This window comes from Podarcis erhardii (genome assembly GCF_964252035.2).
Source record: "Podarcis erhardii genome assembly, chromosome: 13".
NCBI lineage: Eukaryota > Metazoa > Chordata > Lepidosauria > Squamata > Lacertidae > Podarcis > Podarcis erhardii.
This window is the reverse complement of record NC_138502.1, coordinates 40,996,806-41,068,617: the sequence shown is the minus strand read 5'-3', so window position 1 is coordinate 41,068,617 and position 71,812 is coordinate 40,996,806. Positions and strand designations below refer to the sequence as shown.

At 45.0% G+C, this 71,812-nt stretch overlaps 2 protein-coding genes across 2 annotated transcripts; both read right to left on the bottom strand.

Moving 5' to 3' along the window:
* Positions 1-22,849: 22,849 nt before the first annotated feature.
* On the bottom strand, positions 22,850-43,709 carry LOC309328274 (bifunctional methylenetetrahydrofolate dehydrogenase/cyclohydrolase 2, mitochondrial-like). Its single transcript, XM_081838354.1, is given in 11 exon segments — positions 22,850-23,839; positions 27,355-27,480; positions 30,474-30,566; positions 31,240-31,347; positions 32,293-32,445; positions 35,191-35,313; positions 36,628-36,812; positions 41,451-41,488; positions 41,490-41,494; positions 41,670-41,722; positions 43,522-43,709. Coding segments are annotated over 11 exon segments (1,170 nt in total). The 5' UTR covers positions 43,695-43,709; the 3' UTR covers positions 22,850-23,726.
* Positions 43,710-63,780: 20,071 nt separating this feature from the next.
* LOC309328262 (growth-regulated alpha protein-like) lies at positions 63,781-69,192 on the bottom strand. Its single transcript, XM_081838343.1, has 4 exons — positions 69,063-69,192; positions 66,659-66,785; positions 66,465-66,549; positions 63,781-64,886 (listed from the first exon to the last, which is right to left on the bottom strand). The coding sequence occupies exons 1-4, from the start codon at positions 69,142-69,144 to the stop codon at positions 64,881-64,883; spliced, it is 300 nt and encodes a 99-aa protein (XP_081694469.1). The 5' UTR covers positions 69,145-69,192; the 3' UTR covers positions 63,781-64,880.
* Positions 69,193-71,812: the final 2,620 nt, after the last annotated feature.

Below are 71,812 nucleotides of genomic sequence, written 5' to 3'. Positions count from 1 at the left end.
CAGCTGTTTTTGAACTACAACTCCCATCATCCCTGACTAGCAAGACCAGTGACAAGGGATGATGGGAATTGTAGTCCAAAAACAGCTGGAGGCACAAGGTTGGGAAACACTGCTCTAAAGGACACGGGTGGTACTATGGTCTAAACCACTGAGCCTCTTGGGCTTTCCGGTCAGGAGGTTGGCAGTTCAAATCCCTGCAACAGGGTGAGCTCCCGTTGCTCTGTCCCAGCTCCTGCTAACCTAGCAGTTCAAAAGCACGCCAGTGCAAGTAGATAAATAGGTACTACTGTGGAGGGAAGGTAAACGGCGTTTCTGTGTGCTCTGGTTTCCGTCTGGTGTCCCGCTGCACCAGAAGTGATTTAGTCCTGCTGGCCACATGATCCGAAAAACTGTCTATGGACAAAGGCCAGCTCCCTCGTCCTGAAAACGAGATGAGTGCCACAACCTCATAGTCAACTTTGACTGGACTTAACCGTCCAAGGGTCCTTTACCTGTTTGCCTTCCTTGAGCTCGGGGGTAGCAGCACAGGCGAGGGAAATAGGGAGACCCCAAAATCATTTCAGAAGCCAGGATGGCTTTTGTAATTCCAGGACTGCCCCTGGAAAATTGGGACACTTGGAGGGTATGTCGTAGTCCCAAGCCGATGGAGATCACAAACGCATCCTCCTTGCTCAGGGCTCAGCAACCTTTTTCAGCAGGGGGCCGGTCCACTGTCCCTCAGAACTTGTGGGAGGCCGGACTACATGGGGTGTGTGTGAACGAATTCCTATGCCCCACAAATAACCCAGAGGTGCATTTTAAATAAAAGCACACATTTTACTCATGTAAAAACACCAGGCAGGCCCCATAAATAACCCAGAGATGCATATTAAAGGACACATTCTACTCATGTAAAAAGAGACTGATTCCAGGACCGTCGGCGGGCTGGATTGAGAAGGCAATTGGGCCGGATCTGGCCCACAGGCCTTACGTTGTCTACCCAAGTCCTTGCTGAACTTTAGGCTCTTGACGGAAGCTTCCTTATGTCTTTTAAGGAAGGGCTGGGTTTTATGGCGGCTTTTTATGGTTTAACTCTCCGTATGTTTTCTTTTCAGGTACACTACTTAGAAATGCAAATGATTAAGCGGTATGCACACAGCTTTAAATAGATCCGATAAATGTTGCCTGCTTGGCCCTCAGTTCCATGTTGAGCCAGCAACATAGAAGCTGGCGCAGCAACCCTGGCAATGAGTGTGTGTGTGTGTGTGTGTGTGTGTGTGTTTGTTTGTGTGTGTGCGTGGATTCAGGCGAGGCCATTGGGGTTCCGGTTCTTTTTTCATGTTAGCTGCAGGTGAGGAAGCTGGGTGAATCTATTGCAGCTGTACGTTAAAGGCAGAGGCAGCTACAGGAATAAGTTAGTCACTAGGAGCATGTCGGAGGGACGCGGGTGGCGCTGTGGTCTAAACCACTGAGCCTCTTCGGCTTGCCGATCAGAAGGTCGGCGGTTTGAATCCCTGCGACGGGGTGACCTCTCGTTGCTCAGTCCCAGCTCCTGCTAACCTAGCAGTTCGAAAGCACAAAGTGCAAGTAGATAAATAGGTACCGCTCCGGTGGGAAGGTAAACGGTGTTTCCGTGCACTGCTCTGGTTCACCAGAAGCGGCTTAGTCATGCTTCATTATACATCTTTAGGCGCCAGGTAAAAACGTTCCTTTTTAACCAGGCCTTTGGTTGATCTGATTTACATCCTATGCCATTTTAAAATGTGGTTTTTTGGGGGGGGTATTGGGTTATTTTATTTTTATTAGGTATTTTATGGTTTTATATCTTGATTTTATTCTGTGAACTGCTCTGAGACCTCCAGGTATAGGGTGGTATATAAATTCAATCAATCAATCAATCAATCAATCAATCAATCAATCAATAAGACATACATTTAGCTTTAATTTTGGCATGATATATGTCTGCAGATTCAAAATCTTCCATTAATTTCAGTGGGAGTGGAAACGTGGAGCTTAGCCTTTCTGTTCAGCAGTTTTTATTTGCAAGCATAACTAAAATGGTTAGTTTGGTGTCAGCGTTGCTTGTGTTGTTCACTTGTGTTCCTTTGGTGGTGAGAGAGGTTGGGGTTGGCTTAGGGTGTGATTGTTTGCTTGTGATTGGCTGTGGTGATCTTTGTTTTCGTGTGTGAGTGAGGTGGGTGGGTGTTTTGGATCAGGTTAGCCATATTGATTTGTATGCTGTTGGTGGATTATTGTCGTTGTCCTGTTGGGCTGTGTATGTGATAAAGGGGAGCCATACCAGGGTGAAGGCGTCTTCTTCAACACCGCCACCTGACCCCACCCCCATCCATCCTCCCTCTCCCCACCCCCCCTTTCTTTTTTCTTTCTGTTTTCTTCTCCCCCTAATGCCTCAACAAATGAAACGGATTTGTAAAAACGTTACATGGAAGAAGAAGAAGAAGAAGAAGAAAAAAAAACGAGGCAGTACACTTCTGTAAAACAAGAAAATCCTTAATAAAAAATATTAAAAAAAAAAAACTAAAATGGTTAGTTCAGTGCAAACTAAAAATGAGCCATCGTTTCAGAAATCTGCGTAGCAACTGGAAAAAGCAGCAAGCCTCCGAAGCTGATTAATGGTACAACAGTGGCCTCTAGAGGCGTGTGCTCTGGTTTCTGAATGGCACATGACTGAACCCTTCTGCACATTTTATATGAATAAAAAAGTTGTTTTTCACGCGCAAAGCGATTTGCAGTCCACTCGTCTGATCGAGCTACGCTGGCTGGACATCCAAACTGATTTTCTTCTTCTAGCAGATCTTGCAACTATACCACCTTTGAAAATTCTATATTGGTGCATCACCCCATTATGCCAGCATGGGGTTACACCAGGCATAGGCAAACTCGGCCCGCCAGATGTTTTGGGACTACAACTCCCATCATTCCTTGCTAACAGGTGGTCAGGGATGATGGGAGTTGTAGTCCCAAAACATCTGGAGGGCCAAGTGTGCCTGTGCCTGGGTTACACTGATGCAACAGGGGCCAAAAATGGGTGGTGATTAGGTTACAGCATGGGAGCAGTGGTACTTAGTCAGGATTCTAAGGTTACTGAGACCTCAATTGCACCCCACTCCACCCTTCCATCAATCTTGTAATTTAATTTTATGCAGCAAAAGAATAGTGAATGTTAAAGCATTCCTGCAGAACTCAACTGGGAGCCAAATAGCACCATTCTGTCCCTCTCCTCATTCCACCCAAACCATCACAACAGAGCTTAGAATGTTGATCATATATTGGGCATAGCTGTCACCTTTCCCCTTTTTTTAAGGGAAATTCCCTTACTCCAAATAGGATTCCTCGCAAGAAAAGGGAAAAGTTGACAGCTATGATATTGGGGCTCATATGACCCCGCCCTCCACAGGTTCATTCTTCCGTAATATTTACAGAATGTGAATTATACAATTGTAGTCATTGTTCTATCGTTTTTAGAATTTGGCTCTTTTGTATTTTACCCCATCTTACTGTACATCTCTGGTTATGAAGCGATGGATAAATCTGTAAATAAAGAAATGGCATTTGTGGGAACACATGAGCAAGCCCTAGCCTTTGACGTGGCCCAGTTTCCCCAGTGTCTGTGTATTCAAGCTATGTCAGAAGGAATTCTATTCGTTTGCTAACGGATGAACACACAGCTCCTCCCTGTGAGGAGGGACCCTGGACCAATCAGGGGTCCTGGTCCTCACATGGAGGAGCTCTACATGCATTCCCTGGAAGCCATTCAGGAAGGCAAGTAGTAGATCTGTGAGTGAAACGATAGCAATAGGAACACATGTTGGAGAGAGAGGTTTAGAAGGTCAACTGCACAATGGCAATTGCTCCAAGCACATTGGAAGTTGCTTAGATTTACATCTGCTCTCACCCACCTTTAAATAAACGTTCCCCATGAAGATGCTTAGGCTAGAATAAATCAGAGACGCTTAGCTTTGCAAACCAGTGAACATTTTACTCATAGAATTTCCAGAAGTTGCATCAAATAAGTCTCCATCTGCAGGTATTGAAACAAAGATGTGGAAAAAATAGTTCCAAACAACTTAAAAACAAAAGAACTTGGTTTCCTCACAAAAAGGATCATGCAATCTTTGGGTTAGCAAAGATGCAGGCTGTAAAATCTCCCTTTGGAGAGATTCAGTTCACTTGGTTATCATTGCAGCTGGGAGCCATTGGCCGCACGACTCTTTCTTCGCTTGCCCCTGGAAGCATTAAAAAAGGACTGAGAAGCGGAGGACAGCAGAGGCTGCTGAGAGGCTGGTAGGCCACACCCACTTGCAACCTGAGCTCTAGGCTCAGGTTAACTCTTTCATGCATGCAAGTGTGATTCAGTTACTATATATTACAATAACACATGCATTGGGCTGTGAGTCGAACGCCTTCTGATGAAGTCCGAATGTATGGGCATCTGGGAAGTGGGGGGGTGGGCTTCCACAAGTCTTCTGCAAGCATGTGCTTTGCCATCAACATTTGGGTCTAATGTTTGTTTTTCTTTCATTTTGCATTTATTTTGACACTGTCGAATTTCACACACTGTAACGTCGGCATCTGTCTGTCTCGTGAGACAATGGAGGAGTGCACCTTTGGGGGTGAAGTCAAACTAATAATAATAATAATAATAATAATAATAATAATAATAATAATAATTTATTTATACCCTGGCCAGGGCCGGGCTCAGGGCAGCTAACACCAAATATAAATTACAATACAACGTAATAGAAAAAAGAAAAGGGAAAAAAACACACCAAAAAAAGTTAATTAAAATACGGCTTAAAGTACAGCTTAAAATGCAGCCTCATTTTAGTAGTAGCCCATAAATCAAGACCATAAAGGGGGGAAACATCAGATATTCACCCAAGCCAGCTATTCATGCTGGTCCTACATGGGACAGCAAAAAAGCCAAGGGAAAATTTATATTCCAAATCCCATATAAGGGGTCAGAGTGAGTCCAAGCAGGAGGCCAGGCAGAACAGCTCCATCTTGCAGGCCCTGCAGAAAGATGTCAATTCCCGCAGAGCCCTAGTCTCTTGTGATAGAGCGTCCCACCAAGTCGGGGCCAGTGCTGAAAAGGCTCTGGCCCTAGTTGAGACCAATCTAACCTCCTTGAGGCTCGGGACCTCCAAAGTGTTGTTATTTATGGACCTTAAGGTCCTCCTCGGGGCATACCAAGAGAGGCGGTCCCGGAGGCACGAGGGTCCTAGGCGTTTAAGTAAGCTGAAAGGGGTGTGGTCAGACTGTTGCTCCAACTGTCTGGGATGGAGCGCAGAGCTGTAGAATTAGATTGCTGAGGCAGCTAGTTAGCAGGGTGTGTATGGGCATATAACCCTTGCACCTTAGGAGCTGAAGTAGCCAAAGGCATTGCCAATAAAGAAATAACCTACCAAACGATTGTCCTCATTGGGCTGCGTGTGGTTGGGCAGCTGGTTTCTGGAAGAGACGATTTGTTTTTTCCCCCCTGGGTGCTTGCCCTGGTTCTACCCATCCGCCCAATTCAAAGTGCTGGTTTTGACCCATAAAGCTTTAAACGGCGCAGGACCCCGATACCTCAAGGACTGCATCTTCCCATATGACCCTACCCAGACCTTGAGATCATCTTCTGAGGCCCTCCTTCGTGTCCCTCCTCCTCCAGAGGTCTGGAGGGAGGCAACACGAGAACGGGGCCTTCTCTGCAGTGGCTCCCTGTCTGTGGAATGCTCTCCTCAGGGAAGTTCTCCTGGCGCCTTCATTACATATCTTTAGGCACCAGGCATAAACGTTCCTTTTTAACCGGGCCCTTAGCTGACCTAATCAACATCACTAAAATGTGTTGTTGTTTTTTTGTGGGAGGGGGCTATTGGGTTGTTGTTTTTATTTTTATTAGGTGTTTTGTGGTTTTATATATTGATTTTATCTGGTGAACCGCCCTGAGACCTCTGGGTATAGGGCGGTATATAAATGCAATAATAATAATAATACTAATACTAATACTAATACTAATAATAATGTGTCCTTCTCATACGAGTTCCCGACAAGCCTTGAATCTTGACGCTGGGGTGCCTGTGTCTTGTCTATGCCAGGCATTGCCAATGCAGAGGCCCAAAGGAGTCCCCTACCCTCTCCAAAATTAGGTTTGAAAGAAATATTCTAGAATAAGTTATGTGCATGTGTGCCCATGACAGTGTCACCAGTTTGCAAAAGCGCCCATGGACTCCGAAAGGTTGACAACTCCTGGTCTAGGCAACACTTCCTCCAAGGTGAGGTTTGGTGAGGTCTGGAAGAACTATCCATCTTTCCTTTAACTTTCCTGTGGAGTGAACTGCCCAGTTGAAAGAATATTCATTTGTAGGTTGTAGGTAAAAGGTAAAGGACCCTGGACTGGTTAAGTCCAGTCAAAGGCAACTATGGGGTTCTGGCACTCATCTTTCAGGCCGAGGGAGCCAGCGTTTGTCCTCAGTTTTCCAGGTCATGTGGCCAGCATGACTAAACTGCTTCTGGCACAACGGGACACCGTGACAGAAACCAGAGGGTGGGGAAACACTATTTACCTTCCCGCTGCAGTGGTACCTATTTATCTACTTGCACTGGTATGCTTTCTAACTGCTAGGTTGGCAGGAGCTGGGACAGAGCGACAGGAGCTCACCCCGTTGCGGAGATTCGAACCGCTGACCTTCCAATCAGCAAGCCAAATTCAGGCCCCCACATCTCTAGATGCAAAAAAGAGACCCAAGACTCTGCAGAAAACTACCACTCGGAGGTGACAACATTGAACCACATAGATCAACAGTGCCACTTGGGAGGACAGAGAGCACATATTTCGCTTGGTCCATGGTGCAAGGCCTCTGTAGCGTTCTGCTCAGAAGCTAAGGACAAGGCAGGCGAGAAGCGTCCTTGCAGCTAGCAGCCTGCAAAGTCTTTTGCCGACTCTGGTTTTCTTTGGCCACCACACCTAGTTCATCAGGAAACTCATACACCACCCAGAAGACCTTCACAGTGCTGTCTCCTCACGGCAGACTTTGTAGGAGTGTGGTCTTTCTGTACCTAGGGAAGAAAAGGCAGCATGAATGGAATTGAGATCTAGGCCCCCGCGGTCATTTCTGATTACAGTGGTACCTCTGGTTACTGTTAAGTTGTGGGTGAACATATCAGATGACACAACGATTCTTCAAACAGCTCTTGTTTATTCATAGGCCAGAACAGAACTGAACTGAAGGGGTCAGCCAGCCTGCTTATATAGAGCTCCACTAGAACGCAACAGTAGCCATTTTCTGTAACTATCCAATCACTGAACGTCACTTTCGATCCCTTATTTGCATATGTGGACCTGAGTGAAAACTATCTACAGTATCCCCCTGCTGGCCCAGAGTGAGAACTTCAGTACATAACAGTTACATACTTAATTCGTTCCGGAGGTCCGTTCTTAAACTGAAATTGTTCTTAACCTGAAGCACCACTTTAGCTAATGGGAAATCGCCGCCGCGCGATTTCTGTTCTCACCCTGAAGCAAAGTTCTTAACCCGATGTACTATTTCTGGGTTAGCGGAGTCTGTAACCTGAAGTGTATGTAACCTGAAGCGTCTGTAACCCAAGGTACCACTGTACATGGAACGCTGGCAAGAAGAGTTTGCAATGCATTGTCATCGGGTATCATTGTCAAAGTACCAGAAAAGTAAAAAAGTAAAAAGGGGGTCGTGTTTTGTAGTAAGTGTACTAGTGCAGGGGTCGGCAAGGCTTACCAGCCATGGGATGGATCACTCCCGCGGAGATAATCCGTGGGCCGGACCGGCGCGGCGCAATACCGAAAATCACATCTGCACATGTACGCGGCGCTAGAAATCGCTTCTACGCAGCCAAGACACCGAAAATTGCACCTGCACAGAAGCAATTTTTGGCATCTGGACTTCCGGCGGATCGCGAAGTGAAAGCAAGTGGGATCTCTTGCTCGCAGGAGTATCCAGCTATCGGGAGAGAAAGGGGGGGTCTGCAAGGGCGCCGCAGCCCCCCAAATACTCTTGGAAGGGGATCCAAGAGGCAGGGGTCCCAGCTCTGCCATTAAAATTATCCCCCGGCCACCAAGTAACCCCTTTTTTGGAGGTGACGAGTGTGGCGGGGTTGAGACGTCAGCAGCGGGAAGCCATTTCTATCTCTCCTTAGCGAAGCCCCGGGCTTGCGCACAAGGCGATCCGTTCTCAAACAAGAAGAAAACGAATTGGGATTTATATGTTTGGATTTCGATAAATTTGGATTAATGCGGACTAATTCGTGGCGGTAAGGTGCTAAAAAGGAGGTCAGCCTTGCCAGGAATCTGATTTTAGCACAAGAAGAATTCGCGGAGCGGAAAGACTGTAAGTTACGACAAGCGGCAAAGTTTTTTTTTAAGGATATTACGAGATATTTGTTGGGGGAAGCTCTCCAAAAGACTGACTTTGTAATAAGTAAGGGAGAGGAGTGTGGACTGTGGAGAAGCATTTATAAACAGTACCGGAGAATTCTCTGTGAGTGGGGGAAGGAGAAAGGAAGACAGCGAGATTACTTTCACTTTTTTAAAAAAAGACTGCGTAGTTAAGCCACGAACCCGGAATGATATAAATAAGTGCAACTCAAGTAATATAAGAGATTTAAGACGATAGACACCTAACCTCTTCATTTTTTGTTTTTTTCTGTTGGGATACATAAGGACTTTGGGACTGTAAAGCTTTTATTTTTTTATATAAGGCAGACTTGCCCCCCCTCGTGTGTCTGAAGTCATACGCAAGGGATACAAAGCGCCATTTTGTTGCCAAAGAAGAATACTCTGGTGGCTATTTAGTTACCAGAGGAAAGAACTTCATCTACCCCAGAACAGTGGATACATTTGGATTTACTCTTCTTTGTTATCGCTCCCTCTTCATTTTATTTTATTTTATTTTATTTGCATTTTGCCTTTTTGCTTTTTCTCTTTTTTGACGAGTTTTGGGGGGGTTCCCCCTCTACATTCTCTACTTGGAAATTGGGCTTTGGATTTGGGATCTTGGAACTATGAAACTTGGATTACTGGTTTAAAAGGAATGTTTTGTGAAAGAGATTGTTGGAAAGATTGAAGAAAGGTTTTGGCTACTGTTTTAATTTAAAATTTGCAACAAATCCCTGGGATTTAGCCAAGCAAGTGGCAAGAAGATATTGGAGGACCTCTCAATTTATTCTGCGGTTGTTTATTAACAAATTGATCAACTCTGCTCTCTACCAGAATTTAATGTACTTTGATTTCACCTAGGGGGTGATAGATAGATATGAAAACTATATGATTGTTATTAAATTTAAGGGTTTTATTTCGGTTTTATATTGAACAAAAACAATGTAAGAAATTAGACGTTTGGAGGAAGTTGATTTATTTGTTGAACTGTTGATATCCACTAGGGGGTGGGAAAACAAATTATTGGCGGTTTTTTGGTTGTCTTAACTTTCGTTATTTCTAAGAAAGTTACAAAGGAGAGGAGAAGGTAAAAATGTCGCACACTCAGAAAAAGACTGAAGGAGCAACACCTGGAGAGAGAAAGGGTTCGAAACAAGAACCTGATTGGAAAGCAGATATTGTAAGGATGTTTTCAGAACTTAAGACGGATATAAAAAGTAGTGAGAAAAACCTTGAAAGTAAACTGGGTCAGATGGAAACTAAACTAGAACAAATGGACAATAAAATTGACTTAACAGTGAATGAATTGAAAGATCAGATGAAAGAAATTGCTAAAAAAAATACTGAAATTGTCAAAAGAACACAGAATTTGGAAGAGGGAATGAAAAGGTCAAAATTAGAGATGAGAGAGGTCCGAAAGGAAGAGGAAAAAATCAGGGCAGAAATGTCGGAAGTGAATAGAACGCAGGAAGAAATTTGGGATGCGGTTGCGATGAACGAACTTTGGCAACGGGAATTTAATTTGAGATTAAGATCTGTACCAGAAACCCAAGGAGAAAAGATTAAAGAAAAATTGACAGCAGAAATTGCCCAATGGTTGGATATGGAAATTGTAGAAGTGGAGAAAACGATACAAAATGCCTTCAGGATAAAAATAAGAACGACCAAAGCCAAAAAATTCCCTGGTGACTGTTTGATTATTTTTAAAGATAAGGAAATGAGAGACCTGATTTTGCAGAAAAACAGAGAAAAAGGTCTAAACATTGATGGGAATTACATAATTATTTTTAAAGACGTGCCGGTGAGGTTGCTGAAAAAGAGAGACCAATATAGACAATTAGGACAAACATTGAAGAAAAACGGCATAGAATTCAAGTGGGAATTTCCAGAAGGAGTGACATTTACATACAAAGGGAAGAGACACAGATTGACAAAATTAGAAGATGTGGAAAAAAAATTCAGAAGATACAGAGAACTGACTAGAGAAGGAGAAGTTGCAGAAGGGGCAGGAGCACGAGGTGATGAGGGAGATTCATTGGAATTGGAGGAGGAGGAAGAGCGAAGTAGAAAGGAAAAAAGAAGAGGAAGAGGAGAGAAAAAGGACGAAGACGAGGAAAGTGAAGAAGATAAAGAAGAGAAGGAGAAGTCATAAGAAGGGGAAAATACATAATTTAATAAGCAGACATCATGGCTTTAAAATTATGGACATGGAATACAAATGGACTGAATGAAAGGAAAAAAAGGAATAAAGTGGTACAATATTTAAAACAGAAGAATTTGGACATTATTTGTTTACAAGAGACCCACGTCAAAAGAGCACATAGGAAAACTTTGGTTAATAAGAAATTGGGAAATGAATTTATTTCATCGGATAAAAGTAAGAAGAGAGGGGTGGTATTGTATATTAAAAGCAAATTAGAGGCACAACAACTATTCAAAGATGAAGAAGGAAGGATGATAGCAGTTCAAGTCAATTGGCAAGGAGAAAAATTAATAATCATTGGAGTTTATGCACCAAATGGAAGCAAAACTGAATTCTTTAAAGGACTGGAGGAGAAGATATTTGAATACCTGGACCAAAAAATAATAATAATGGGAGATCTGAATGGGGTGGTTTCAATGGAAATGGATAGACTGCGGGCTAAAGGCAAATCGAAAGAAGGGAAACTACCAAAAACCATTTTTGATATGGCGGAAAACTGCAATTTGGTGGACATTTGGAGACTGAGGCATCCGCTAGAAAAACAATTTACTTTCTATTCAGATGTAAATCAAGCGATGTCCCGAATTGACCAGATTTGGGTTTCTGGTGAACTAACTACAAGAATATTGAAGATTGAGATTCAACCCAAAGTATTATCAGACCACAACGCGGTTAAAGCCATTTAAAAAGGGAATGAAGAAAGATCTTTCAGGTGGAGACTAAACGAAAACCTTTTGGATGATCAAAAAATTGTGGATAGGGCTAAGAAATGTTTGACGGACTATTTTGTGAATAACTCTAACAAAGGAACGAAAACGAGTACGGTTTGGGACGCCAGCAAAGCTTTAACGAGGGGATTTTTTATTCAACAAAATTCAATCAAAAATAGAATGAGAGAAAAAGGGAAGAATGAAATCTTAAAACAAATAATGGAAAATGAAAAGAAACTGACTATAAGACCAAATGACGAGAGGGCTAAACAGAGTATAAAAATGCTTCAGACACAATTTGCAATGATAATCAATAAAGAAGTGGAATGGAACATAAAAAGGATGAAGCAAAAGAATTTTGAATTCGCAAATAAATCTGGGAAATGGCTTGCGTGGCAAATTAAAAAAAGGAAGGAGCAAAGTACGATTAACAAAATCAAAATAGAAGAACAAGAGATAGAGAATCCGAAGGGAATAAGGAAAGGATTTGTGGATTTTTACAAAGATCTATATAAAAGAAAAGAGAAGCTTAATATCAAGACAATAGAAGAATATTTGAAGAAGAAAAAGGTGCAAAAAATATCAGAAAGTAATAAAAACAAATTGAATGAACCAATAGGATTGGAAGAGATTTTAAGGGCAATAAAGGATCTAAAAAGTGGAAAGGCACCAGGACCGGATGGATTCAGTGCAAGATATTATAAAGAAATGAAACACATCCTACTTGTACCGCTGAAAGAAGTAATGAATAAGATATTGGAAAAAGGAGAAATACCTGAAACATGGAAAGAAGCATATATAACGTTAATTCCCAAACAAGATTCAGATCTAATGCAAGTCAAAAACTATAGGCCAATCTCATTATTGAATAATGATTATAAAATGTTCGCAAATATTTTAGCAAACAGATTGAAAAAGGTATTAAATGAAATGATACATAAGGACCAAGCAGGATTCCTTCCTGGCAGACAAATGAAAGACAATATAAGAAATATAATTAACATAATTGAATATTTGTGTAGCGGGAAGGAAAAACAAGCTATGTTAATTTTTGTGGACGCCGAGAAGGCCTTTGATAATATCTTTTGGGAATTTATGTTAAAGAATTTAGAACATATGGATGTGGGCCAATCTTTTTTGAGTGGTATACAGGCGATATATTCAGAACAGAGAGCAAAATTAATTATAAACAATGTCATAACAGAAAATATTGCCATCACGAAGGGTACAAGACAAGGATGTCCATTGTCACCGCTGTTATTCATATCGGTTCTGGAGGTTTTTCTAAGAACAATAAGAAACAACGAAAAGATAAAAGGTGTAACAGTAGGTGGTAATCAATATAAGGTTAAGGCCTTTGCTGATGACTTAGTCATAACTATAGAAGATCCCATACAGAGTGTTCAAGAGGTGTTAGAAGAAATTGAGTACTTTGGTCAGGTGTCAGGCTTTAAATTAAATAGGAATAAAATTAGAGAACACAGAACTGTTGGACTTAGAAGGATATGACAATAGATTTGGGTGGCATGCGTATTTATGGTGTGATAAGAACAGAGTGCACAAAGGTTTTGGAAATCATATTTTTAGAGGAACGTTAATCGAAGTGTGGAATAGGTACAAAAATTTATTAGAGCCTAAAACTCCAATGTGGCTATCGCCATTGGAAATAATGAGTACGTAAGGGGTCAATATGACAGGGAATTGGGCCACATATGAAAATTTGATAACCAAAGAAGGAGATAAGTGGAATCTGAAACCATATGAAGAGGTTAAAGAAAAGGTGAATGTTTGGTTGCAATATTTCCAATTGAATGCAATGTTTAAAAAAGATATGCGAGAAAAAGGTTTCTTAGGGAAAAAATCGAGGTTTCAGCAAGAAATCTTGAATAGTGATGTAAAAACACTGTCAAAAATGTATAAATTATTACTTGAATGGCACACAAAAGATGAAGAAGTAAAAACGGTTATGATTCAATGGGCCAAAGATTTTGGTTATAATATACAATTAGAAGAGTGGATTAAACTTTGGAAAGAGGGAACGAAATTCACCGCATGTACTACGATAAAGGAAAATGTCATGAAAATGATATACAGATGGTATATAACTCCTGTGAAACTTGGAAAGATGTTTAAAGTTAGTAATAAATGTTGGAAGTGTCAAGAGAAAGAAGGGACATTTTATCACATGTGGTGGGAATGTAAGAAAGTGAAATGCTTTTGGGAAATGATTTATAATGAGATGAAAAAAATGTTGAGATACACTTTTGTAAAGAAACCAGAAGCATTTTTACTTGGTATGGTAGGGAATGATGTTGGAAAGAAAGATGTGAAGTTATTTAGATATGCAGTAACAGCAGCCAGAATTTTGTTGGCCCAAAGGTGGAAACAGGAAGAAATGCCAACGAGGGAAGAATGGAGAATGAAATTGATGGAGTACGCAGAAATGGACAAATTAACTGGGAAAATTCGAAACCAACGCGATCAGAGATTCACCGAGGACTGGAACAAATTTACAGAGTATATGAAAACTGTGTGAGATCAGGAAATAACGCTTGTAGGATTTCAAGAAGCTTTGTGAAAAAATAAACTGGAATGTCGCTTAAAAGGGAAGATAAAATAGGGAATGTTAAAGTGCAACATAAACGTATGAAATGTGAGAAGTTGTGAGAAATATGAAAATTGTCAGATAGGCTGATGGAAGTCAAAAAGAATGTATAAGTTAAATTGGATGTTAAATTATAAATGGATTGGTTATTGGAAATTTGAATAAAAATTAATTTAAAAAAAATTTTTGGCATCTGGGCATGTGCAGAAGCGATTTCCGGTATCTGTGTGTGCGCAGATGCGATTTCCGGCGCCACTCGGCAAGTCCCCGCGCCGTGCTGCTCTAGTTTAACGCAGCGTGCGGGGGGATCGCTGAGCGGGTCGCTCGGTTCGGGGGCAGATCGGGGGCTGGTAAAACGGTCTTCCCAGGCCGCATGCAGCCCATGGGCTGCACGTTGCTGACCCCTGTACCATAGCTGTCAACCGTCCCTTATTTGGTGGGAAAGTCCCTTATCCCAGCACTGTGTCCCGCTGCTGTCCATTATTGATGATGTCCCTTCAATTTCCCGGGTTTCTAAGGAAGCAGCTCCTCTCCCTCCCTCCCTGACGGCCAGGGAGGAGGGAGGCTCCAACTGTGTTGCTTGGCTGCGTTGCTCACCCAATAAGGAGTCTAAGAACGACTGGGGAGTGGAGCTTGCATGCCTTGTGCCAATCAAATTGGCCGCGTTGCCTGGGGACTTGCCTTTGCTCAGCGCTTCCCAGCGGAGAGGTGACGGTGGTTTCCCTTGCTGCATCCCTTTTGCCGGGTTGCTGCGCTGTGGGAACCACTGCTTGAGGTTTCGCTTGGCTGCTGGCTGGGCTTTCTGCCTTTGGCTCGGAGGGGCTCAGAAGTTGAACCTACCTGTGCTTGGAAAATCCCTTATTTTGGCTGCTGATCCCTTATTTCCAAGGCTGCTGGTCCCTTATTTTCAAATCTGTAAGTTGACAGCTATGCCTTGTACTAGTGAATGCGTGAGTGTACCTTGGCTACATATGGAAGCGACTCAGTATACAAAGCAGTCCTGGGAAGCGTACACAGAAAGCTTATCTGTTTTCTGAGAATCCTTGCAATGTTGGTGCCAGTGTGATCATGACACACCTTACTGCTTGCCTGCCTCCCAAAACTAGGAATGGATGGATCAGCCTATTTCTGGCCTGTGTCAGTTATGCATATATTTATGTGAATCTTTGTACTTTTGTTCATTTACTTTATTTATACTTTATTTATTTTCCCCGATTTGAACTATAAAATGGTGGTTTTCTTGAGTCAAAATGAGAGTACCCCTAAACATTTTTATAGAAGAAAAAGCACTGGATAAAAGAACTGGAACTGTACACCCAAAAACAAGACACATCCGCACCACCGGTGGAACATCCCCTACAAAATGCAACAGGCAAGACAAATACGATTCTCTTTCGTACCTTTTTCTTAGGCAGCAGTAGATGGCAGCAAAAATACCTATTAGCAATATTCCAGCCCCAATCCCGACAGCAATGTAATGGTCATAAGGGTCCTGCGCATGGGAGTTCAACATCAAATGTTCACATCTCTCGCCACTGTAACCTGCGAGGCACCTAGAGTGGGGGAAATATAATAAAATTCCTAAGGAAAGGCTGCCTGGAAGATAAAACCTAGCTTGCAGTAGTCATAACCAAAGGGGCATCAATTAATAGCCAAATCACTCGTCAAAATGGCTTCTGCAGTCCTGTGCCCCAAGAGTAAAGAGCTTTTTCAGGTGCATCATAACATCGAGATTGCTGCACAACTAATAATAATAATAATAATAATAATTTTTTATTTTGTTTTATTTTGTATACTTGTTTACCTGCAGGTGGGCACCTGTAGTTCCTTGTTAAATATGCAGATACCATTAATACAATAGCTGTGTTGATCTTCAAGACAGGATTGTATGTTTTCCTGATATGTAGAACTGGCCAGATGTCCTGCTAAAAGGGAGGAATAGATAAGAAAAATTAACATGGACAATAAATGTCCAGAATATTGTGTTAACTTGAAATGTCTGGGGCACAGGGCATTTATTTCTTCTTCATTAACTCTTGCCTACGAGAGAGGTTGTTAAATAAAGCCAGTCTGATACACTTTTGCATGTGAAACATTGCATTTTAAATCCTCCACAGAAACAGAACTTAAAGGAGTTCAGTTCTGTATTATTTCAGCATTCTGCTTGTGCACAAAGTGGATAGACAAGAACAGAGACCTGCAGCTTGCCGTAGATGTGAAAAGGATTTAAGGGTCTGGTGGACCACAAGTTTAACATGTCAACAGTGCGATGTAGCAGCAAAAAAAGCTATTCTAGGCTGCAGCAACAGAAGTCTAGTGCCCAGATCAAGGGAGGTAAAGGTGAAGGGTAAAGGGACCCCTGACCATTAGGTCCAGTCGTGACCAACTCTGGGGTTGCAGCGCTCATCTTGCTTTATTGGCCGAGGGAGCCAGTGTACAGCTTCTGGGTCATGTGGCCAGCATGACTAAGCCGCTTCTGGCGAACCAGAACAGCACACAGAAACGCCGTTTACCTTCCCGCTGGAGCGGTACCTATTTATCTACTTGCACTTTGACGTGCTTTCAAACTGTTAGGTTGGCAGGAGCAGGGACCGAGCAACGGGAACTCACCCCGTCGCGGGGATTCGAACCGCCGACCTTCTGATTGGCAAGTCCTAGGCTATGTGGTTTAACCCACAGCACCACCCGCGTCCCAGATCAAGGGATGTCCCACTTTGGTCAGACCACACCTGGAATCCTGTGTCCAATTCTGGGCACCACAATTTAAGGATGTTGACAAGCTGGAAGGTGTGCAAATGAGGGCAACCAAGATGATCAAGGGTCTGGAAACTAAGCCTTATGAGGTGTGCTTGAAGGAGCTGAGAATGTTTAGCCTGGAAAAGAGGAGACTGAGAGAAGACACGGTAGCCATCTTCAAATATCTTAAGGGCTGTCACATGGAGGAGGGAACATGCTTGTTTTCTCCTGCTCTGGAGGGGAGGACTTGAACCAATGACTTCACGTTACAGGAAAGGAGATTCCGACAACAACAACAACAACAACAACAACAACAACAACAATAATTTGTACCCCACCCATCTGGCTGAGTTTTCCCAGCCACTCTGGGCAGCTTCCAACAAAGATTAAGAATACATTAAAATGTCACACATTAAAAACCTCCCTGAACAGGGCTGCCTTCAGATGGCTTCTGAATGTCAGGTATGTCAGAATGTTTATCTCTTTGACATCTGACGAGAGGGCGTTCCACAGGGCGGGCACCACTACCGAGAAGGCCCTCTGCCTGTTCCCTGTAGCTTTGCTTCTCGTAATGAGGGAACCGCCAGAAGGCCCTCAGCGCTGGATCTCAGTGTCCGGGCAGTACGATGGGGGTGGAGACGCTCCTTCAGGTATACTGGGCCGAGGCCATTTAGGGCTTTACAGGTCAGCACCAACACTTTGAATTGTGCTCAGAAACGTACTGGGAACCAATGTAGGTCTTTCAGGTCCGGTGTTATGTGGTCTTGGCGGCCGCTCCCAGTCACCAGTCTAGCTGCCGTATTCTGGATTAGTTGTAGTTTCCGGGTCACCTTCAAAGGTAGCTCCATGTAGAGCGCATTGCAGTAGTCCAAGACTAAACATTCGTCAAAATTTTTTGATAGTAAGAGCTGTTTGGCAGTGGAACAGATTCCCACAAAAGGTGGTGGACTCTCCTTCCTTGGAGGATTTTAAACAGAGGTTGGACGGTCATCTGTCATGGATGCTTTAGTTGAGACTCCTGCTTTGCAGGGGGTTGGTCTAGATGACCCTTGAGTCCCTTCCAACTTTATGATTCTCCGGGTCTTCCGGATGAAGCGGCTTCAAAGCACCAATTGCCCTTGCTGCTTCTCCAGCTGTGTTTGAGGAAACTGGAGGGGTGACCATGTGACAACAGCCATCACTTCACCCAGCGACATCATCACGGTATAACTCAAGCAGCAGGTAACTTGAGACAGAAAGTTGCAGAGATTTAATTTGTCCAAACATCCTTTTTGAAATGAAATGAACTCCTGCTAATTTAAATGATTCGGTATTTGTTGTGATGTAACCCATGATGACGCAGGTGGCACTGTGGGTTAAACCACAGAGCCTAGGGCTTGCTGATCAGAAGGTTGGCGGTTCGAATCCCCGCGACGGGGTGAGCTCCCGTTGCTCGGTCCCTGCTCCTGCCAACCTAGCAGTTTGAAAGCACGTCAAAGTGCAAGTAGATAAATAGGTACCACTCCGGCGGGAAGGTAAACGGCGTTTCCGTGCGCTGCTCTGGTTTGCCAGAGCAGCTTAGTCATGCTGGCTGTACGCCGGCTCCCTTGGCCAATAAAGCGAGATGAGCACCGCAACCCCAGAGTCGGCTACGACAGGACCTTTACCTTTTTAACCCATGATGATGATAAATTGCTTTGGAAAATATTTGAAAGGAAAATATTTGAAAGGGGAAAAAAATATTTGAAAGTCCTTTGATGGACTGCCTAGAATGTTAATTGCAATACCTTCCTCATCAGACAGGTTCCTGTAAAAGGATGGACAAACATGCTGGTACACACTTAACATGCCTTTGGACTATATAGATTCTTGAAAGAAAGAAAAGAAGTTCTCACTTAAATCATAAATGTTTTTATTCCAAAATGTAGTGGGAAAAGTGATATCTTACTTAAAAATTCCATTTAAACTACTGGAAAATATCCTCAATTTTTTTCTTTTAGTGAATCACCTACTTTTTAAATATTTACATGTCTGCTCAGAAGTAAGTCCCACAGAGTTCAAGGAGACTTACTCCCAGGCAAGCGGGCATCCGATTTCAGCCTGGTTGTAAATTACCTTTGCCCATGAGCAAAACTAAAATGCAGGTGCATTTTTGAAATACTGAATGGCATGTAAGAGAACTTCGAATTTAATAAGCAAGAGCTACCCCATTATTAGAAAAGAAATGGATATTTGGTATATTTCTTTCCTACTACAGTAACACATCAACACCAAAATGGCTTTAAAAATAAAGATGTGCCCTTCAACAGGCTCAACAGAAATTTACTCTCTCACTAATTAATCAACAAAACTTTGATTATTCTGCAAACCAAACCCGTAAGAGTTTTCCACCCTGGTTTAATCACAAAATCATGTATTCTAGAACCTTTTAGCAATCTTTATTCCTGTCTCTATAAAACTCAAAAGTCATACCAGTCATCCGTGCTTGTGGGCTCTTTTCCCCTGTTCTTCTTTCCAAATATTTCTGTTCTTTCTGTTTGTGTCCTTTTGCCTCTCACACATTTATAGAGCACAAACTGCCGTCTTCTGTTCTTTGCAACTGAAGAGAATTGTGCATCTGGCAACAGGCGCGAAGCCCCAGAGCAACTAGACATTGATTTAGGAAGCCGCTATCTTGCAGTGGGATCAGGTGGGATTTCTTTTTAAAGCACCAGCTTCCTGTTACCTGCGGCCATCGTTGTGCATTCAAGGACACTGCTTGAGGGGAAAACGTGCTTTGCGATAGGAGAAAGAAGGTGCAAAACTGACTTTGCTGGATGTGCACATATGGAACAAGCCAGACACACGTTTGTGATCCAGTTGCTCACGAGAAGCGATCCAAGGGACAGCGCCGTGAGATTTGCTGTAACCAATTTCTAACTTTTGGAAATTGTAGTCGCAGACTCGGGAATCAAACGTTTTGTGTATCTTTTTGTAGGAAATGTATATTTTTTGGTGTGCATTCTGCAATCTCTGTTTTGTCTGCAAAGGATTAAAAGGATAATTTGCAGAAATATTGTCAAAAGCCAAATTGTGCCCCACTACCAGATTAAGAGGGATGTGGGTGGCGCTGTGGGTTAAACCACAGAGCCTAAGACTTGCCGATCAGAAGGTCAGTGGTTTGAATCCCCGCGATGGGGCGAGCTCCTGTTGCTCGGTCTCTGCTCCTGCCAACCTCAGTTCGAAAGCACGTCAAAGTGCAAGTAGATAAATAGGTACCACTCCGGCGGGAAGGTAAACGGCGTTTCCATGTGCTGCTCTGGTTTTGCCAGAAGAGGCTTAGTCCTGCTGGCCACATGACCCGTAAGCTGTACGCTGGCTCCCTCGGCCAATAAAGCGAGATGAGTGCCGCAACCCCAGAGTCGGTCATGACTGGACCTAATGGTCAGGGGTCACTTTACCTTTTACCAGATTAAGGGGACGTGGGTGGTGCTGTGGTGTAAACCACTGAGCCTTGGGCTTGCCAATCAGAAGGTTGGCGGTTCAAATCACCGCAATGGGGTGAGCTCCTGTTGCTCAGTCCCAGCTCCTGCCAACCTAGCAGTTTGAAAGCACGTCAAAGTGCAAATAGATAAATTGATACGGCATTTCCGTGCGCTGCTCTGGTTCTCCAGAAGCGGCTTAGTCATGCTGGACACATGACCTGGAAAAACTGTCTGCGGACAAACGTCGGCTCCCTCGGCCAGTAAAGCGGGATGAGCGCCGCAACCCCAGAATTGTGCACGAGTGGACTTAACTGTCAGGGGTCCTTTACCAGATTAAGCTTTGGGAATTGCTGAAATTTCACACCCTCCAACATTCCTCAGATGACAGACATTTTCAACTGAGGAATGTTGGAGGTATGCTACCCCTTTGGCTTCTGTGTTTCTGCCACCCCCACCACACCTGCCCTGGAGTTCTCACTCCCCCCAACTGACCCTTATTGACCCCCCTGCTTTTCGGATTTTTGTGTGTGTGTGTGTGTGTGTGTGTGTATTCCCTTGACAGTTTGTCAGCGCAGCTTTTTCCTGGCTCACTCTTAAATTCAGTCTGGGCTGTTGTCCAAGCCTGCCATTTGAAGTTTTATGATGCAGTAAATTCCAGAGTTCTTGAATTGAACGTTCTTTTGGAAGCCGAACGTCCGACGGGGCTTCCGATTGGCTGCAGGAGCTTCTTGCAGCCAATCAAAAGCTGCGCTTTGTAAGTCGAACATTTCGGAAGTTGAACAGACTTCCAGAACGGATTCTGTCTGACTTCTGAGGTACGACTGTACTAGTAAGTCACCTTGCATCCTGAAAAATGGAATGTGCAGGTTGAGATACAGCTCAGCATTTTCTCCTCAAGCATGTTCAGTCACATAATTATATCCAAGCATTTTGAAAGCCTCTTAGGTGCTGGGGGTTGGGGATTTTTGCTGTATCTTTAATTTTTCTGCCCAAAGCAGTATCCGTATCTGGGAGATCTTGCTCTCCAAATGGATTATGTACTATTTTTAACATTTTCCTGAAAGGCAAATGAAACTGGAGGTGGTTTCTCATTTCACTCTTGCACACATTTTTATCTCCTGGTTTTAGCCAGACACACAGCACAGCTTACTTCAGTTATACTGCTCCTTCCTTCGCAGTCAAATGCAGTGAATTCAGTCAGCAGCATCTGACAGGTGTTAATTTCCACCATGTTTGGAAATTGTATCTTTTGTACAATTGTATAGTGGTACCTCGGTTTTCAAACGTCTCAGAAACCGAACGTTTTGGTTTTCCGCCAAAAACCCAGAAGTGAATGCTTCCGTTTTTGAATGCGTCTCAGAAATTGAACGGCTTCTGCTGAGGTTTTTCTTTCAATTTTCTCCATTGAATTTGCAGACTGCCCTCGGCACCTTGGTTTTCGAATGTTTGGGAAGTCAAACGGTCTTCAGGAACGGATTACGTTCGAAAACCGAGGTACCACTGTATCAGGAAATTTTATATGTCTAATGTTTTACAATTTTTAATGTGCTGTAAGCCAGCCAGATGGGCGGGGTATAAATAATAATAAAAATTTTTTAAGCACATTGATAGATGTCAATTTTCAGGAATTCCTGTGGGAGGCAGTAGAATCAGAACCTAGCAAATCATGTGTGGAAGTATGATGGCTTCGTATATCATTATACTTGTTCCGATACTGGCAATTGCTCATTTTGTGCAAGTGTCGTCACAAATAACCTTGACACAGCTATTATCTTCCACATTGTAAACACTTACCGTACTGACCATTATTACATCTGTCTCTTCATTAATCACTATGCGGGTTGGAATTGCAATCCAGCATCATTTGTGGGGCCACAAATTAAGACACCCCTGCCTCAGGTGGATGAGGAGAGTACCTGAAGGAGCGTCTCCAACCCCCCCCCCCCCATTGTTCTGCCCGGACACTGAGATCCAGCTCAGAGGGCCTTCTGGCAGTTCCCTCCCTGTGGGAAGTGAGGTTGCAGGGAACCAGGCAGAGGGTCTTCTCGGTGGTGGCACCTGCCCTGTGGAACACCCTCCTGTCAGATGTCAAGGAAATAAACAACTATCTGACTTTTGGAAGAAATCTGAAGGCAACCCATTTTAGGGAAGTTTTTAATGTTTGATGTTTTATTTTGTTTTTATTCTGTTGGGAGCCGCCCAGAGTGGCAGGGTAAACCCAGCCAGATGGGCAGGGTATAAATGATAAAATAATCATAATCATAATATCTGGAAGGTCAGGGGAGCTGGCAGAGAAGGGGAAGGGGAAGGTGAGAATTCTTTTCCAGTTAAGATGTTAATTCAAGCCACAAAAGATTCTTGGTCTATAAAGCTCTGCTCCACTATGATGTAGGCTTTCATACTGTTAACTTATAAAATAGTCACTGCGATTTTCTGCCACATCTCGGTGTAGCCAAATCTAAATGGCAAGGCAATATAGCTAAACTTTAATACTTAAACGTTCCCATCTTACATTTTTCAACATATGAAGCAACAAAAAGAGCACATTTCCCTCAGTTAACTTACTGTGGATTTATCCATTCATTTGAAGAAAATCTGTCTTCGTTCAAGCACTTGCTTGGAACTATAGCAATAACTACTAAATGAGTCTTTATATTCAAGCCCCTCCTCCAGCTGGAATAAAGACCGACAGATACCTAGTTGGTCTTGCACCAACTTGAGTCAATGAAAAAATAATAATCAGGTCCTTCATCCGTATGGTTCAGTTTCAGCAATCATGGGTATTGTTTTAATATTACAGTTCACTGGAATGGAAATACAATTCAGAAGGATATTTTTTTTAAGTTGATGATCAATAACGTAGTCCTTTTAAAAATATTTTGAATTCTCCAATACAGAATCAATTAATTTTACAGAAGTTGTCCTGTCCCTTCTTGACGGAAATGATGCTTCTTCAATGAGAATGAAATTGGTCAGCTCACATCTATTAATCTAAATAGGAATGATACTGATACTGTGTTTTGGGACGCGAGGGCAATACTAGACATAGAAGCAGACTGCAATGAAATTAACTCCCTTTGGAATGACTTTTTCACCTCTGACTTGGGATTACAGTACTAAGCATGCTTTCAAAAATCACACACAATTCACTTTGTTTTTAGCGTTTTCTTACATGTTTAGTTATCGATACCTGGCTTTTCAGAGATAAATTCCTGATTTATTTCTATCGAGCATACTGGGTTCTGGGAGTCCCCCCCCCCCCATGCATAATGTAGTTAAAAGTATGAGCCCTTTATTGTCCTTGGCTAGAGTGTGGCATGCAGTTAAAGCTCAGGCCCAAATCTCCTTTTCTGTTGCAAAAGAGACTCGCATTGGCGAGGGGTGTTTTGCAAAAACCGCACACCTCAAACTTGGACCAGGTGCTTTGACTGGAATTACATAGAGAAACCACACACATCCGGACATGAAGAGAGTAGGTGCATATTCAGCAGCAGAAGTAATAAACATTTTTGTAAGTATGCAAAGAAACCCATTGTCCATATTCTGACATGAATAAATACAATTTAGAAATAAATATATTTGTAAGAAAAATAAATGTATATGTATCAATAAATAGAATGGCTTGAATTCATAGATCTTAATAAATAAGCTTCTTGGCCGCAATTAATGTATTCTTCAAAAGCATAGCAACTGTCATTGGTCCTACACCTCCTGGGACAGGCGTGATGAAACCAGCTTTCTTCTTTACCTCTGGGAATGGGGGGAGCAATAGAAAATGCAAATAAAACTTAAGTTAATATGCTGGTCATCAAACAAAGCAGCCCACAAACAACAGTGTGAGGAACAACATTTCTATTTGCCGGTCAAATTATTAATACAGAGGCCAATAGGCAATACATTTCAAAATGGTTTTTTTCCAATCCCAGGATTTTAGAGTCTGACAATCAAATTTATTATTTCATAAGCTTAATCGCAGTTGATATCTGCGAATCAACTCCGAAGATGGGTTGAAGTCTTCCTTTGTTACAGATTCATTATGAGGCCTTGGCCAAATCAGTCTCCACCCCCCCCCCTCCCCAAATCTACCGTATTTTTTACTCCACAAGACGCACCTGACCATAAGACACACCTAGTTTTTAGAGGGGGAAAGCAAGGAAAAAATATTGTGCACAGAGCATGTAAGCGGATCTCGCTTTGCTTGCTTTAAAGCAAGAAAAGCGAGAGCCGCTTATGGTACATGGCTTCTGTTCTGCTTTGCGCAGCTCTCACTTTGCTTGCCCATCCCTCCTCCCGCCTTGCTGTAAAAGAGGAGGAGGAGGAGACACTGGGACAGGTGCTTTGCTTGCTTTACAGTGAGGCGGGAGGAGGGATGGGCAGGCAAAGTGAGACCTGCACAAAGCAGAACAGAAGCCATGTACCGTAAGCGGCTCTCGCTTTGCTTGCTCCCGTCCGTCCCTCCTCCCACTTCGCTGTGAAGCCAGCAGAGCAAGAGCGATAGCTGCGCAGCGGCTCTTGTTCTGCTGGCTTCCCAGCAAAGCGGGATGAGGGATGGAAGAGGCTCCGTGTAAGGGCTTCTGTCCCTCATCCCACTTTGCTGGGAAGCCAGCAGAACAAGAGGCGCAGCTATCTCTATCGGTGAAGCCAGCAGAGCAAGAGCGATAGCCGCGCAGCGGCTCTTGCTCTGCTGGCTTCACAGCAAGCGACGGACGGGAGCCATGGCTCCGGCTGCGGAGGCATCCTTCAGCTCGCGACTGCAGCAGTAGCCGAGGGATCCCTCTGTCACCCAGTGCATTCGCTCCATAAGATGCACAGACATTTCCCCTTACTTTTTAGGAGGAAAAAAGTGTGTCTTATGAAGCAAAAAGTACGGTATACACTGAGAACAAGAATTTATTAGTGCTAAGTTGTTTACTCCAGTCCTAAAAGTAAAGCCATGTTTATTTCAGAAGAAATTGAGGGACGCTCATAAATCTTGAAAGCATAACTCCTGTTCTCGGTGGGGGGGGGGGGACGTCACAAGGAGGTGGGAAAAGCTAAAGGTTTGTTGTTTCTCAAGCAACTGTCATGTTTTCATTGAAATTTATGGGAATACAAGACCTGGAGACTGGAACAGGTCTGAGCTGATAGTGTAATTTAGGCCTGATCTGAAAAGTGTCAATGTGAGGCCATTTTAGAAGGGTCCGTTCCAAATCAAGTTTAGGGAAGGTTGCCCACAAATACCGTATTTTTTGCTCCGTAAGGCACACCGGACCATAAGGCGCACCTAGTTTTTAGAGGGGGAAATCAAGAAGCCCCAGAGCTTCTCGCGGCTGCTGGGGGGAAGCCCGGGTTCCCCCCCCCCGGCCCCAAAGAGCAAAGAAGCCAAGACAGCGAGTGGGATCCATCCACGTCAGTCCCTTCTCCCTCCTGGGGAAAAGCCCGCAAGAGCTGCACTGAGCTTGTGTGCGGCTCTTGGGGGCTTTTCCTGCCTGCCTCCCCCCTGCATTCGGTCCATAAGACGCACACACATTTCCCCTTTTTAGGAGGGAAAAAGTGCGTCTTATGGAGCGAAAAATACGGTACATCAAAGCATCTATTTTAGGTGGTGTGCTTTAATTCTCTAAATACAGCTAAACTTGGTGGAACAGTATCAACATTTTGCAATGCCTTCAGTACTTTCAATGTTTTTTCAGCTTCTAAAAGCAACAAAATCCATCCTTGAAAAACTGGATCCTCAGCTTTGGAAGCCCTCATTTTTGGGGCTTTTTTAAAGTGGAGAACTTCAGGCCAAATAGGATATATTAGCCCAGAATACTCATCTCCCTTTAGTTAGCAAGAGCCAAGCAAGGAGAAAATACATAGTTCTTTGAACAAACCTGGGACACAAACCTGATCACCTCATCTGTCTCCTGAGAAATCTCTATGTGGGACAAGAAGCTACAGTTAGAACTGGATATGGAACAACTGATTGGTTCAAAATTGGGAAAGGAGTACGGCAAGGCTGTACATTATCTCCCTGCTTATTTAACATATGCAGAATTCATCATGCGAAAGGCTGGGCTGGATGAATCCCAAGCCGGAATTAAGATTGCCAGAAGAAATATCAACAACCTCAGATATGCAGATGACACAACCTTGATGGCAGAAAGTGAGGAGGAATTAAAGAACCTTTTAATGAGGGTGAAAGAGGAGAGAGCAAAATATGGTCTGAAGCTCAACATCAAAAAAACGAAGATCATGGCCACTGGGCCCATCACCTCCTGGCAAATAGAAGAGGAAGAAATGGAGGCAGTGAGAGATTTTACTTTCTTGGGCTCCATGATCACTGCAGATGGTGACAGCAGGCACGAAATTAATAGACGCCTGCTCCTTGGGAGAAAGGCGATGGCAAACCTAGACAGCATCTTAAAAAGCAGAGACATTACCTTGCCAACAAAGGTCCGTATAGTTAAAGCCATGGTTTTCCCAGTAGTGATGTATGGAAGTGAGAGCTGGACCATCAAGAAGGCTGATCGCCGAAGAATTGATGCTTTTGAATTATGGTGCTGGAGAAGACTCTTGAGAGTCCCATGGACTGCAAGAAGATCAAACGCATCCATTCTTAAGGAAATTAGCCCTGAGTGCTCACTGGAAGGACAGATCATGAAGCTGAGGCTCCAATACTTTGGCCACCTCATGAGAAGAGAAGACTCCCTGGAAAAGACCCTGATGTTGGGAAAGATTGAGGGCACAAGGAGAAGGGGACGACAGAGGACGAGATGGTTGGACAGTGTTCTCGAAGCTACAAACATGAGTCTGACCAAACTGCGGGAGACAGTGGAAGACAGAAGTGCCTGGCGTGCTCTGGTCCATGGGGTCACGAAGAGCCGGACACGACTAAACGACTAAACAACAACTAAGGGTTTTTTTTTGTGTGTGAAAGAACTATATTAGCAGAACACTGTTGGTTAATGTTTTAATCATATGAATATATGCACACACACAACACTATTAAAATGCTTAACATAAAAGAAAATTGCAAGAGAAAATGGAAGTACTGATAAGCCCCATGAGATGAACTTTCTCAAAAGTTACACAAGGAAATAGCTGGGTAAAGCACCCTTCAGATTCTCTAGGGTGTCCAATTCCCCTAAATATGCGGGTTAACTTTCAGTATGGCTCTTAATATTTCTCTTTTGGCTAAGGGAAAAATAATGTGTTATTTAAACTCCCTGCTTCAAGAGCAGTTGTAACTGGAACAGATTCCTACCCCCCCCAAAAAAAAACCCCACTGCCATTTTACTTACCTTCAAAGTCCACATCCCCCACTAAGTTGGTCTTTCCTGTGAGAGGATCGTGGATATGGTTGATCCCGACATCGATCACTGCTGCCCCTTCTTTAACCATATCAGAAGTAATCAGCTTTGGGACACCTGAAACCACCAATCCAATTAGGATTCACAGATCCTGAGGGGGGGGGGAGAAATGTGAATTCTTAAGCTTTTAAGCACTTTATATCTGATGAGGGATACTAATACCTCAGTCATTATGTCCATAGTTTCATTGGAGAAATGATAGATGTTATGGTTATGCGAGCCAAGGAGATGAGCCTTTAGAACATGGGTAGGCAAACTAAGGTCCGGGGGCCGGATCCGGCCCAATCGCTTTCTAAATACGGCAAGCGGACGGTCCGGGAATCAGCGTGTTTTTACATGAGTAGAATATGTCCTTTTATTTAAAACGCATCTCTGGGTGATTTCTGGGGCCTGCCTGGTGTTTTTACATGAGTAGAATGTGTGCTTTTATTTAAAACGCATCTCTGGGTGATTTGTGGGGCATAGGAATTGGTTCATCTCTTCCCCTTCAAAATATAGTCCGGCCCCCCACAAGGTCTGAGGGACAGTGGACCGGCCCCCTGCTGAAAAAGTTTGCTGGCCTCTGCTTTAGAAGACATCTGAAGACAGCCCTGTATAGGGAAGTTTTTTAAATGTTTAATGCTTTATTATGTTTTAATATATGTTGGAAGCTGCCCAAAGTGGCTGGGGCAACTCAGTCAGGTGAGTTGTTGTTGTTGTTGTTGTTGTTGTTGTTGTTGTTGTTGTTATTTGAACAGGACATCACTATTGTCATCAGAGAAATGTTGGGAGGGTATGTAGTGGTGTGTTTATAGCATTGTGCATGGCTGGAAACAAATACAGTGGTACCTCGGGTTACATACACTTCAGGTTACAGACTCCGCTAACCCAGAAATAGTACCTTGGGTTAAGAACTTTGCTTCAGGATGAGAACAGAAATCATGTTCTGGTGGCGCGGCAGCAGCAGGAGGACCCATTAGCTAAAGTGGTGCTTCAGGTTAAGAACAGTTTCAGGTTAAGTACGGACTTCTGGAACGAATTAAGTACTTAACCTGAGGTACCACTGTATTTAGAAACCATAAGGTCCATTGAACCTTATAGACTAGCAGAATAGCAAAGAAGGCCAGTACTGCCACTACAACCTTCAAGGGCAAGTTATGAAGAAGAATTACAGAATTACCTCTGGAGGAAGGGCAAAGCAGTGACAATGTCAGAGGAGGGGAAAAGTAATACTCAGAAAATGTTGGTATTTGTAGAATTAAACAGGCCTATAATTATATTGGCGTACCAAGAATTCTGCAAATACTCAGCTGTAATTAGGCAATTAAGGCATTTCTAAGTTTGAGGTTGATTTTTTTCCACAGACATTTTGGGCTACCATGAGCTATCACCTCCTCCTCACCCCCAAGGATTTCAAAATAAAACCTCTTGCTTATATAACTTAAACCTATTGCATAATAAATACAGCATTTTTACAATTCCAATACTGCAACTGTAAACCTGGCTGTAATTTGGATATAAGGACGGTAGAACCCAGGACCAAAGTTTTCCATCTCCCTATTTATTAATTCTGTACTATTCTTGTAAATGCTAGACACTCTGACTGAATTTTTTTATTCCTAAAATGCCATTGTTCCCAAGCTCTTGCCAAATTCTAGGCAAGTTAAGTAAATGCTGGGCCGCTTTGCATAAATAGCTGCTAGTGAAAATGTGAACTCTTCAGTGCAAAAGTGAGCCTGCGCCATAGCTTGCCCCCATAAAATCCACATTGTATGTAATTTTCACTTTATTGCGGCACAAGCATGAAACATGCTAAGTTTGTGGTCACAGAGACAACATAATAGTGACTTTCAGACCTACGACACACAGGCCCCACTTACAAAACATAATGCATTTCTTGGAAATTGTTAACTAGGCAAGGGTTCGCATACGAGTCGATGATTGCAACTGATTCCTATGGGAAATTCTCTAATGTGTTCCCTGTTAGAATTCCGGCTCTGTGATTGCAGTCATGGGATTGTTGTCTATCACATAACGGTGTATGTTTTGACTCCACAGTGACGGAGACAGGATGTTTGTGTTACTGTGTTTCATGAAGTGGGACTATTGTCCTTTGTTCTTTCTTTGCTGTCTGATGCTAGAGGGAGAGGGAGCCATGTTGCAGTTCTCCGTGTGTATTTATATGTAAATAAAGTAAATAAAGTAGATGCATAAATAAAGAGGGACGCGGGTGGCGCTGTGGGTTAAACCACAGAGCCTAGGACTTGCTGATCAGAAGGTCAGCGGTTCGAGTCCCCGCAACGGGGTGAGCTCCTGTTGCTTGGTCCCTGCTCCAGCCAACCTAGCAGTTCGAAAGCACGTCAAAGTGCAAGTAGATAAATAGGTACCACTCCGGGGGGAAGGTAAACGGCGTTTCCGTGCACTGCTCTGGTTCGCCAGAAGCGGCTTAGTCATGCTGGCCACATGACTCAGAAGCTGTACACCGGCTCCCTTGGCCAATAAAGCGAGATGAGCACCGCAACCCCAGAGTCAGCCACGACTGGACCTAATGGTCAGGGGTCCCTTTACCCTTTACCTTTAAAGTAGATTAGCCAAAATGCTGTGTTGCTGAGGTCTGTTACGCAAACTGCAAACACTCTGCGGATCCCTAAGTGTCCCGGTGTCTGTTGGCATCGGTTGCTGTGATGTTCGGGCTGAAGAAAGCTTTTGAATCTCCCAAACAAAAGACCAGGAGGGAGAGAACATGCCAGTCGGGCATGTGTCTCTGCCAGGGTCCTACTCGAGTGTAGGACAAGCTCCTGACGTTCCCTACCACACCCTCACCCAAAAGCAAAAAGACCAAACAAACCCTTGGGAACACCTAGAAGAAATGCTCTCTTATTTGCTCAATCGCTCCCTGTTCCTTGCATTCCTCGGCAGATATATGAAACTGCTGTGTGTATGGCAAGGTTTGGGTACTAATTCCTGATATTTGGACATGAGAATTTTTCCATAATGAACATTTGTAAAGCGGGATGTGTGTGTATATTTGAATTTTATTGTATTTTAAAACATTGACAGTGCTACATTACCTGCAGCAACTATTACAATATCAGCAAGCTGCGTGTGGATCTTCAGCTGATCTTTGGGTGTATATCTGTGAGCAATTGTAACTGTAGCATCACCTGAAATACATATGTATTAGTCCCAATTACTGATCACTTACAAAACTGCAATGCAGTTGTGATTGAAATGATCATCCTAGTGTTAGCACAATGTTTACAGCACTTTCTTTAGTTTGCCATTATTTTGGAAGTACGGTATCAGGCCCTGTAAAATAAATTCTATTTCTGGAAGCCTCAAAAGCAATACAAATGTCTTATCACACAAGGTTTTCATTCTGGAATGCACTTTTGGCACAATCCACTGGAAAATTATTCTGTGCAAGGCCCACTGAAATCAATGCAAGAGAACTTTGTAACCATGGCCTTCTTTTTCCATACAGACATTAAAAAGAAACACTGACATCCGAAAATATCCTCATCTTATCTCAAACTCAAACTCTAGAGTAGTCCAAATGATCACAGTTTGGAAGGTCAAAATTACTCAGTGCCAAATGTCCAGCAGATTCTGTTAAGAACAGCTGGCATTCATCATACTATATGGGCAGGTAAGAGTATACAAATAGCAAAATGGGTTATGTCCCTAACAGCTAAGGATCTAAAACATTATTTTGAAAATCAGACATTCTAAATCCTGTTATGCATTCAGATGCTTACAAACTATTTTTTCTTCCTTTCCACCTTCCCTTTTCTCTGTGCTGAGGGTTTCAACAAAACAGAATGTTATTCAACATACCTCCGGGCCTTTCATGTCCTCCGTCGGTATGCAAAAGCATTGAAATAGGCATTCCAACATTCTTTGATCTCCCAACGACAACGACGTTTCTTCCAAATGTTTGTATTCCTTTCAGAACGAGAAAAATAATATCGAAGAGAGTGACTCATTCCTATGGAATGAAAGGCTTTTGATCGTACAGATTTGAAATGTTAGATTATTATGAATTGTGATTAGTGGCTTTTCTTTACAAAACATAACCCAAAATGTCTAACAAAATAGTACGAAGATTAAAACCAGCATAGTGTCAAAACAGAATAAAACCTTTAAGAAATCCATACATATAAAAGGCAGGTCTAACGCACCCCACCAGTTGAAAGAGGGCACAAATATCTGAAACTCTCCAAATTAAGGGCTTGGGTAAAGAAGGTCTGGGTAAAAAAGAACATTTTTTGCCTGGCACCTAAAAGTAGATAGTGATGTCCCATAATGTCCCATAATCTGGGAGCTACCACTAAAAAGTTCTCATGTTGCCACTCTCTGTACCTCCTTGAATGCCACATGCAGAGTCCAGTTTGGTTCATGTGGCGAGTGGCAGTCATTGAGATAGGACAAAGTCTGCACCAGTAAAACCAGATCTAGCTATCATACATCATTTTCCTTTTGGAAACATTTGTTCTTTTTCTAGCATAAAAACTGTGGTAGGGTACCATAGTTAAGTGTTCCTTATGTAACTATAACTTGCTTTGTTTTTACTTTGTTTTGCTATCTGTATGGAATTGGGGAAAGCCGTGGAAAGGAAATTTTGGTCGACTTTAGGGAAAATGGGCACAAGGAGAAGGGGACGACAGAGGACGAGATGGTTGGACAGTGTTCTCGAAGCTACAAACATGAGTTTGACCAAACTGCGGGAGGCAGTGGAAGACAGAAGTGCCTGGCGTGCTCTGGTCCATGGGGTCACGAAGAGTCGGACACGACTAAACAACTAAACAACAATTTCATTTAGGATTTAAGCACCATAGGATCGTATAACTTGATCCCCCATATTTCTCTGAAATACCTCATTTCTCTTACCTGTTCTTTTTATTATTTCCCAGACAGCAGCAGCAGTGGCAGGTATAACAGAAGGTTGGTCAAGACACAGTTGTCCTATATTGAAAATATGAAATCCATCCACATCCTTTTCAGGGGCAACAGTGTTACACACAGTTCTTTCATCAATGTGACCTGGAAAATACGGTTTCATGTCCTTTTTGTTATTTGGAACTTGTCTGATGGGCTTTATGTTCAGTGGATAACAAACAGTGTTGAGCATAAGGATGTTTCTAGGATATATTGACCATTACAGTGGTCCAGTGGTGCCTCGCAAGACGAAATTAATCTGTTCCGTGAGGCTCTTCGTATAGCGGTTTTTTCGTCTTGCGAAGCAAGCCCATTGACAGCTTAGCGGATTAGCGCTATTAGTGGTTTAGCGGCTTTTAGCGATCAGCTGATAAGCGGCTTAGCGGCTTAGGAAAAGGGGGGGAAGGGGGGAAACCTGCAGGAACTCACAAGACATTTCGTCTTGCGAAGCAAGCCCATAGGGAAATTCGTTTGCAAAGCGCCTCCAAAACAGAAACCCTTTCGTCTAGCGGGTTTTCCGTCTTGCAAGACGTTCGTCTTGCGGGGCACCACTGTACCTTGGTAGTCGAACAGCTTGGCTCCCAAACAAATTGGCTCCCGAACGCCGCAAACCTGTAAGGAACTGTTCCGGTTTGCGAACGTTTTTTGGAAGCCGAACATCCGACACAGCTTCCAGTTGAGTGCAGGAAGCTCCTGCAGCCAACTGGAAGCCGTGCCTTGGTTTTTGAAAGGTTTCAGTAGTCGAACGGACTCCTGGAATGGATTAAGTTTGATAACCAAGCTTCCTTTTCTATTACACATTGTTATCCACACGTCGACTGCCCTTGCAAACATCAAGTTGGCAACTGATGCTCTGAGCAATACTGCTGAGGCTTTAAAGCTTGTCTTTAGAGCTACCTCCATGGACATGTCACAAGAATTCATAGCTTTGCCTTTGCTCTCTGCAGTACATAAGAGCACAGCCTAACCTGCATTCACCACACAAGTTTTAAGTTTGTCTATGGTGCAAAGAGTCAACGAACAGTGCTGAGCCTGGTTCAGTTTATGTTACACTGCCACCATGTGGTCAATCTTTCATTCTCATTTATTTATGAAATGTATACTGTAATTTGAACCAAATAGTTCTAGGGTAGAAACTGCAAGCAGGTGAATAAAATCATCATCATCAATCTTTATTACGGTCCAGTGACCCAACAAATCGTTACAAAGCAATACACTATTCATACAGCCTACTTCCAGGTTAAACAAGCATTTTGTTCAGAATATAGGGATCATTGGTTCTTGCAACCACCGATAAAAACTTTGCTACTGCTAATGTTCTAGCGTTTGTCCGGTCTTCCAATAGGAACCTGACATAGTGAGACTCTGATTTTCCCGGGAAAGGTACCAGCAAAGGTAATATCAGTTCAGCCCTGGCTTGCTCATATTTTGCACAGTGCAACAAAATATGTTTTATGGAATCGATGTCTTGAGCACACAAGCAAAGTCTGTCCTGGTAGGGAACTCCTCTCAACCTGCCAACCAACGTTGCAGAAGGAAAGACGTTTAGTCTGGCTTTGGTGAAAAGCCTTCGATAATTTGGTACTGTCAGGTTTTTAATGTAAGATGTTAACTTAAAGACATGCCCATATTGTACTCCTACTGCCAACGGACTACAGACTGCGTGTGATCGAGATCGCAAGTCACTGTGTGCATTATCCCATAATCTTTGCTTTAATGTCTTTAGGGCACCTTCATAACCCAGGTAATACAGTTGGGGGGGTGACAGGGTGGATGTGAGGGCGATCTGGGTGCGACAACTGTCACCCCATTGATCGCCAGGGTTGATTTGGCTGAATAAAATCAGCATTCTAGCCTGCAAGCACATTAATAAAAAGTGGTATTGAAAATATGGCCCCCACTGTATGTTGGAAAAATAATTGCGTGGCTATTCCCGCCCCCTCCCACAGAAGGAGTAAATAAAGACACCGGACACCAGAAATTTAGGTTAATGGGCGAAAAATGGCCACAATTTATTGATTACAGGTAAGAGCGGTATTGGCTTAGGCATTGGCCCTAACAGACTATCCGGTCTAACCGGGAAGGGTTAAACACCAGCAGGGGGAGCCCCCGAGATGCACATCCCTAGGCGCTCCCCGAGGGGTTACCGCTCGGGAGCGCGCTTTAGGCCCTAGCCTCCGTAGGTTTCGGACGAGGCAACGCCCCTCGGAGTCCTTTAACGAACTACCCTTCAAGATTTGGGGGAGGTGATGGCGTTCCTCCCCCCCGATCTCATTTGCATGACAATACCCCGGCCAATGCCTAACCGCCAAGACCAAGGAGTTGTGACGTTGCTACGAGGTAGGCGAAAAAACCAAGTGGCTTCAAAATTCCAGCCAATTAGCCAAATGGAAAAACTCCTACCAGGCCCCTTGCGGCGACCAGCCGAAGCCCATAGCAAAGTCCGAATGCAAAACCTAAAGGGCGGGTGGGTGGGAAATCGCAGCTGCTGTAGAGGAGAGAAAGGGGCGAGCCAGGGGCTTCCCCGACCTTAAGTGCCCCTAGGTCGGCCCGCCCCTGCCGCCAGCCGATTGGCTGACGCTGCAGGAGATGAATAGTAATGGGAATCCCCTGATGCCGCGGGGCTGGCGCCAGCCCCGCGAGAGTGTGGGCAGGGTCGTGAACTCGCAACACCCCCCCCTCCTAAATTCGGGAGTGGCTTTACCAATACGGTCAATGTACTGAATAGTTTGGTTATTTATAAACCCTTTCTCTCATTGCAAGGTTTATATCAAGTTAAGTGCGCTTGATTTTATCTCATTTATTCCTCAAAACCACCCAACTTTGTGACATTGTATAAAATAACATTACCTGGCAGAGGTAACTGGACTAAGATACCACTGACTCTTGGATCCTTGTTTAATCTGCCAGTCAGATCTAAAAGTTCTTCCTGAGAAATATCGTTGGGCCTCAGTATTATTTCACTACAAATGCCTAAAGTAAAAAGAGGAAGCAAACAATATCATCAGAAAAAACATTGGTTCCGTTTAGTCACATGCAACAAAATTCAGATTGTGCAATTCTATCTATTGGTAGCATTTTTAATTAGAATACTAAAATAAATTCACACTCAGTATTTAATGGTTTATTTATTTTTTAAATATATTTTCCCTTACAGATAGTGGGTGAGGAACCCACAGCCATGGGGATGCTACAAGCCTTCTCTAGCTCTCAAGATCACTCTTCTGTAATGTATCTCTGTGTGTGTATGTGAAAGAGAGAGAGAGAGAAAGAGAGAGAGCAACAGAGAGACAGAGACAGAGAGACAGAGAGAGATGCAGTAGCCTGGGAAAAAGAACCTTGCAATGAGCCTCAGGGTGGGGAGCCTGGATGGGAAAAGAGAGGGGTGGGCAAGGGGGAACACAAATAAGAAATATTTGAGGGCGGGGGGGAGGGGTTGCCCGATTTTGTCCTCGCTCAGGGAGCCATATTACCAAAGTCTGGCCCTGGAGGAGGAGCCTTCTGCAAGTCATCAGTTCCAAAATTTGTTAATTTCCGTATTTTTCGCTCTATGGGACGCAGTTTTCCCCTTCTAAAAAGGGAAGTATGGAGCGAATGCAGGCCGGGCGGCTAAGCCCAAAGCCAGAACAGTGCTCCGTCTCACTGTTCTAGCTTGGGGATGGCTGTGCAAAGCCTCCGCAGGGCAATGGGGTGCCTTCACCTCACTGCCCTGTAGAAGCTTCACAGGCTGTCCCCGAAGCCAGAACAGCAAGAGGCTATCCCAGAAGCCAGATCCCTCTTGCTGTTCTGGCTTCTGGGGTTCAGAATTTTTTTCTTCTTGTTTCCTCCCCCCCAAACTAGGTGTGTCTTATCGTCTGGTGCTTCCTATAGGGCGAAAAATACGGTAATGGGGAACAGTGGGGAGCCAAAATGGAGAGATGGGAATGGGGGTAGGAAGGGGAGTAGAGAGACTGGCAGAGCTCCCAGCAGGTGTCAAGGCCATAAACAACGATTTTACTTTTAAAAGACAACTGAAGGCGGCCCTGTTTAGGGAAGTTTTTAATGTCTGATGCTGTATTGTTTTTAATATTCAGTTGGAAGCCGCCCAGAGTGGCGGGGTATAAATAAATTATTATTGTTGTTGTTGTTGTTGTTGTTGTTGTTGTTGTTGTTGTTGTTGTTGCCACAAATTCTGCCCTCTGCCAGCATGGAGATTACCTCCCGGGGAATGCAGCCTCTGAAAGGAAACACGCATTGTGTCCAGAAAGTTGCCAACTGTTTGAAAACTGTTTGAGGAAAAAGGCATACCTACGGCTGCTGCTGCTTTTACTTTATTTCTCACATACGTGTGACTGGCTGGGTTGTCCCCTACTAAAACAACGGTGAGATGAGGCCTCTTGTTCCCAAGGGCAAGCCAGGAGTCTACATCCTTTCGTATCTCCTCGCAGACCTGGGCAGCCAGCTTTTTCCCTGAGATAATAGTTGCTTCGGTACTATAAAATACAAAGGATAAAAACGAATCGTTAAAAGGCTAAAGTTTTAAGGCCAACATTTTACCGCTTGGCAAATATGTCGTCCTAAAGTGTGCATTAATAAACGTTGCCATTATAACACTTTAACCTGCGTATAAATGGCATGAGCACAATATGGCTACCGCACCTAGGACAGGGATCACCAACCTGTTTGGATCAGTGGACAGGTTTGGGAATTTGAGAAAGTGCTGTGTAAAGGTAAAGGGACCCCTGACCATTAGGTCCAGTCGTGGCCGACTCTGGGGTTGCAGCACTCATCTTGCTTTAGAGGCCAAGGGAGCCGGTGTACAGCTTCCGGGTCATGTGGCCAGCATGACTAAACCACTTCTGGCGAACCAGAGCAGCGCACGGAAACGTTGTTTACCTTCCCGTCGGAGCGGTACCTATTTATCTATTTGCACTTTGACGTGCTTTCGAACTGCTAGGTTGGCAGGAGTAGGGATCGAGCAACGGGAGCTCACCCCGTCGCGGGGATTCGAACCGCCAACCTTCTGGTCGGCAAGTCCTAGGCTCTGTGGTTTAACCCACAGTGCCACCCGCGTCCCTAAAGTGCTGTGTAGGGCATAACAAAACACACAAGAGCTGTTACGGGGGTGCAGCACAAACACAACATGGCTGCCATATTGAAACAGAGGGAAAGCCAGACATTTGCATGCATCTCCTTCCAGTCAGTCACAGTGAATCAATCCACAAATTCTGCAGCAAAGCACACGACACCGAGAGCAACAGACAAACCCCAGGAAGGAAACACACAGCTCATAATACAGAATGTGGAACCAAGCTGTATCACTCTGACCTCAAGCCAGAAGAGTTTCAGTATCCCAGAGGGAGTTTGATGATACAAACCCTTATGAAACAGCGTGGCATCCTGTTCCAATATGACTGATCAAAAAGGCATATAGCCAGAGTTGATGCTCTCGAAAATCCTTACAAAAATCCTCACCTCAGAAACTTTGAACATTAACATCCAACCTAAAATTGCACTCTGTTCCTCCAACTAGGGGTGCAAACCTTCCGATCCTCCTCCAGAGCTAATCAAGGAAGAAGGGATCTCATGCCTTATTGTATTACCATCCTTCCCCCCCCCCCCACTTGCAATGCATGGAAACTGCACTGGCTGAACAACCCTTCCTTCCTCGATAGCCAATAACAGCGTCTCCCATACAGGTAGTGCTGGATTTACATATAAGCTAAACAAGCTATAGCTTAGGGCCCCACTCTCTTAGGAGCCCCCAAAAAACTTAAAGGGAAAAAACCCCACATACAGCAACCGTGTTTTGTGTTGTGTAGGCTCCTACGATGTAAGTAATGGGCCCTGCCTGCTAGCCTGCTCCCTAAAATATGCCCTTTCTCTTTACATTTCTAACAAAGTTTAGAACTTGTTTTGTACATTTTAGCAATTTTACTTGGTGTTAAATACCAGTGATACATCATTTTCATATAATTTTCTTTCAACGAACAACATGCAGTTTTATTTCCTCTTTCCATAACTTTTCCCAGAATGAAAGTTGGCTATTATATGCAAAGTCTCTATCATCACTGCCTTGATTTTTGCAGCTTTCTTGAGGCATGAGCAATGTGCAAGACATGACTTGTCCTCAGTGCTGGATTTGCGTATACGCTAAACAAGCTATAGCTTAGGGCCCCACAAAAAATTAAAAGGAAAAAAAACACTGGATGTACATTTCCAAAATAAAAGATAAAAAACAAATAAAGTAAAACTTACCTACAGCAACAGCGTTTTGTAATGTGTAGGCACCTATGATGTAAGTAATGGGCCCCGCCTGCTAGCCTCCTCCCAAAAATATCACTGGTTCACTCATTTCTATATATAGGGTGCCTACATTCTGCATGGTTGCACAGCAATATGTAGCATGCAGCTGTAGACTGCAGGGCAGCACAGTTGAACGTGGGTCAAGCTGTTGCACCTGTTATCTAATATTAAAGAGTGCTTGTAGACTGATGATCAGGCAGCATAGACTAAGATACCCTTAGTCTTATGCCTACTGATTGATTTCATATATTCAACACAAAAAACAGAGGCAATTTGTAGTTGACAAAGGACAGCTGGACATATAAAGAGCCCCATTACCTTCAGTAGCTTAAAGGTAAAGGGACCCCTGACCATTAGGTCCAGTCGTGACCGACTCTGGGGTTGCGTCGCTCATCTTGCTTTAGTGGCCAAGGGAGCCGGTGTATAGCGTCCGGGTCATGTGGCCAGCATGACTAAGCCGCTTCTGGCGAACCAGAGTAGCACACGGAAACGCCATTCACCTTCCCGCCGGAGCGGTACCTATTTATCTACTTGCACTTTGACGTGCTTTCGAACTGCTAGGTTGGCAGGAGCAGGGACCGAGCAATGGAAGCTCACCCCGTCGCGGGGATTCGAACCGCCGACTTTCTGATCGGCAAGTCCTAGGCTCTGTGGTTTAGCTTAGGGCCTCATCAAACCTAAATCCGGCCCTGCATACAGGGTGCACAATATCACTGGGCTGTGTGTTGAAAAGTGGCTCCTAGGCACCCCCACCCCCCAAGCTTCCAATAAGCTTCCAATATGTCAGGGTTGGGGTCAAACAGTGCAGAAACACCTAAGCAAGCACCAGACACTTTATTCCAACCATATCTACTGTTGGCCAAAGCACTCGTGACCTATTTTATCTTGGAAGCATGAGCCTAACTACACAGAACTGAAACTTCAGAATTCTCATGCAAGTCCCTATGCCAGGGTGCTGTAGGGATCGTGGTCTTACTACTCTTCTTCTTTGGCGATCCCTCGTAGCCGAGTAAGATTGTCTTCCATAAACACGGTTTTAACAATGAGTTCTTAAGTGACTGTGGAGGCCAATTCTGGGGGGCCAGAGTTTGCCTATGCCTGTTCTAAAGCATTGCTATCATCAGCAATGCAGGGATTTTCCCACAGTGCACTGGGCAGGTTGAAGAGCAGCCTAGCTCTCAACCACTCTTTGTTTTGGTGGAACACTAGGCCCAACTAGGCTTCTCCCTGAATTCATGAGTTCCCTACAACCCCTTTTCTAAATTTGCCATATTGGAGGGAAAGGGAGAGGCAGTGGGAATGCATAGCAAAAAGAATAAAAGGAAGACACTTTCCTGTTAAAGGTAAAGGGTAAAGGGACCCCTGACCATTAGGTCCAGTCATGGCTGACTCTGGGGTTGCGGTGCTCATCTCGCTTTATTGGCCGAGGGAGCCGGCGTACAGCTGGCGTACATGTGGCCAGCATGACTAAGCCGCTTCTGGCGAACCAGAGCAGCGCACGGAAACGCCGTTTACCTTCCCACCGGAGCGGTACCTATTTTTCTACTTGCACTTTGACGTGCTTTCAAACTGCTAGGTTGGCAGGAGCAGGGACCGAGCAACGGGAGCTCACCCCGTCGCGGGGATTCGAACCACCGACCTTCTGATTGGGTTTAACCCACAGCGCCACCCACGTCCCATTGGAGCCAAATCAAGACTTTTTGCTGTTGCTATTCTAAACTACTGGGAGCCAAAAACCTTTGCTGATCTATTGCCAGAGATTTAGCAGTACATCCCCATCTACTCACCCCCAGGTTCCTGCTGCTATGGGGAGATATGAGTGGTAAAATCCTTAGCTATTTGCAGGTTATCACTTGGACAGAGCAGGTACCAGGACATTAGCAAAGACATGGTTTGCTGTAATCATGCTTGGGTTCTTTAGGGAAGCAAATTCATTTTGCAGGAGGGAGTCAAGAGTGTAGTGGAAGTTTCCGTGACAAATCCACTTTTAAATTAAGGGGGGGGGGGAAGACTGGTTTTTAAAGTGATGGGGGAATATATTGAAAAGTATGGTATGAATAAATAACTAATGGGAAGAAAAAAATACTACAACCTGCTGATCCTTGTTTTCTGTAACATTAGTATCTCCGGTGTGGTGATAATCTGGACATCAACACAGGCACCCAAATTTAAAGCAGGATTTTTTCCTCCAGCCAACTGAGACTGATGAAAAACATGTCCATGAAGCCTGTAATCAGTGGTGCCCAGATATATGCCTTGAGAACCCAACAGCCACTTCCATAAATAGTTCAGGATACTGGTAGGGAGAATGTTTGAGAGAAAGTTATTTACCGGTAATTATGGTAAACTGGAAAAAGTATATGGCATAAGAAAGCTAAAAACGCACACAGAAGGGTTGTTTAAATCATTTGTTATCACAGCTTTCGCTGTGAGGCCTTTTCCCTCCAACAAAATGACTTCCCAAAATTTGTGAGGGAGTTTAAAAATAAATCATCTTGTCTTCTTAGCATTGGTTCCTGGACTCAAGGACAAACTCTTCATGTGGTTTCCCAAATTTGCCACCTTCCACATTCAAAGAGAAAGCTAGTCGGAATCAAAATTAAAACTTCTGAGAAAGAATGCAAAATATCCCCAAAAGATGTAAATTACCAGGAACCAAAATTCACAGCCAACAAAAAGCCACACATTCCAGTCCTCCACACAGACAGCAGCTCAAAGTAACAGATCCTATAACTTTTCGTTGTCATTTTCTGTTGTTCTGTTCCTGCTTATTTTAATTTTATTTGATTTATCTTCTTTTAAAACCTTTTTAGGATGTATGTTACCTTGGGTGATTTTGGTACGAGGCAGAAGGTTGGTAAAAAAATATCTAAAATAAATAAAATGTGCACATTAGTGAGTTCTCGTCAGCAAATAGGCGTTTGTCCAATAGCCGTCGCTCCTTAACCCTTCTCTTAAATGGGGAACTACAACTGTTAGGTTGCTTGGTTTACCCTCCCTCCTCTCTAACCTCTTGATATTCTTTCTACAAATACTACACATACCCATGTTGCTTGTGCATGTGGTCATCCTCATTTTCCTTGAAGGGTCAGTGCTCCTTTAAAGCAAGAAGAGGGATGGAGTTATGCATACAGCCAATATACAGTGTCACACCACTATGAGATGCTACTGCCCATATCAGAATTCAGGTGGAGAACTAGGCAGGCTGCATGCATGGTTTACACTCTTCTTGCCTTAAAAGAGTTACCGACAATCAAGTCAATACTGTTTCCATGAGAAAACCTCACGGAAAGGAACTGCATCACGTGAAAGTGATGTTTCTTCAAGATGCCTCCCTCATGCTTCAAATTAATTAGAATGCACAGTAAATGCATAATGTGCAACACATGTATCGCTCGGGGGAATTGCTGCTCCTATAGCATCTAGTGCAGGCTTCCTCAACCTCGGCCCTCCAGATGTTTTGAGACTACAATTCCCATCATCCCTGACCTCTGGTCCTGCTAGCTAGGGATCATGGGAGTTGTAGGCCAAAAACATCTGGAGGGCTGAGGTCGAGGAAGCCTGATCTAGTGGCTTTCCGAAAACAAGCTGGGAGTGCATTCAATGGTCCTTTACACATGAACAAGCCCACTTCACCTGATTTGCCTCTCCCCAGTCACACACAGGAAAATCAAACCCAAATCCCAAACTGAGGGTGACATCTGAACCAGGGATTATGGCTTGGGTTAAATCAGGGTGGATTTGACTTAAATCAAATTTACGATTTAAATCATGATTTAAAAAAATATTTAATAATAGAAATTACACACACACATCTGCAACACAAGAATCTTTTGCCCAACGTGGGGTGTCAACTTGAATAAAATATTGGGGAGGCCGAAGTAAGCTCTGCCCCACATAATCAATCACACCAATCAAGTAAGCTCTGCCCCACATTACCAATCACATAACCAATCAGGTAAGCTCTGCCCCGCATAATCAATCTCATAACCAATCAGGTAATCTCTGCCCCACATAATCAATCACATAACCTATCAGGTACGCTCTGCCACACATAACCAATCAAATAACCAATCAGGTAAGCTCCGCCCCACATAACCAATCAGGTAAGCTCTCCCCCACATAACCAATCAGGTAAGCTCCGGCCCACATAATCAATCACATAACCAATCAGGTAAGCTCTGCTCCACATAATCAGTCACATAACCAATCAGGTAAGCTCTGCTCCGCATAATCAATCACATAATCAATCAGGTAAGCTCTGCCCCACATAACCAATCACGTAACCAATCAGGTAAGCTCTGCTCCGCATAATCAATCACATAACCAATCAGGTAAGCTCCGCCCCACATAACCAATCGCATAATCAATCAGGTAAGCTCCGCCCAACATAACCAATCAGGTAATCTCTGCTCCGCATAATCAGTCACATAACCAATCAGGTAAGCTCCACCTCACTTAATCAATCACACAACACAGCATGTGCACGCCATTTGAGTGGCAAAACCCATCTACTTTTTTTGGGGGGGGACACACGGCTCCCTCAAATGTTTTATTGAGGGGGGGGGCATTGAAGGGACCTTATCCCCAATGAGCTCGAACCCTGAGAGGAAGACCCGCGGCCAGTCATCTGGGCCGCGGCTGCGGGCAACTTCCAAGGCGGGGAGCCCACCTGAGGCGGACCACCAAAGAGCGGGAAGAGAGCCTTGTCGCCCCTACGACTCCTGCCGCCTGAGGCCGCCGCCTCCCCTTGCCTCAGGGGTGGGCCGGCCCTGACCCCAATATCCCCACTTAACGACCTGGGGGGGGTGTGCTCGGGTCCCCCCGCCCCACCGACGACGACCCGCTCGGCCCCCGCCGCCCACGACAGAGGCGCCCTTCTCTTCCCCTCAGCACCTGACGACGCCGCTGCTGCTGCTGCTGCTGCTGCTGCTGCTGCTGCTGCTGAGGCGTTTGCCGGCCGACGGCAGCCGCGGGGAGCCTCCGCGCCGCCTTCTCCGCAGCAGCAGCAGCACGAGGCGGCGGCAAACGGGGGCGCAGGTCGCCGCCGCCGCCGCCGCCGCCGCCATATCCGAAGGTCGTGGACGTCGCCGGCCTCTCGCGCCGGTCCGGGTCGCCGGCCGGCTTCGGGGCGGCGGCTCCGCCTCTGGCTCCTCCCTGCGCCCGCCCAAAGGCAGGCCTCGCCGCCGCCGCCGCCGCCGAGGGAGGGACAGGGACAGGGACAGGGGCGCTGGGCAGCAGGCCGAGCCGAGTGGCTCAGAGGGAGGAAGGCAAGGGTCAGGGAGGGGATCTGATCTGTCTCTCTATTTTTCCCTTTCTTTCTTTCTCTCTCTCTCTTTCTCTCTCTCTCTCTTTCTCTCTCTCTCTCTCTTTCTATCTGTACCTCTCTTTCTTTCTGTATCTCAACCTCTCTACCTCTTTCTCTCTCTCTACCTCTCCATTTCTTTCTTTCTTTCTTTCTTTCTTTCTCTTTCTCTCTCTCTCTCTCTCTCTCTCTCTCTCTTTCTGTACCTCTCTTTCTTTCTGTATCTCAACCTCTCTACCTCTTTCTTTCTCTCTACCTCTCCATTTCTTTCTTTCTTTCTTTCTTTCTCTCTCTCTCTCTCTCTTTCTGTACCTCTCTTTCTTTCTGTATCTCAACCTCTCTACCTCTCTCTTTCTTTCTTTCTTTCTCTCTCTACCTCTCCATTTTTCTCTTTCTCTCTTTCTCTATCTCTATCTCTGTGTATCTATCAACAGTGCCAGATTTATAAAGGTAAAGGTAAAGGGACCCCTGGCCATTAGGTTCAGTCGTGGCCGACTCTGGGGTTGCGGCGCTCATCTCGCTTTATTGGCCGAGGGAGCCGGCGTACAGCTTCCGGGTCACGTGGCCAGCATGACTAAGCCGCTTCTGGCGAACCAGAGCAGCGCACGGAAATCCCGTTTACCTTCCCGCCGGAGCAGTACCTATTTATCTACTTGCACTTTGATGTGCTTTCAAACTGCTAGGTTGGCAGGAGCAGGGACAGAACAACGGGAGCTCACCCCGTCGTGGGGATTCGAACCGCCAACCTTCTGATCAGCAAGTCCTAGGCTCGGTGCTTTAACCCACAGCGCCACCCGCGTCCCTAGTGCCAGATTTACATATAAGCTAAATAAGCTACAGTGGACGCTCGGGTTGTGAACCGTGATCTGTGCAACCCGCACGTTCGCAACCCGCAGTGTTCGCAACCCGCAGTGGCATGTCTGCTCATGCACGGATTTGGCGCTTCTGCACATGCACAAAGCGTGATCTAGTGCTTCTGCGCATGTTTGACCACCAAAACCCGGAAGTAACCCATTCCGGTACTTCCAGGTTTCGGTGGTCCGTAACCCAAAAAAATGGTTTTGGGGTGAGTGGATCAATTGTCACTTTCTGCTGCTCTCCTTTCAATGCCCACTACTTCCTCAATGCTTTCATTTTTTTTGTTTTCAGCTGTGCTTGTTACTGTGTCCTGTGTGCTCCTGAACAGATGAACATTCTCCACCGGCTTTTGATCCCTGAGATTTGAGATCTATCTATCTTTTCCTTGGATTTTCACAAAACCAAAAACCGAACAAGCAAATTTACAGTTGCCTAACTGTGTGCTTTTGCACACTTCTTGGGAGGGGAATTCCTTTTAGAAAACAAGCAAGCCGAGGTGCATATAATAGAATCAACAAATTAGAAGGCATAGACAATCGAAAAAGGGAATGCCTTCTGAAGTTGCTCCTCATATGCAAATTCAGATTCCTGTGGGTACAGACTACACCAGTCTTAATTCAAATGGGGAGAATGTGGGTTGACATATAAGTAGTGCCCAGATGTGTACAAGACCTGTGAGTGGTGCACAGATGTTCAAAATGTGGCTGCAAATGCCCCTGCGAGTAATGAGACATGGTGGCCTGCTATCTATCCCTCCCGTGGACATTGTATTGGGGTGGGGGAGAGGTGCCTGTCTGCAGGGGCATCTGTGCCCACATATTTAATGTCCATGTATAGGTCTCATATAGAATAGGGTGGCGCTGTGGGTTAAACCACAGAGCCTAGGACTTGCCGATCAGAAGGTCAGCGGTTTGAATCCCCGCAACGGGGTGAGCTCTCATTGCTCGGTCCCAGTTCCTGCCAACCTAGCAGTTCAAAAGCACGTCGAAGTGCAGGTAGATAAATAGGTACCGCTCCGGCAGGAAGGTAAACGGCATTTCCGTGCGCTGCTCTGGTTCGCCAGAAGCGGCTTAGTCATGCTGGCCACATGACCCAGAAGCTGTACGCCGGCTCCCTCGGCCAATAAAGCGAGATGAGTGCCGCAACCCCAGAGTCGGTCACGACTGGACCTAATGGTCAGGTGTCCCTTTACCTTTATAGTTCTCATGGCCAGTTGGACTATAAAGAAAGAAGTGAAGTGTTTTTTGAAAGGCAGTTCTTCGGCTACCTTCTAAGAGTGTGAGTAAGCCTAAGCCTTCCCCTGCCTTCTCAAGAACTGAGCAATTTGAGGGATACGTACACACTGATCCACACATTATTCCAGGAGCATCCCTTTTTTATATACATTTTTATTGGGGGGTTTTACATATCATTTTCAACAATCATTTAACATAACTTCCTATCTTATACATTATTTTAGACTTCCGTCAACCACCTCTGATGATTTTCCGTTTTTGTTGTTTAGTCGTTTAGTCATGTCCGACTCTTTGTGACCCCATGGACCAGAGCAGGCAGGCACTCCTGTCTTCCACTGCCTCCTGCAGTTTGGTCAGACTCATGTTTGTAACTTCGAGAACACTGTCCAACCATCTCGTCCTCTGTCATCCCCTTCTCCTTCTGCCCTCCATCTTTCCCAACATCAGGGTTTTTTCCAGGGAGTCTTCTCTTCTCATGAGGTGGCCAAAGTATTGGAGCCTCAGCTTCACGATCTGTCCTTCCAGTGAGCACTCAGGGCTGATTTCCTTCAGAATGGATACGTTTGATCTTCTTGCAGTCCATGGGACTCTCAAGAGTCTCCTCCAGCACCATAATTCAAAGATTTTCTCTTCTTTATCACTTATTCTGCATTTCTTAATTTCTCTATTGCTCTTAAAGGTAAAGGTACCCCTGCCTGTACGGGCCAGTCTTGACAGACTCTAGGGTTGTGCGCTCATCTCACTCTAGAGGCCGGGAACCAGCGCTGTCCGCAGACACCTCCAGGTCACGTGGCCAGCGTGACAAGCTACATCTGTCGAGCCAGCGCAGCACACGGAAACGCCGTTTACCTTCCCGCTGGTAAGCGGTCCCTATTTATCTACTTGCACCCGAGGGTGCTTTCGAACTGCTAGGTTGGCAGGTGCTGGGACCGAACGACGGGAGCGCACCCCGCCGCGGGGATTCGAACCGCCGACCATGTGATTGGCAAGTCCTAGGCGCTGAGGTTTTACCCACAGCGCCACCCACGTCCCTATTGCTCTTAATTATCATTAACTAATAATTCTCTTCATAGTCTTTCTTGCAGTATTTCAAATAGTCCTCCTTACAGAACTTCTTGCAGTCCTACTAGCGTAATCTGTTCATTACAATTGCTTTTCAAATAGTTCATATATTTACTGCATTCGTCTAAGAATCTCTGGTCCCGCAGGTTTCGAATCCCTGTTAATTTATCTAATTCTGCATAGTCCATCCAGGAGCATCCCTATGCAAAATCTGACATGCCATAGAACCACCACCAGGAGGTAGTGGTGGTAAATAATTTTTTCTTCCCGCACTACGGCTCCTTAAGCAAAATTGTGTCTGGCAGAGCTTTTCTGGTGGATTTCTAACTAGCTAGTAAAAATGATTCACCAAAAGACAAGTAGTCTACATCCTGTTGGAACAATATCACACAATTCTTTGCAGATAAAATCACCCAGCTTTGTTCCAACTTGTATGCCACAGTTCAGCTTACCATAATTATTTGGATAATCACTTTGGCACTGTTTATCTCAAGGATGCTGACAACTCACTTGGCATTGTGAAGGGTACCACATGTAGCTTGTTCCCCAATCCATAATGTGAAAGTCACTTTGAGTGGCAGGGGTTTGGTCCAAATAATAAATATCTCCTTGAATGAGGAAGGAGTCTCATCTCATTATGGAGGTGATGGCAATCATGCAATAACATCGGGGAAACATTGCAAAACAGCTGATATGCATGCAAGGACATTGAGGCACCCCAAGTTTGAGTCATGCTATCCTTTTGAATGCCCAGAGAGTGCTAGGGTATCAAATGGTTGTGGAGATCAGGAGTTAAAAACTTAGCTGGAGCAGAGCATAAGGGAAGTATTTTTTTTCCACTGGCAGGCCAAAATCCTACACCTATAAAGTGTCCGGAGTGAGCTAGCAGTAAATCACCCCATGCATGTTGGAGTTAACTCTTCATTAGCAAAAACACAATCTGTACAGGAGTGTCAGGCCTAATGGGCACAGCAACCCATCTCCAGTAGGTCTTGCCCCCATGAAGCAGGTGAAGGACTGAAGGTCCCTTCCTCTCCCCAGCTGCCTAATTACCCTCTCCAGGGTTCCCCCTTCCCAAGCAATTGGAAACTGGGTCTGCACATCACTAATCTCTCCTCCAACGTCTTCATTCTCTTCTGGTTCTGGGAGACAAGGTGGGAAGGGAGCTTGTCACAGCAGGAGGGAGAGACACCAACCTGACTCATCTCTGCCTCTTGGCCTCTCCTCCCATTCTGATTCTGATTCTGGACTGCCGTCTGCCACAGACTCTCCCTGCTCACTAAACCCTGTTACCTCTTCAGCTTCCGACACCACTCTCCTCCCTCTGAACACTCATCATAGTTCCACCATCAGGGGCTCTGAGCCGTCTTCCTTTGGTGATTCCCCAGCTGGTTCCTCCCCCCATTCCTCTGCCTCCAACCCATCTGTTATGTACTGAAGTTCTCACCCTGGGCCAGCAGGGGGATACTGTAGATAGTTTTCACTCAGGTCCACATATGCAAATAAGGAATTGAAAGTGATGTTCAGTGATTGGATAGTTACAGAAAGTTGTTACTGTTGCTTTGTAGTTGAACTCTATATAAGCAGGTTGGCTGAACCCTTCAGTTCAGTTCTGTTCTGGCCTGTGAATAAACAAGAGCTGTCTGAAGAATCGCTGTGTCGTCTAATATGTTCACCCACAACTTAACACCATCCATGACATAACCACTGAGGCTTTAGGAAATAAAAGATGATCTCTGCGCATGCATAAAATAATGGGCTTGGTTCCAGCCTTGATCATTTTAAGTGACAGAACAAGTCTCTCAATATCTGCAGCTAGCAAAGCCTTAGCTTACTGCACAATATTTTCAGGTGATTTTTGGAGAAGGAACAGGTGGATTAAAGTCTCAGAGACCATAACCTGAATACAAAACTTAACTCAGTTTGCAGCATCTCTAGTTAAAAGGTCCTTAAGTGGCAATGCTATAAAAGAGCCCCACTCAATTTGAGACCCTGAGGTGTCGTAGCTCGGGTAGGTGGATCACTAGTACTATACAGGAATTTATTAAGTTCAGTGATACATGTTCAACACTCAGAGAGAATTGACAACTAGTTTGATACTGTATATCAATGAAAGCTTGCACCTAGCTTCTTTTATGCCAATGAGTTCTTCAGAAAAGTGATTGAAGTTCATGACTACTCAGTGACTAAAATAAATAATAGGGGTAGGCCATACACTTCATGTTTAATGAATCCATTCGGTTGTTTCCCACAATATGGCACTCTTTGGGAACTCTACTGCTTTTGGCTATGCAATAGGCCAGTGGGTGTGGTGATTGTCATATTTGCATGCATATCTCTGAGATCTTGAGTCTGCAAATAAAACACATTCCGTGTCTTTCCAGAGAAATTGGTTTTATTTCACGAGATCAGGCATGTTTGTAGAATGCTCTGGAGAGCGAAGCCACAGTGGAGAGGCAGAGAGAGATTCTGTTGTTCAAGCCCTGTGATATGAGCACCATACTTCTGCAATTGCAGATTTAAGGTTTTGAGCAGCCACATCCCAATTCTGGCTCAGTGTGCGATCCATCAAGATACCTAGATCATTTTTACATATATTGCTGCCAAGCCAGGCTTCACCCATCCTATGCTCTTGCCTTGTACCTGTCCTTTGGTCTCAACCCAGGTGTAGCCACACACAGTGAGTTGCCTTTAGCAACAAGTGAAGATGTGCATCTCCGTTCACAACTAAAGATGCCTCTGGCCAATGGAAAAGGCCTTGGATGAGCCTTACATTGCATTCAGATGCACATCACCACCACATGCAGAGGACTGCCTATGCCGAGCAAGTGAGCTTAAGCTAGATATGGTTGCCCAAAACATCATCATCTTGCTTACAAACTCCAGCCGTTATCTAGGGGGAGAATTGCTTGTTTTGCTGATAAATAGCATCCCAATCATTTCCTAAGCTGCACAAACATCACCAGATGGATTATTTTGCTGACATCCCTGGCTGAAGCATGTCTCGCTGCTGTTTGTTCATGCCTTTTCAGGAAAACACAATGCGTCTTCCAGTAACTGTACACAACTCCCGACCAAAAGGTAAAACCCCATGGTTGCGAAATGGAACGCTTCACTCCTCACATGTGGCGGAATGCAAATGAAAGGAAGTGGAAACATGGTGCAGGTGGCTGAGGAAGAAGCGAAAGGAAGATGTCTGTCAAAGGATGCCTAACTCTAATTTTGAAGTCACAGTGATCAAGGAAATTTCCCCGACACAAATTAAGAGCTGCATAGAAGAGCAGTACCCTGCGCTTGCAAAACTCCCATACATTTCAGCAACAAGACTTGAATTAATCCCTGGATTGTTCCCTTAGCATCCAAAGTCCTCTTCCAATATGATAGGGCTGCATTCTCCTGCATTCCTTCCAGATGTTGCTGAACTCTAAATTTCATCACAACTGGCAGGGCTGGATTTAGGTTTGATGAGGCCCTAAGCTCCTGAAGGTAATGGGGCCCTTTATATGTCCAGCTGTCCTTTGTCAACAGCAAACTGTCACTGTTTTTTTTGTTGAATAGATAATGTATGGTAATTTATGGACCTAATAGGTTTCTAAAGCCATAATGGAATCAAAATAAATAAATTATGTATTACATGAAATCAATCAGTAGTCATAAGAGTCTTAGTCTATGCTGCCTGACTATCAGTCTACAAGCACTCTATAATATTAGATAACAGGTACAGTGGTACCTCTGGTTGTGAACAGGATCCGTTCCTGGAGGCCCGTTCGTAACCTGAAAAGAATGCAACCCGCGTCTGCGCATGTGCGGGTCACGATTCGCCATTTCTGCGCCTGCACGTGACATCATTTTGCTCGTCTGTTCATGCACGAGCGGGGAAACCCAAAAGTAACCCTTTCCAGTACTTCCGGGTCGCTGCAGGATGCAACCTGAAAACGCTCAACCTGAAGCAAACGTAACATGAGGTATGACTGTACAACAGCTTGACCTACATTCATGACCTACATGCTACATGTTGCCCTGCAACCATGCAGAATATAGGCACCCTATATATAGAAATGAGCAAACCAGTGATATTTTAGGGAGCAGGCTAGCAGGCGGGGCCCATTACTTACATCATAGGAGCCTACGCAACAAAAAACACTGTTGCTGTACGTCGGTTTTGTTTTATTTGTTTTCTATCTTATATTTTGGAAATGTGCATCCAGGTTTTTTTCTTTAATTTTGTTTTTGGGGCCCCCCAAGAGAATGGGGCCCTAAGCTATAGCTTTAGCTTATACGTAAATCCAGCACTGACATCTCTGCAAACATTTCCCCTTCCTTTTTAGAAGAAAAAATCTGCGTGTTATAGAAGGAAAAATACGGTATATTTTGGAAATGCACATCCAGGTGTGTTTTTCCCTTTAAATTTTTTGGGGGCCCCCAAGAGAGTGGGGCTCTAAGCTATAGCTTGGATTAGCTTATACGTAAATCTGGCACTGACCACTGGGCACACTGACCGGGGCTGAATGGAGTTGTAGTCCAAAACATCCCAAAGGTGCACCAGATTGGGGGAGGCTGTGTCCCAAGGAGCTAAGCGAGGACCACAAGAAATAACAAAATGTGGGAGTGTGTTTCCCACCCCCTCCAGATTCAGGGTCTATGGTATACATGTGCATGCATGATAGCAGATCTCATCAGGTGTTCCTAACATACACAGGGGCCTGAGGGAGTGTGGGGGGCTCGCTCTGCCCGCTTTATTGCGTGTTGAGGTCCCCAAGACACTCCCCCCCCCCAAAGAAAAACACAATTGACACTTTATTTTTGTTTAAGGTTTTTGGCATAATTTGGGCCACAACTTTATTCAAATTACAGCAATGTGAGTGGTTGCTTAGGCATTGGTAGCACTAATTGACCCCGCACGGGGACAGCTCTGACATTCGCACCCCCCGTGAAGTCAGCAAAGGTAAGTCACCTGGGGAGAGAGACGGGACTGGGAATCATGCCTCACCTCTCCCCAGAATGCTCCCAGGAGCTTGCGCGGCCCCTTGGCAGAGGGTTTCGAACAAAAGCATGGGGAGCCCCTGGGTTCCTTTAATGGAAAACCCTTGAAGCAGCAGCAGCAGCAGCAGCATTTTGGAGGGGCAGGCACAGCCGAATCCATACCCCTCCACCAACCAATTCCAAGACCAATGCCTAACCTCAAACCTTACAAGTTGTGCCGATTTGCTACGCAGTGGGCAAAATCCAAGTGGCACACACTAATCAGCCAAATGGACAAAATTCCTACCGGGCCCCTGCCCCAAAGCAGACGACCCCATGACAGGCATAGCAAGGTCAAGCAAACCGCCTTAAATTAGGGAAGGGAGGGCGGGTGATCCGAAGTAAGCAGCGAAAAGAGGAAGTTCGTCGCTGCGTGCAATGTATTTAACAAATAGGGCTGTCAATCAACAAATGGCAACATCTAGATTTCCCCTGCTTAAAGGATGGCCAAACCATTTGCCTAGCAACAGTGAGGTGTCTCGTCAGCCCCACCCGCAACCTGTGTTCTCCATGAGGGAGAACACACCTTGCACCACGGTATGCTGGCAAACTCTCAGCCCAATCTGCAATTGGCTCAGTGTGACGTGGGCCCAGCGGCGTAGCGTGGGTTGTCAGCACCCAGGGCAAGGCAAGTAATTTGCGCCCCCTAACCCCGGGGCAAGGCAAGTAATTTGCGCCCCTAACCCCTAACCTGCCGCTGCTGCCAGCTTCTTCTTGCTGCTGCCTGGGCTGGGGTATTTACGGTAAGGTAGCCACTACGGCGGCGGGGGTCCGTGTCAGGTGATCTGAGGCGAGTTGCCGCTGGCGCTGCCACCCAAACGACGCCGCTTGCCCGGAGGAGGAGGGCAGAGAGGCGAGGAAAATGCAACATGGCCCAGCAGCTGCAGCAGCAGTGGCGGCGGCGAGGCTGTGAGGAGGGGCTGCCTGGCGCGGCCTCCACGGCCCTGATGCGCGGGGACCGCGGCGAGCGCTGAGAGCCGCTGCCTGCCGGACGCCTTCAGCCCGGACGCGCACACAGCTCGTCGGTTCCGCGAGACATGGGGCTCTGCTACAGCATGCGCCCGAGGCTCTTTGGCGATTCCGGAGGTGGCGAGCGCGCCCCCCCCAGATGTTGCGCCTGGTGTGGCCGGCCCCCCCTGCACCCCCACGCTATGCCACTGAGTGGGCCAACTTCTCTACATGTCAGGTTTCCAGCACGGGGTCAGGAATCCTGAGGGAACAAGGACTGTCCCAGACAATTCCTGAGGGCTCCTTCACATTCAGAACATACAGCTGAGGAGAGCTGGTGTTTCTAGGCAGACGCATGACTGCTCCACAGTGTGCGCTGGGGATATCTGCGTACATGTGCATTTCCTTTCTGTGTAGCACTTAACCTTTCTAATCAGAATTTCTATACCTTTCAAGATATAAATACCTAAGCAGCCTGCACTTTAAAAAACACTCGGTATATGCAAGACAAAACAGTGCATTGTGTTCAGCAGTAGCATGTCTGGGTCGTGCTGCAGGGAATGCCTGTGACAATAAATAAATAAAAGAACTCTAGAAACAGGGCCTAAATAGTTTTACAGGGACAGCCCCAGATTTACAGAAGCCGTCCCGGTTTCTGATTTGATCCTGGAATGCCCCACTTTTCCTTAGGACGTCCCTATTTTCATCGGAGAAATGTTGAAGGGTATGGAGTTAAGCAACGCCAGAGCCAAGGAGATAAGTAGCTATACAACCTTTTAGAAGACATCTCACAGAGTTGGAAGAGACCACAAGGGCCATCGAGGCAGGCCTGTACAGGGAAGTTTTTTAAAAAATGTTTAATTCTGTTTTTATATACAGTGGTACCTCGGGTTAAGAACTTAATGTGTTCTGGAGGTCCGTTCTTAATCTGAGACAGTTCTTAACCTGAGGTACCACTTTAGCTAATGGGGCCTGCCGCCGCCGTGCGATTTCTGTTCTCATCCTGAAGCAAATTTCTTAACCCGAGGTACTATTTCTGGCTTAAGGGAGTCTGTAACCTGAAGCGTATGTAATCAGAGGTACCACTGTATGTTGGAAGCTGCTCAGAGTGGCTGGGGCAACCCTGTTAGATGGGTGGGGTATAAATAGAATAATAATAATAATAATAATAATAATAATAATAATGGAATAGGATGTTCCTATTTTCATCAGAGAAATGTTGGAGCATATGGGCATGTGGTACAGTCAAATGTGCTTCTCCCAAAGACCTACGTGATTGGGGCAAGCACATACAGAATAAGATGGCCCTTCAAGTTGGGAAAGCCTAGCCAAATGGGTGGGGTATAAATAATAAATTAGTATTATTATAAATTATTATTGGTTGGTCCCAGGTTGCTTAGGTCTTTACCAGTGAGACCTGAAACGAAGCCTGTTGCCATACTGGCAGCCAATGCAGTTTCTTCAGAAATGACATTATGTGCTGAGAACAGGCCATGGCATTCTGTACTTCCGTCTTCCAATATCCTGCTTCACTGGATGCCCCGTGAATGAAAATCTGTATTTTCCAAGTGTCTACAACCCCAAAGGCAGCACTTGCGCACAAGAAGGTGTAGTCTGCAGACTTGGGGGAACCCTACGTGCAGGTGTCCAATAAATATTTTGGGAGCATGGGAGAGGGTAAGGAGACCTCAAAATCAACCCACTTAGCATTCTGCGTGTTCACTTGCCATGGAATTGTAGCTGACCTTTCTTTTGCGCAGGGCACAAAACAAGGCTGGAGGAGGGTCGGAATGCAATATCCTGGAAGGGGTTGTGGCTGGCTGGAAGACTCCACGTTGCAACATTTTTGTTGCAGGCCCCCACTTAAATACTAATTCTTCTTGTTTATAGTTATGTCAAAAATGGCCAGGATCTATGCAGCACTTAGAAACAGCACAGGCCATGTCTGGGTTTAACATCTAAGACCAAAAGGAGGCTCAGGGGGGTGGTAGGCAGACAGGAGAATCCATCAGAGAAGCCTAGTTTAGTCATAAGAGATGTCCCCTTTGCCGACAGCATTCTGTTGTGACTCAGAATCTTAGGCTGCCTACACAACACCACTTGATGTGGCTCCAGTGCACTCCGACTGCTGGTGTCTGAAGCCAAGCACGCATGACACTGGACACGATCCATTGGCACCCTGCGGCTTCTTGAGAAATACCCCACTCGGTTAGTTTCCCTGTGGACCAGCTTCCACTGGGTTTGAAAATGGAAGAGGTGCCTACTGTCAGGGGAGCAGGTTCATCAACAGGTCAGAAGGGAGACTTGAAGTAGAGTCAGCTGTTTTATTTAGGAAATTAGTATACAGTACAACAGAGATCGCTCGGGCACAGCTGCCTCTGTGAAGATGTTGCCAAGTCTGGCTTTTGACACCTCCTCTTCCTTCTACCCATCTTCTTCTGGAGATCTTCCAAGCAGACACAATCTCTGGCGGGGAAGAAGAAGAGGAAGAAGAGGAAGAAGAGTTTGGATTTGATATCCCGCTTTATCACTACCCGAAGGAGTCTCAAAGCGGCTCACATTCTCCTTTCCCTTCCTCCCCCACAACAAACACTCTGTGAGGTGAGTGAGGCTGAGAGACTTCAGAGAAGTGTGACTAGCCCAAGGTCACCCAGCAGCTGCATGTGGAGGAGCGGAGACGCGAACCCGGTTCACCAGATTACGAGACTACCGCTCTTAACCACTACACCACACTGGCTCTGGAGAGGAGGACATCCCACACCCCTTGGGCTTTCCTAGCTTTCCTCTCAACTACGTGTAAAGTTCTGCATGACCTTGGAGTCATAGTGGGAGGGGAGCTCAATGCAGAGGGACCGACCTGCAGCTGGGAAGCTGTTGCTAATGCCTGGCCCCTTGCTGTCTTCTCCTTCAGATCCTGAGCCCATAGTGTGTCCCTCTGCATCCAGCCCTGTCCTTGGAGGGCTCCCTGCCTCTGGTTCTTCTTGTTCTTCCACCTCCCAGCTTCCTCCCTTCTCTGATCTGTCTTCTGTGTCCCACCACCACTCCTCTAGCTCTAAGCCTTCTTCTTCTGTGGCTTCCCTAGGGGGTTCCTCAGCTGGAGCCTCCCACCGCTCTTCGCCATCCAGCCACTCCCTGAGACCAACTTTTCGGACAGCCATTGTGTTTGCACTGATGAAAGCTTCAGGGAACTGGAGTTCCAAGCTGGGAAACAGATCAGGTAATGGCCATCGGTTGAAGACATTCCTGCCCCTCTCCAGTCTGTACAGCAAGATAAGAATGAGACTTGATATGCAGTTGGTGGTGGTGCGAGAGACCAACCGCACTGCATTTCTGGCCATTAATCTGTATATAGCCTCAGTTTTGAATTATGGTGCTGGAGGAGACTCTTGAGAGTCCCATGGACTGCAAGAAGATCAAACCTCTCCATTCTAAAGGAAATCGGCCCTGAGTGCTCACTGGAAGGACAGATCCTGAAGCTGAGGCTCCAATACTTTGACCACCTCATGAGAAGAGAAGACTCCCTGGAAAAGACCCTGATGTTGGGAAAGATGGAGGGCACAAGGAGAAGGGGACGACAGAGGGCGAGATGGTTGGACAGTGTTCTACCAGCATGAGTTTGACCCAACTGCGGGAGGCAGTGGAAGACAGGACTGCCTGGCGTGCTCTGGTCCATGGGGTCACGAAGAGTCGGGCACGACTAAACAACAAAAGCCTCAGTTGTCCCTGACCCTGGAGGAACAGGGACAGTGCTGCAGAAGGAGGAGATTGGGGTCCGAGGCCACGACAACAACCCTGTTTAGTCTGAATTGGCTTCAGCTGCTACAATTCTTGAGGGTCAGCATGTGAAGCTTACACAAACCCTGCCGCAGATAGTTCCAGAAGGATCTCAGTGACCTTCAAGAAGACTGGAAATGGAGATGAGGGCTTATACAATAATTCAAGGTGTTTATTTAATTTATTAGCAGGCTTTTAAAATGATGGCTTTGGATTGTTTGCTGCAGTCCCCGGCTAATTAGCACTTATTTGTCTTGCTTCAGACACAGGCGTTTCCTCAGTGCACTCAACCACTGAATAAATTTGCTGAAATCCAAATGACCCAGCCTAGGCAGAATGGCGAAACTTGGGATCTAAGACACAGGTATTTGTAATTTTTAAAAAGCTTCAGAAATCTCCCCCCATAATTCCCTCTCTGTCCTCGTTTTTTTTTAAACAGGGCAAATACTAACTTCAGAAAGGCTGATTGTGATGGGTAATTCCTTTGTCCGTCAGCTGCCAAAGTGCCACAATAAAAAGCTTCTCAGCAAGGTAACTCGTGGGGAAGGAGGGGGCTTCCAGACTAGGGAAGAGCCATAGCTCCATGGTAAAGCATTTGCCTTGCATGCAGAAAGTGCCAGTTTCAATCTCCAGATAGGGATGGGAATGTCCCCTGTCTGGAGAGACGCTGTCGGTCAGTAGACTGTGTAAGATGGACCAAGGGGCTGGCTAGATATAGCACCTCCCTTTGCTGGTGGTCTCTAGTTCCCATCAACCCCAGGCAGCACAGGCAAGGGGCAGGCTTTCTCCTTGCATCCTGATGACATGTAGCTGGTCTGCCCAAGCAATTTGCGATAGGCTATAGCAGGGGTCAGGGGCGCGGGTGGTGCTGTGGTCTAAACCACAGAGCCTAGGGCTTGCCGATGAGAAGGTCGGCGGTTCGAATCCCCGTGACGGGGTGAGCTCCCATTGCTCAGTCCCTGCTCCTGCCCACCTAGCAGTTCGAAAGCACGTCAAAGTGCAAGTAGATAAATAGGTACCACTCCGGTGGGAAGGTAAACAGCGTTTCTGTGCGCTGCTCTGGTTCGCCAGAAGCGGCTTAGTCATGCTGGCCACATGACCTGGAAGCTGTATGCCGACTCCCTCAGACAATCAAGTGAGATGAGCGCCGCAACCCCAGAGTCGTCCGCGACTGGACCTAACGGTCAGGGGTCCAATTAACCTTTACCTATAGCAGGGGTAGGCAACCTAAGGCCCGGGGGCCAACTGCAGCCCAATCGCCTTCGGCCCAACACGCTGATTCCCGGCCTACGGACGGTCCGGTAATCAGCGTGTTTTTACATGAGTAGAATGTGTCCTTTTATTTAAAATGCATCTCTGGGTTATTTGTGGGGCCTGCCTCGTGTTTTTACATGAGTAGAATGTGTGCTTTTATTTAAAATGCATCTCTGGGTTATTTGTGGGCCATAGGAATTCGTTCATAATTCCCCCCCCCCCCAAAAAAAAATTATATATATATAGTCTGGCCCACCACATGGTCTGAGGGACGGTGGACCGGCCCACGGCTGAAAAAGGTTGCTGACCCCTGGGCTATAGCTTACCCCTCAACCATCCCTGTCAGTGACACAGCGTGGGTTGCCAGTGCCCGGGGCTGTGTGAAGGGGGTGGGTGGGTAACGGACGGAGTAAGAATGCACATTCAGCTGCCTAAGGGCATCTCCATCACCCAGGAGATCACAGCCACAGAGATAGGAAAATATGATTTGTTCCGTTATCTGGAGAAGTCACTTCCTGGTTTGCATGGAGAAGTCATTTTCAACCTGGCCCACGGAGATGTATTGAGGCAGCACCAGGTGTTGAAATTTTGTGCCCCTAACAATTTTGTACCTGGGGCAACCCCCCCACACACACACACTACGTCACTGGTCCCAATTTGAGTGGGACATACCAGAATACTGGACATACCAGTTTAAAGCAGCTCCCAATGTTCCTTAGTGTGATTCTGACGTTAAGCTATAAAAGTTGATAGAGTTCAACATTTCATGTTAAGCTCTGCCTTATCCAGAATGTGGTGCTAATTAGTCCAACAGTGTTGGATTAATGGCAGGAGGGAGGGCCAAAAATTCAAACCTGCTGCAACAACAGCAGCAAGAATACTCATCGCGAAGTATTGGAAGACACAAGATTTACCCACCTGGGAAGAATGGCAGACGAAGTTGATGGACTATATGGAATTGGAGGAAATGACTGGCAGAATCCGAGACCAGGGAGAAGAGTCGGTGGAAGAAGATTGGAAAAAAATTAAAGATTATTTACAGAAATATTGTAAAATTAATGAGCTGTAGAAAATGTTGGAATTAAGTTTTATGGCTTTGGCAGAAATGTTATAAGGAACTAGGTACAGATAGATTGTTAATGCATTAAAGGGAAAAAACAAGGTTAGAATATGTTAAGATTAATTATAGGACAGAAAATAGATGAAGATGGAAAGGAATTGCTGAAACAGTTAATTGAAGTGGAATACAAAAAGGGAGGCGTGAGGAAGTCAATGAAACAAGTGAATGAAAGTTAAGATTGAAAATATTGGAAGTGTTTTTAATTGTTTTTGTTTTGTTTTGTTAATTCAATGTTTTATGTAGTGTTTTTGTTTTTGTTTTTGTATTTTATTATGTTGATTTGTTTAATTCTTTTTTTTTTGTAATCTTTAAACTCTTAATAAATATTTTGTTTAAAAAAAAAAATTCAAACCTGCACTTGGCTATGGCTCTCACAGGGCCATGAAGCTCAACATCTCTCACCCAAACGCACCTTGCAGGTAACTTTACCTTTACAGATTGTTGGGAGGACAAAAATGGCGGTGGGGAAGAGAATCGTGTACGGCACCTTGAACCCTTTTGAGAAAATGAAGGATTGAAAAGTCATTAACGCAATAAAAACGATTCATCTTATCTCATTGCGTGCCTCATTTTTGGCAAAATAAGTTTAAAAGGATGAATTAAAATAAATAGAACAAATCATGACACGTGTGTCTGCCAAATCCATTTATTTCCTCAATGTTCAAAAATTCAGGAAATGGAATGTGACTATTTTAGAAGTCTATGTCATTGCTATGCCTCCCCCCCCCCCCCCGTTTTTTAAAAACATGGTTGAGCTACTGATATCCTGGGCTTTTGTTTTGAGCGTGTAATTCCCAGTATTGCAAAAGAGTTGTGGCTTGATTAAACAGCGGTGATTCAGTCCATGAGTGCTCTGTTTTCAATCTCTCAGAGCCCACAATGACTTACTGATCAGAAATATCCTGCTGTGAATTAGAATTGTTTGTTTCAAAAAGAGCCCCTGAACATCTTGCATGCACAGATCTCATAATGACGCTAAAGAGCTTCTCCGTTGCAGGAGTAAAACCTGAGTAACAGTCCCCAAGGAGAATTAAAAGTGTTCAGTGGCCATAAAATGCTAACCGGTGTGTGTGTGTGTGTGTGTGTGTGTGTGTGTGTGGAAAACCAGATACTGTGGTGAGCATGACTGATTGGCTGGTATCCTGAACAGAAGCAATCCACACTGCAACACTTTGATGCAGGTCCCGTTTTTAAATTATGCAATTCCTAACCACAACCTGGATATGGATTTAGTCAGCTGGCTCAGATGTATCCTGACAGTAAGAATGACTCCAATTCTCACCCCATTATATGGGCGTGATCCCCACAGAATTTGATAGAACTTCCTTCTGAGTAGACATGGTTGGCATTGCAGCCAATGTCTTGCTTTAGAGACTTTTGACAAATCATTATCAACAGCTGTAGAGGAAATCTGCTAAGAGCTGCTGAGGAAATCATAGCTGAAACTGGAGGGAATGCTTCAGAAAGTACAGAAAAGGAGTGCAAAATTCATCACTCTTAACAGCCACATTTATATTTTTGCTAATCTAAGGCTGCAATCCTATACACGCATACCTAGAAGAAAGTCCCATTGGATTGAATCAGATTTACTTCTGATTAGTGAGTAGACATGCAGAAGATTGTGCTGTCTTTATTTTTAAACACATTTCCCTTTTTAAATTATTTTTTTATTGATTTTAACATATAAATTATAAAATGTACCACAAAACTTATACAATCTTTTTAGACTTCCATCAGCACCTCTGATGATCCACCGTTTTAACCATTTCTTATGCATTTCTAAACTTTATATTGCCTTTCCATCTCTTAACAAATCATCCTTCTCCTTCTCCATTTTTGCAATACTTCCAATCATACTCCTCACAAAACTTCTTGCAAACCTACAAATGTTGTCTGATCTTCACAAATACTTTTCAAGTAGTCCGTAAATTTACTCCAGTCTTCCGTGAATTTCTGGTCCCGCCGATTTCGAATCCTTCCTGTTAGTTTATCTAGTTCTGCATAGTCCATCAACTTCATCCTCCATTCTTCAATCGTTGGTAATTCTTGCTTCCATTTTTGGGCCTATTTTTAAACACATTTTCCATCAAAAATGCCCTGCTTTTTTCCACTGCATTCTACATGCTTTCATCTCTTTGCATCATCAGTGGTCTCTGTCTGTATCTCACTTCTCGTTTAATAAATCATGCCTTAGCATTATGTAAGTAAAAAAATGACTTAACCATGGTTTATTTACTGCCGGGAAACCATTATCTGAAGCCATAGTTTGTTGCTTCTTAGAAACCTTGGTTTGGGCCAACTATGGATTGGAGTTACCACAGTTTGTTCAGCCATGCTGCACCCAAAACTCTCCAAGCCACAAAGGCACGAGACAGGAACAGCAAGAAAACAAAAACTTTGGAGAAAAACCACGCTGTGTTTGATTATCAGCGAGACAGCTTATTGTTAGCTCATAGTTTGTTAAACAAACTATGGCTTTGCTTTGTGTGCAAACCAGGAGAACAGGACTTTTTTCCCTGAATAATCGCGCAAAGGGATCAGGATCTTTGTGAATCTTCCTCAAATTTCTCTCCGCATAACTATAGCAGCACTGCACAATATTGTGTAGATGTGACTGAGGAACAAACAGATCATCTGTTTCGCAAGGCAAATGACAAAATTGCACCTCGTACCCATTCCCATATACCGTATTTTTCGCTCTATAAGACACACTTTTCCCCTCCTAAAAAGTAAGGGAAAATGCGTGTGTGTCTTATGGGGCGAATGCAGGCTGCACGGCTAAGCCAGAAGCCAGAACAGGGAGAGGGAGCGCTGTGCAGTGCTCTGTCTCGCTGTTCTAGCTTCGGGCTTAGCTGCGCAAAGCCTCCGCAGGGCAGCGGGGCCCTCCTGCGCAACACTCCATCTCGCTGTTCTGGCTTCTGGGGCAGCTCGTGAAGCCTCCGGAGGGCAGCGGGATGAAGGCACCCCGCTGCCCTGCAGAGGCTTTGAGGGCTATCCCAGAAGCCTCTGCAGAAAATGGGGATGAAGGCTCCCCATGCCCTGTAGAGGCTTCGCGCAAAGCTAGACCAGCTAGAGGGACCGCTGCGCAGCGCTCCCTCTAGCTATTCTGGCTTTTGGATAGCCCCCGCGAAGCCTCTGTAGGGCAGCGGGACGAAGGCTCCCTGCTGCCCTGCGGAGGCTTCGCACGGCTCTTGTGGGAAGTGGGGGGGCTCTGTCCCTTCCCCCACCTCCCAGAAAAGCCCCCAAGAACCGCACTCCCTTTAATGAGCGCATGGTTCTTGCAGGAGATGGGGGAAGGTACAGAGGGCAGCTTACCTGCACGCAGCCTCTTCCAGGCAGGGGGAGCCTTCATCCCGCTGCCCGGGAGAGGCTTCAGCGGCTATCCCAGAAGCCAGAACAGAGCCAGAGGCTATCTTAGAAGCCATATCCCTCTTGCTGTTCTGGCTTCTGGGATTCAGAATTTTTTTTTCTTGTCTCTCCCCCCCCCCCAAACTAGGTGCATCTTATTGTCTGGTGCGTCCTATAGAGCGAAAAATACGGTACATAAACAGCAAGGTTACAAATTGCAGCCCTACCAAGGCAAAATGCTACCAACTGCCACAAGATGAAGCCATTAGTGTTATAAACTTGATGACTGTGCTGCATGAAGTACAGTGGTGCCTCGCAAGACGAAATTAATCCGTTCCGTGAGGCTCTTCGTATAGCGGTTTTTTCGTCTTGCGAAGCAAGCCCATTGACAGCTTAGTGGATTAGCGCTATTAGCGGTTTAGCGGCTTTTAGCGGATCAGCTGATAAGCGGCTTAGGGCTTAGGAAAAGGGGGGGGGGGAGGGAAAAAACCCCGCAGGAACTCGCAAGACATTTTCGTCTTGCGAAGCAAGCCCATAGGGAAATTTGTTTTGCGAAGCGCCTCCAAAACGGAAAACCCTTTCGTCTAGCGGGTTTTCTGTCTTGCGAGGCGTTCGTCTTGCACCACTGTAGTCTAGGCCAGACCTTTTGGCCGTTAGGTAAGCTTGTGAAGACTTTTGTATTTCAGAAAGCCTTTCAGGTAGGAGGTAGTGTGTGCTGAGGGTACTTTTAAGGGGAGGGTACTTTTGCTGTACTATAGCATTTTTATCTCCTTATTTTATATTGGCTGCTGCTTCTGCGTAAAATTTTAACTTCCATTATATATAAACAGGCCATAAGGCAGAACAGAATAATATTAAATGAGTATTCGGTCTGAGCATTGAGCTCAGCCCTGAAGGCTTTCTTGGTTTCGATGCCATTTCAGTTAGCAGAAACTAGGGAGAGGCTTTTCTGTGGTGGCCCCTTGTTTAATGGAGTAGCCTCTCCTTGGAACTCTAATAAGCTCCAACTTTGGTTCTATTTTGGTGTTTGTTAAAAACATGTGTGTTCTCAATCTTTTCTGTGTTTCCTTAAGGTCAGGAATTAATAGTGCTCTTAGGGTTATCAACTGCATTTTTTTAAAAAAAGGAATTTTCCTGTTTGTTTTAACTTTTGAGTTAATTGGTAGTGTATAAGTAAATAAAAATTCAACAACAGACTCTGAAAGAAAAATGTAGTTCAATGCACTATAATTAGAAAAAAACATTTATTTTTATACAGAATGTGTGGCATTCCACAGTTAAACAGATAAGAAAAGGAATTTATAATCCAGAGACACAATGATAAAATGTTCATTCCCTTAAAAAAACCATGGCAGTATGCCATACATTGAAGACATGAAATATCCAAGTGTATATAGAACATCACTGTTCTTTACAAGGTTTTTTAAATAAAAAAAAATTCCTTATTTAAATATACTCATTAAGCAAAGTACATTAAGCAAAATTCATTCCATAGGTTCATAGCCAGGTTTTCAGCAAGAATATCAGTGAGTTGTACCTTCACAGCAATGGGCCAGTGTGTCTGGCTATAAACCAGAAGGTTAGTGGTTCAAGCCCACCCAGGGACAGCTGTGGGCAAGATTCCTGAATTCCAGCGGGTTGGACTAGATGACCCACGGGGTCCCTTCCAACTCCACAATTCTATGAATATATGTGTAATAAAAAATGTGCCAGGGCTCTTGTGCCACTCCCATTCATTTCAGCAGGGACTGCCCAGAAGACTATTAGCTGAATGGCACTCTTTGGCATTTTATCGATATACAGTGGTACCTCGGGTTAAGAACTTAATTCGTTCTGGAGGCCCGTTCTTAACCTGAAACTGTTCTTAACCTGAGGTACCATTTTAGCTAATGGGTCCTCCCACTGTCGCAGCACGATTTATGTTTTCATCCTGAGGTAAAGTTCTTAACCCGAGGTATTATTTCTGGGTTAGCAGAGTCCGTAACCTGAAGTGTCTGTAACCTGAAGCATATGTAACCCGAGGTACCACTGTACTTAATAGAGAATATTTCTACCCCCCCCCTCCCGTTGCAGAAACAGTGCTCAGTGTACATTCAGTTGGCTTCGCAGAATACATAACAGTGGCATCTAGCGTGCTGAATCCATCAGGTGGCCGGCTATAGCTACAGGTAGCAATAAATACATTCCAATCAGTTTCGATAATAAATACGAGTGGATAGTTGTAAAGTGGTTCAGTTCTTAAGGTGCTCAACATCCAGCTTCTCTAACCAGAGGCTTTCCACAACCGCTCCGTACAACATGCCCGGAGCATTTTTTGCAGCTTGTCGTGTTAGGGCTGAAACCAGAAAAAGGAAGAGATATATTTATGCAAATGAGAAGGTGAGAAACTGCGAAGCTTGTTGCCTCACCTGACCTTCTGAAAGCACTTCAAGCTGAGACTCAATAGGTATATGTCATCATGAGCTACATATTGTCAGCTGCCTGAATGATTTAATTTAATTTCTCATTTATTTCATTTATTTCATTTAAACTTAATTTCAAATGAGGCTGTATACCACCCTGATACCTTTTATAATACGGCAGTACAGAAATCCTTTTTATAAATAAAATGGACTGGTGCCATTAATTTGGGTTTCCCACAATTGTTTTCAGCAATAAAAAGGGGGGGGGGGAGGCTCTCAGACACAGAGCTTAATAATAATATTTTTTTAAAAAATTATTTGTATCCCACCCTCCTCAACTGAAGCCGAGTCAGGGCGGCTAACAACAGTAGAAATAACACAGTTTACATAAAATCATAATTAATTGATTGAAATACATTCTAAAATCAATTCATTCTAAAATCAATTCAGAGTCAAATTAATGGCAACCATTGGGCTAGAGTTCTATGAGGATTACCAAAGGAGGGGGTCAGACTGTGCCTTGGCCAAAGGCCTGGTGGAACAGCTCTGTCTTGCAGGCACTGCGGAAAGATGTCAAGTCCCGCAGGGCTCTAGTCTCTTGTGACAGAGTGTTCCACCAGATCGGGGCCACGGCCGAAAAAGCCCTGGCTCTGGTTGAGTCAGCCTAACCTCCCTATGGCCCGGGACCTCCAAGATGTTTTTATTTGAAGACCGTAAGGTCCTCCGTAGGGACGCGGGTGGCGCTGTGGGTTAAACCACAGAGCCTAGGACTTGCTGATCAGAAGGTCAGCGGTTTGAATCCCACGACAGGGTGAGCTCCCGTTGCTCGGACCCTGCTCCTGCCAACCTAGCAGTTCAAAAGCACGTCAAAGTGCAAGTAGATAAATAGGTACCGCTCCGGCGGGAAGGTAAACGGCGTTTCTGTGCGCTGTTCTGGTTCACCAGAAGTGGCTTAGTCATGCTGGCCACATGACCCAGAAGCTGTACCCCGGCTCCCTCGGCCAATAAAGCGAGATGAGCGCCGCAGCCCCAGAGTCAGTCATGACTGGACCTAATGGTCAGGGGACCCCTTTACCTTTAAGGTCCTCCGTGGGACATACCAGGAGAGGCGGTCCTGTAGGTACGGGAAAGCAGTGACCTGCACCCAGAAATGCAGCCCCAAAAGGAAACCCTGAGACGAGCCCTGAGATTTCCACTATGGATCCCAAATGATACAGTGGTACCTCAGGTTAAGTACTTAATTCGTTCTGGAGGTCTGTTCTTAACCTGAAACTGTTCTTAACCTGTAGCACCACTTTAGCTAATGGGGCCTCCCGCTGCCGCCGCGCCGCCAGAGCACGATTTCTGTTCTTATCCTGAAGCAAAGTTCTTAACCTGAAGCACTATTTCTGGGTTAGCGGAGTGTCTAACCTAAAGTGTACGTAACCTGAAGCGTATGTAACCCGAGGTACCACTGTATTGCGAAGGCCGCGTCCTGCGTGTGGCTTCTTCCCAGCGCTTTATGTAGTTACCTTTGCCATAATCTTGTTGACAATCAGCTTGACCCACGGCGCTTGGGGGTCCAGGCAGACTTTTCTCCCGTTGTTCAGGGTGGCTCTGTTCAAAGGAGGGGAGAGAAGGTAGAGAATTGAGCTGGTGAGCGAAGGGGCTTTTTGCACAGCACACAGTCACAAAGGAGGTTATGGGCCCAGGCCAGGAAACTTACATGACTTCAGGAACGACGCAGTGAGGTCCCTCGGGGAGGAGAATGACGGAAGCAATTTGCTTGCGTGGAATCGCACGGGAGACCGTTTGGATACATTGGCACCGTAGCTCCCCGGTCATAGGAGCAGCTGCAGAAGGAGAGTGCAGAAACTTAACAATGCAACCCTAGGCATATTTACTGAGAAGCAAATTTCAAAAGGTATCTTTTCCCGGCTTCCGCCCAGGAAAAGATACCTAGCGCAACCACATCGAACGCTTAACCCAACCTCCCTCTAACACAGGGGTCAGCAAACTTTTTCAGCAGGGGGCCGGTCCACTGTCCCTCAGACCTTGTGGGGGGCTGGGCTATATTTTTTTTTTGGGGGGGATGAACAAATTCCTATGCCCCACAAATAACCCAGAGATGCATTTTAAATAAAAGGGCACATTCTACTCATTTAAAAACACGCTGATTCCTGGGCCGTCCGTGGGCCGGATTTAGAAGGCGATTGGGCCGGATCTGGCCCCCAGGCCTTAGTTTGCTTAGTAAAGGTAAAGGGAGCCGGCGTACAGCTTCCGGGTCATGTGGCCAGCATGACTAAGCCGCTTCTGGCGAACCAGAGCAGCGCATGGAAACGCCATTTACCTTCCCGCCAGAGTGGTACCTATTTATCTACTTGCACTTTGACGTGCTTTCGAACTGCTAGGTTGGCAGGAGCTGGGACCAAGCAATGGGAGTTCACCCCGTCACGGGGATTCAAACCACCGACCTTCTGATCAGCAAGTCCTAGGCTCTGTGGTTTAACCCACAGCGCCACCCGCATCCCCTTCAACAGTATAGGCACCATCCAATCACAGACACTTTTAAAATTTCACCGCTGTTGGACTTGAGATGCCCAGCTCTGGCTAGATCATGTATTAGGATTTCAGATGCCTAGTCTTAGAGCAGGGGTAGGCCACCTAAGGCCCAGGGGCCGGATGCGGCCCAATCGCCTTCTCAATCCAGCCCGCGGATGGTCCGGGAATCAGCGTGTTTTTACATGAGTAGAATGTGTCCTTTTATTTGAAATGCATCTCTGGGTTATTTGTGGGGCATAGGAATTCGTTCATTTATTATTATTTTTTTCAAAATATAGTCCGGCCCACCACATGGTGTGAGGGACTGTGGACCGGCCCACGGCTGAAAAAGGTTGCTGACCCCTGTCTTAGAGCTTTGGGCTTTGGCACAACTAAGTCCCCTGCATGGTTATTTTCAACAAATGAAGACCGAAGGTCTCTAGAACCTGATCATTACATAATCAGCCTTGGAACAGAAGTGTAGCAAAGCCCTCTGCAAACATTTGCTGGGGGTGGGTGGTGGGGTGGGGTGGGAGGCCTATATCTGAGGTTTCATGCCTGTCCAATCAACTTGCCTTCACTAACTACTAAATATGCAGAAGTCAGGAGCAGAGACAGTTCCTGTCAAATTTTTCAACTTCTCCAAATTAAAAAAACACATGAGGGTTCTAAAAAGCTGTAGCATGACTTGGGAATGCAAAAGGTATTTGGGTGAAATCTATATAATTTAGTTTTGCTTGTCAAGTAAAAAAGCATGTAAAATTGCATAGGAATAATGAAAAAATGATAGCCAATTATTTGCAGCGATGGTGCTGATGACCTGACATTTTCTGAAGGTAAAATAACAAATTCTTTGGGTTCCTGAAAGCAGTTCATCATCAAACAGAGTCCTATGAAGCTAAATATTATCCAATCACAAAAAAGCAGATTTGAATCCCTCACATCTGAAAGCATATTTTTAATAACCCCCCCCCCAATAAATCTGCAAAAGTTAAGTTTCACCCCCTAAAACGACACACCTTAGTGGTACAACTGCACCTCTCTGCCCTCCATTTATCCAGCAAAAAAGCAACTTTACTGTGAACAGCCCAGAGGTGAAGAGCTCCTCTGAGCATGAGCAGAGTTCATCTGCCTCACAAAACACAGCAAATCCACAGACAGTGGGGACGGGGGACTGGGAGCTGGGTTTACAAAATTTCCAAGTCGGAAAGCAGGGCATCTGCTATCTCCCATCACCTCGGTTTCAGAAGCTGCTTCCCACCCGTCGCAGATCTTAAAGTCATCTTTAGGACCTTTCAGCGAAGTCTACCTCTCTACCAACCATCCAGCCGGCTTTTTTGGTTTCCTTTCCCTCCCCTGAACGCGGCTCGAAATTTGCAGCGGAGGCTCCGACGGTGCCTCCGGGAGCTTGCGGAGTTTCCTCGCCCCCGACGACTGCCCAAAAGGATGGATTTTGGAGCCTAGCAGAGCTTCCAGGAAACCCCGGTACCTGCCCCGCTGCATGCAATCGCCCACCACCCCTGAAATGAAAATCGGCGCAGAAAGGATGCTAATGGACCGCCCCGTCGATGCACCTGAGGTTAACATACCTTGGCTGTGCCAAGCGCTCCCGGCTAGCAGCAGGAAGACCAGCAGGGCGGCCACGCAGGGGACTGGACGGCACGGATTCATTGTTGCGGATGCGGAGGCGCTCAGATCCCCGACGTGATGCTGCAGCGGCCGCCGAGGCGCTCTGAGCTGCTCTGTCGCGCCGGCCGGTCTTTTATGGTCCCTAGCTGCTGCGATCCCCGCCGCCGCCGCGGAGGGGCGCTGGAGGGACGAGTCCCGCCCCCTTCCCTGCGCACCGCCTTGGCATTGGGCGTCGGGTGAGAGATGCGACGGAGCGGTCCTTGCGAGGGGCAGTTCCCCTCGGAAGCAGCAGGTGTCGCTGTCCGCGGAACCAAATGAGAGATTGATTTTAGTTTTTATGTTTTTGAAAAGTTTTTATTATTAAAATAATTCAGCATTAATACACACGTATTGCAAATATAAAAGCATACAAATATACATTCCATTCAATCCGTCATCAATGTTTGTTTTTCATTACTGGCTCCAGATTTTGCTTTATCTACCGGAGTTCTGTGTGTAACTGATTTTATTTGTGGCGCATTGCCTCCCTCCGATCGTGCATCGAACAAATCAAAATAAATAATAATTCATTTTTTCCCCTCCGAAACCAGCAAGATCAAGTATTCCAAAAGGACTGGAGTAAATTTATAGGATATCTGAAAGATTATTGTAAGCAATTAACATCACTAGCAGGGTTGTCCGGAGACTTGTAACGAGAAATTTTTCTACCTTTCTATATTTATTTAAATTTTGAGTTATTTTGTAACAAGCGTAATTAGAATTGGGAAATGTACAAAATGTAATGATACAAAGGTTAATTTTGAAAGCCATGTGGCCGGAGGGAAGGAAGTCTATAGGCTCTAAAGAGCCAGGGACGTAAAGTGGATTGTAGTGATGTAAACGTATATTATTAAATGGAAAATTAATAAAAATTATATACAGTGGTACCTCGGGTTAAGTACTTAATTCGTTCCGGAGGTCCGTTCTTAACCTGAAGCTTTTCTTAACCTGAAGGACCACTTTAGCTAATGGGGCCTCCTGCTGCCGCCACGCCGCCAGAGCACGATTTCTGTTCTCATCTTGAAGCAAAGTTCTTAACCCGAGGTAATATTTCTGGGTTAGCGGAGTCTGTAGCCTGAAGCGTATGTAACTCTAGGTACCACTTAGCTGGGTCATTGGGCATGCACACACAAAAAGGGAAATTGAAGAAGAGGAAATTATGCCTGCAGTGAAGAACAAGCTGTCTTGATCCTGTCTTGGGCAGTTTGTTTGAAGTATGAAAACTGAGCTTGTTTTATCCCTTATATGATTTTATGTTACATACTGAGTTGGGTATGTTTAACCTGGGAAAGAGAAGGAGAAGGAGACTGACTATGTTACCCATATTCAGACATCTGAAAACATAGAAGATGGAGGAAGCTTGTTTTTCTCCTGCTCCTTGTTTGGGCAGGACACAAACCAATGGGTTCAATTTGCAACGAAGGAAATTCGGACTAAACATCATGAAGACCTTTCTGACAGTAAGAGCTACTAGTCGAACGGACTCCGTTTCATTGTCAAACGGAAGGTTTGCAAACGGTAATAAATGTATTTGGTTGAATTACGGCGTCTTCCAAACCACCCTTCTAACCAAAGTATACAAAGTGATGCATGGGATAAATCTGATTAATCTGATTAAGAATAAGAATAAGAATAATATAAAAAGATTTTTTAAACATTATAATGGGTAATTATAAAACTGCCATGAGCATGCAACATAACAACATGACAATATTCTGCATTGTCATCAAGTAAAGAAAAATATTGGGTAATAAGGAAATGCCTCTCTTTCCTGGTTTTTAAGTGACTGAACATTACTAAGTGGTCAGGGAGGGTATTGTGCAAACATTCCATTTCTCGGGAAATGGGGAAGTTGAGAAAGTAAATATCTTTTGGTGTATAGATATAAATGTTATTATTTTAATGTATTTGTAATCTTTGTTGGAAGCCACCCAGAGTGGCTGGGGAAACCCAGCCAGATGTGTGTGGGGGGGTTTACAAATAATAAATTATTATTATTATTATTATTATTATTATTATTATTACCCATCATTTGCTTTCTGACTGAGGGTGTGGATGTGAATTTCAATTTCAAAAATGGCAATGGCCAACTCCGTCAACCCCTTCTTATTGAGGGTGTTCTTATCTCCTTCCTTTCCTGAATATTTGTGGGAAATTGCTACCAGGAGACCATTCGCCTGGTGGAGAGGGCACGCCATGGTGAGAGGTCCAACTGGAAGTCGATCAAAGCAATGTGTTGGTGTTGGGTACCAGGAGAAGCTAGTTCAGCATCATCTCAAGGACTAAAGGTTCTTCACACCTAACTTAAGTAGCCTTAAGGGCATGGGCTTTGCCTGGTTCTTTGGCCCATGCACTCCCTTCTCTTGCACGTAGTGATTTTTTGGCTCCTTGTCTAGCTTCAGGCAACTAACTGTATGCCATTTCCCCTGAACCTGTGAATCAGGCCCTGCACGCCAGAACTGGAAAATTGCAGCAGATGGTGACAGCAGTCATGAAATTAAAAGACGCCTGCTTCTTGGGAGAAAAGCAATGACAAACCTAGATAGCATCTTAAAAAGCAGAGACATCACCTTGCCAACAAAGGTCCGTATAGTTAAAGCTATGGTTTTCCCAGTAGTGATGTATGGAGTGAGAGCTGGACCATAAAGAAGGTTGATCGCCGAAGAATTGA

What these genes read in the sequence shown, in the direction of transcription:
- LOC309328262 (XM_081838343.1), bottom strand. Translation starts at nt 69,144, where the DNA reads ATGAATCCGTGCCGTCCAGTCCCCTGCGTGGCCGCCCTGCTGGTCTTC. An exon ending in GAGCGCTTGGCACAGCCAAG is followed by an intron (nt 66,786 to 69,062) that starts GTATGTTAACCT and finishes CTCCTTCTGCAG; the next exon opens with CTGCTCCTATGACCGGGGAG. An exon ending in TGCGTCGTTCCTGAAGTCAT is followed by an intron (nt 66,550 to 66,658) that starts GTAAGTTTCCTG and finishes TCCTTTGAACAG; the next exon opens with AGCCACCCTGAACAACGGGA.